The sequence below is a fragment of the Nannobrachium achirus genome (assembly GCF_963921795.1).
Source record: "Nannobrachium achirus genome assembly, chromosome: 7".
Taxonomy (NCBI): Eukaryota; Metazoa; Chordata; class Actinopteri; order Myctophiformes; family Myctophidae; genus Nannobrachium; species Nannobrachium achirus.
This window is the reverse complement of record NC_137816.1, coordinates 9,084,125-9,156,213: the sequence shown is the minus strand read 5'-3', so window position 1 is coordinate 9,156,213 and position 72,089 is coordinate 9,084,125. Positions and strand designations below refer to the sequence as shown.

The window sequence follows — 72,089 nt, the reverse complement described above, 5'->3', positions numbered from 1 at the left end:
TTTAGAGACTACTATGTCAGTGGTTCTCAAACCTTTTCATGTTATTTGGCCACGGACCCCCATCTCAAAATATCTAGCTCCAGGGACCACCCAGAAGCAAAATTTGAATTACAAACGTTCGCTTTGAAAATACAAATTTTTACGACTTAAAAATAGCAGATCTACAAGCTCGCGCTCGGTGCCGCGCTGTGAGCTTGTATGTCTGCTATTTTTCACTGGTTAAAGCATTCAATAATTCTAGGCCTAAATGGGTAAATAAAATATACAATAATTATTGAGTGGTGGGGGTGGGGCATGCTCAGTGATACCTCGATAGTCGATACATCACCAGGAATCAAACCTGGGACCTTCTGCCTCCCCACCAGGCCACACTAATCACCACAAGCACTCCTCCATTACCACAGCTATCACCCAATGAAATGCAGCAAGGTGGAGGTCAAACAGGTGACAGCTGACAATCTTGGGTTTTTATAAAGCCTAGCTATAATTAGTTTATTGCACAGCAGAATAGCTGATTACTTTGCTTCATGTGTTATGTATGGTTTTATGTCTTTTTAACTGTTTTATGTGTTTATTACCTCCAACAAAGAGGAAATGTTTTCTTCACTTTCTTTACTGTGTGTGTGTGTGTGTGTGTGTGTGTGTGTGTGTGTGTGTGTGTGTGTGTGTGTGTGTGTGTGTGTGTGTGTGTGTGTGTGTGTGTGTGTGTGTACACGTTCCACAGTCTGAAGCTATGCTGCAAATTAGTTGAAAGGGATTTTTTTAATTTAAGTTTTTATTTCTGTTCGTCCCTCTTGAACAAAATGTGTGGAAAAACCTAAAACTACATATTATTAAGTTACAGTATAGGCCTACTATTACTGATGACTCACAATGGCAAACATAATATACAACTACCGGTAGTCTTTAATCTATCTACATACAGTACACTTTCTGTAGTAAACTGTAAATGCATGCTATTCTCCTCTCTCTCTCCAACACATACGCAGTCGCACGCGCCACACACACACACGCACGCGCACACTCATATCTCCTTTGTTGGATGTCTCCATTGTTGCTGTTAGAGAGACAGAGACCAAAACCACATCACTTACAGTCTGAGTCAGCAAAGACAATGCATGGGTTCTTCCCTCCCAGCTCCAGAGTCACTCTTTTCAGATTACTTTTGGCTGCCGTCTCTTTGATCAGCTGGCCGACCTGAGCACAAGCAGACAGAAGGACACAACATATACAGTACAAGCCGGAAGTCATGAATCAACGTGTCATATGTGATACTCATTTGCATGTCCCTAATAAAAAAAGACGGAGAAGATCAGTATCAGTTGCAGGGATGAGAGACTTATTGAAAACATGTGTCTGCTCATATGATATTACTGTATCACTGCAGTGCAGTGATCATAATACCACAGGTATAATGTTATGTTTATGAGAACATAATAATAATAATAATAATAGGTTTAATAAAATAATGTTGTCAATGACTGTAAATTAATGAAATGTTCTTAAAGCTGATTTAGTAGTATATAGGCCCCTATTACCGGTATAATAGAATTAATAAACTAATTTATTTATGTGCTTTTCTATATAAAGTTGTATTTCACACTTTTAAATCACATTTAATTAATGTGAAATAGCTTATCTTGCCAAAGTGTTGCCACATTGGCAACACTTTGGCAAAACCCTATTCAGATATGAATATCCACTTTACATTCAATTGTAGACATAGGCCTATTGTCACTGTTGGGCAAGTTTCAAATTTGTACCAAGTAAAGCCCTGCATCACCATACAAAACTGTCGCACAAAACTAGTGAAAATAGCCGATCCACAAGCACACAACGGTGTGTGCTTGTAGATCGGCTATTTTCACTAGTTTATTTAAAATGATAAATACTAAGCGAACGGTTTTGGTTTTACAACGATTTGACACTGTGGTGCCAGTATAGTACATTGCTATCCATACCTCTGTGGAGCCGGTGAAAGCCACTTTGTCGATGCCCATATGGCTGGCAATGGCTGCTCCGGCTGAGGGGCCGAACCCGGGCACAATATTCACCACTCCGGGGGGGAATCCAGCCTGACATGGCGACCCAGAAGGCATGTTAGTGATTAGGACCAGAGTGGCTCCTTGCTCTGAATAATCATTATGAAAACATGATAAAAGGGAAGCAGTCTAATCACATAAGACCTGGGCATAAGCCCAGATTCTTTTGAACTAATGGGCTGTCAGTGAAACCCATAATAGTTTATAACCTAACGTCCCTCAGCCTCCGGCTTGGATCATTCATACTCTCTCTGCGCATAGCATCTGCACACAGGGCTTAACGTCTGACCTCTTTGATGAGAGCACCAACGTGTAAGGCCGTGAGAGGCGTCTGCTCTGCTGGCTTGATGACCACAGTGTTTCCACAGCTCAGGGCGGGCGCTATCTTCCACGTGAACATCAGTAGGGGAAAGTTCCACTGGTTTAGAGAGCAAATACAGTGCATCGATACACACAAAGTTAGTAAAACCTTCAACTGTACACCTTCAACTCTACGCATCAGCTTAATCAATACTGTGCAATTATCACAGTAAACTCCTCTGCTCTAACTGAAAATGTACCGGCAAGGACCGTGTCCATCGTTACATTATCAGGGTTAAATTCACACCGCCATTTAGCAAATAGAGAGCATTCTAACTCCTCTTCTGGTATTTTGACGACGATCCAGGCAGATTGTTTCACAGCGGTTTCTAATGTATTGTACAGTAAGATGCTGAACAGACTCAATCATCGCAACAAGCGATGATTCAAGGTGAACACCCGTTACAAAAAGAGCTAATTTATTTTCCAAGTTGGAAACAAATGAACACAATATCCGACACTCAAACACAGATTAGACAGCAATATACGTGAACGGTGAATGTTTACTGTTTAGGCATTGTTAACTTTTATAGCACTTTGGATACAGTCATCACCATTAAGGGAGTTTGGGATGTCGAGCACGACGAGCAGAGAGAAAGGTTTCCTGTTTTCCTTTGACAATGACTCATTGCTGTGTGTCTGCCAGTAGTACTTTTAGTAATTACACAACGTCCTTCAGTATAAATTTCACTTTTATGATATAATCTCCCATGTCAAACAACAGCCGTTTTGTTCCTTTGCATTAGAAGATATAGGCTCATGCACAATAGATAAAGCTGAATGGCCGTATTCTGTCAAGATGTAGGAATTATACTCTCTCGTGTCTGGGTCGTCTGTGACAAAGTGCAATGTGATACAACACCAGACTGAACACTGCCCCACCCTAAATCTGATGAAGTTATTATCAAAAGAAAAAAGAAAGGAAAAACATATATTCCAATGTGTGAAAGTATATCCAACTAACAAAGCATTCTAGCGATGTGTTCGTGTAAGAGTACACTTTTGAGGGATTAGGAGAGAGTAGGTCTTGTTAGGGAGGGCAAAGATTTAGCTTAGGTTTCTGGTACATTCACGAGGGTTTTCATTTCGCTTCCACATTGAGCCTGGGCTTTTGAATTAAGTTCAGCTGCCTTGCTAATTTATGTTAAAGGCTTCTCTTGAAACTAAGTGTACAATGGTTCCAATTAAGCCTGGATATGCTTCCCAGAAAGCCTATGATGTTACTTGAGAAAATGATTGAGCCATTTATTTTAAGAATAAAAATTACAATGAATAGCCAGATATGGTGACAAAAAAAATAACAGCTATTAATTGTGTTAAACATTGCATGCATGCCAAAGCAGTCTTATACCATAGTGAAGCGTTATGTTATTTGCACACACAGGCCTCTCATTTTGGCAGGACAAGTCACAGATTATATCACATACTGTACCATTGAATTGGATTCTATTTTCAATGGTTATAAATGATGTACAGTACTGAACATTATGCAATGGTCTGTTTCTTTATGCCATTAAAAATGTTCTTCTATTCTTGGACAGCATGACAAGAGTACATGTTCCCTCTTCTGTAAGAACAGACAAAACACACACACACACACACACACACACACACACACACACACACACACACACACACACACACACACACTTGCTTACTGCTTATGGTTGTCCATCGTGTCCGATGAATGATGACCATCTTCTATCCGATCCTGGATCCACAGCTGCGGTTGCAGACCGGGCATACAAAAACGGTACTGACGGGAGCAGGGGTGGCTTTGCGGGCATGCCTCTTTGCACGCTTTGCTGCACGGTGTTGTGTGCGCTGGCTTTCTATGTGCTCCACTCCCTGTGCAGTGTGCAGAGTGAGAGCGCCAGAGGTTGCTCCAGTGAAGAGGGGTTGATCCGGCCTCTCTTCAGCGTGGTCTTCAGTTGGTCACACACACACACACACACACACACACACACACACACACACACACACACACACACACACACACACACACACACACACACACACACACACACACACACACACACACACAAACATAGGTTTTGCTGCCGCCTTGTGGTGACAAGGGACAGTCACAGACTATTATTGGAATGTGACACAGACACACACACACACACACACACACACACACACACACACACACACACACACACACACACACACACACACATATATGGGTCGCTTGCTGTAACTAAGGGGGACACCTCCAATTCCTCAAAAACAGGGATACTGGTGAGGGCGGACAATATGGACTGGATTCCCATCAGAGAATCAGGCCGGGTCTGGAGAAGGGACTTCTTTCTGAATGTTTATTATAATAATTCACATGGGTATTTCAAAGGGTGTGTGATAAAGGGTGTGGTCTGAAAATAAAGTAACAATAAATAATAATGTTAACATTAGCTAACATACATATACAGTAGCTCGCATAAATAAATAACATCAGCATTAGCATGATATACACTAGCATGATGTAATCAGTTAAACAATAGTCTTCACAGTATCTCCAAACATCCACCAAACTCTTAAATGTAGCAAAGATAAACTCCAAAACTGTCCAAATATGGTAAACAACATAAGCAAAGAAATAAACCTCTTCACAATAGAAGGATAGACAGTGTAAAAGCACACATATAGGGAAATGATGGAGTAAACAGAGACACACAGATCCTCTCCTCTCAGTGGCAAACGTTCTACTGAATGGAGAAAGCCTCTGCAGCTAATTAGCAACACCTGTCTGTAGCTGATTACAACTTAAACACCTGTCTACAGTCAATGACCATGTCCAGCCACTAGGTGTCAGGCTTGCCGTCCTTGGGGGCAAACCAGGGTGTCCCCTCCCCAGTAAGGCTGGTTATGGCAACATTTTATGACATATTGCTTGCTTTTGGCTATTAAAAAAAACAGATCTCTCTCCCCCCCCCCCTTGCACGCAAATACTGCACACAAAAGCCCCAAATAAATTAAAAAACATAGTTCATGACTTTCATGTCAAGGACCCCCAATGTCAAGGACCCCCAATATTGAATGTACGAACCCCGGATTTTAATTCAATGCAATTGAAATAAAAGTACTATAAACAAACACTGTATAGCAATGATTACTGTCACAATATGCTATTAACACTGTTACTGAACACACACTATAGCAATGATTACTGTCACAATATGCTATTAACACTGTTACTGAACACACACTGTATAGCAATGATTACTGTCACAATATGCTATTAACACTGTTACTGAACACACACTGTATAGCAATGATTACTGTCACAATATAGAGCTATTAACACTGTTACTGAACACACACTGTATAGCAATGATTACTGTCACAATATAGAGCTATTAACACTGTTACTGAACACACACTGTATAGCAATGATTACTGTCACAATGTAGAGCTGTTTAACAAACGATAGACAGACTTTTGTACCTTGACAGACAGCAGCACACGTCACAGAGACACGCAAGTCCAACAACGCACGAGCACTTCCTGACTCTCCTTGGATTGGACAGAGAGGGAGGCGAGTTTCTAAATTCTAGGAGAGCTAAGGCAAGGAGCGCTCGTTTTCAGCAGCGTTGGCAGGTTAGCTACTCACCAGTTAGTTTTACTTAGTTTTACTGAGGTTAAGGTTAGGGTTAAGGTTAGGGTTGGGGTTGGGGTTAGGGTTAGGGTTAAGGATAGGTTTAGGTAAAATGAGTCCGGGGCGTGGTTTTGCCTAGCTCTCGCTTCCTGGTCAGGTGGGGCTCACTCGGGGGGGAATCTCCTTGGCCACAGCGCCGCTTATTGACGTAGGGCTACTGACTGGTTCTAGAGGGTTGCAGTCTACCGCACTTCCAGGGTTTTGGGGGGGCTGGGCGGCTCTGCCGCCCAGCCTGGGCACGCTGACTCCGGGGGTAGACTTTGGTTAGACCGCCGTGTCTGCCTGGAGGTGGAAAGAGGGGGAAAAAAAGAAAAACAACAGCTGCGCTGCTGGGCTGATGCATGCGTTCAATGCAATGTGAATGCATGTGTAGAGAGAAATACAGATAGATAAATCCAATGAATTAAAATAGTACAGTTCACTGGTACAAGCTCAACTAAAAGGAGATCCCAGTAATGTTTTTGGCTTATTTCCACAGGGAAGTCATTCATGAATGAACAAATTATTGATATAGGACTGTCATAGGTACAGTGTGTCATTGACAGTACAGTTCACTGGTACAAGGTCAACTAAAAGGTGATCCTAGAAAAGACTAAGTCAGGGGGAAACAATTTAAAAAATAAAACAATAAAAACAGCCGATCTACAAGGCTGCATGTGGGCTTGTGGATCAGCTGTTTTGGGTAAATGTGGGTTATTTATCTAATGCAGTATTGATCCCTTTATCGAGTGATTGATTGAAGACAGTACAGTACAGTTCACTGGTACAAGGTCAACTAAAAGGAGATCCTAGAAAGCCGATCAGGCTTAGACGGATAGAACATAGTACTTTATCTATAGGATAATATCAGTTTCAAAAGCATAACATCAAAAACAAAAAAGAGAAAAGGGGGGGGGGGGGGGGGGAGCATGGGGGCTTAGTCTATTTACAAGTCACGGGTAGCAGCTGTCTGAAGGTGACTTTTCATACCAATTTTGAAGGAGGCTAGGGATTTGCTCTCCTTTAGGGCTTGTGGAAGGGCGTTCCACATGTTGATGGTAGCAGGAGAACGAGTTAGAGCCTTGTTTAGTGTTAAATCTACGTTGATGATGATTAGTGGAGCTGCCTCTGGTGTTGTGATTGTGAACATCCTTGACCTTTAAGAAGTAGTTTGTCAGGTACATGGGAATCTTGGAGGTGTAGTGCATTCACATCAGTGCAATGTGAATGCATGTGACTTAGGAAGATAGATAGATACGTAATACACATGATATTTCCACAGGGAAGTCATTCACGAATGAACTAATTATTGATATAGGACTGTCATAGGTATGTACAGTGTCATTGACAGTACAGTTCACTGGTACAAGCTCAACTAAAAGGTGATCCTAGAAAAGACTAAGTCAGGGGGAAACAATTTAAAAAATAAAACAATAAAAACAGCCGATCTACAAGGCTGCATGTGGGCTTGTGGATCAGATGATGAATACATTTTAATACTACTATACTAGGCTACTAATATAGACTGCAGTAAAGCGGGTTATGTTTGAATGTTTGGAATTGCAACATTTAACATTATTTATTTAATTAATTCATTTAATTAATTAATTCCCTGTCTGCACCAGGCCGAAAGGACACATTGGCCCCGGCATTGGCTGGGCTCACTGGTACAACTAACTTTCCCCCGACTGCGTACGGATTCTTTAATTAATTAATTAATTAATTAATTATGGCCCCGCCCCCTGCATTGGCTGGGCTCACTGGTACAACTAACTTTCCCCCAACTGCGTAGGCTACTGATTTTTTAATTAATTAATTATGGCCCCGCCCCCTGCATTGGCTGGGCTCACTGGTACAAGGTCAACTAAAAGGAGCTTTACTTATTTCATTAATTATTATTATATAAGGCCCCTGTTGAGACTGACCATTCATTCATTCATTCATTCATTCATTCATTAATTCATTTAATTAATTATTTCCCTGTCTGCACCAGGCCGAAAGGACACATTGGCCACTGATTCTTTAATTAATTAATTCATTGCCTCCTCGTTAAGAACCCCGTAAATTTAGGCAAATTCTTTCTTTCTTTCTTTCTTTCTTTCTTTCTTTCTTTCTTTCTTTCTTTCTTTCTTTCTTTCTTTCTTTCTTTCTTTCTTTCTTCCTTCCTTCCTTCCTTCCTTCCTTCCTTCCTTCCTTCCTTCATTCATTCATTCATCTATCTATCTATCTATCTATCTATCTATCTATCTATCTATCTATCTATCTATCTATCTATCTATCTATCTATCTATCTATCTATCTATCTATCTATCCATTCATTCATTCATTCATTCATTCATTCATTCATTCATTCATTCATTCATTCATTTCCTTCCTTTAGCGTTTTCGAGCTTGGGTATCCGCTATAGATGCGGTGGACATTCAATTAATGAATTGTCTGCATTAATTATGCAAATGAGGTTGGGGGCGTGGTCTGCATTCATTATGCAAATGAGGTTGGGGCGTGGTCTGCATTAATTATGCAAATGAGGTTGGGGGCGTGGTCTGCATTCATTATGTTAATTAGACGTACGTGTCTTGTTGCTAATTAAACGTGAATGCAGGGGGCGGAGCTAATTAGCCTAATTATTCAAATTGGGGGGCGTGGTCTGCATTAATTATGCAAATGAGGTTGGGGCGTGGTCTGCATTAATTATGTAAATTAGACTGCACAACATGCATTCGACGCACGCGTCTTGTTGCAGGGGGTGGAGCTAATTAGCCTAATTATTAAAATTGGGGGGCGTGGTCTGCATTAATTATGCAAATGAGGCTGGGGCGTGGTCTTTATTAATTATGTAAATTAGACGCACGCGTCTTGTTGCAAATTACACGCGAATGCAGGGGGCGGAGCTAATTAGCCTAATTATTCAAATTGGGGGGCGTGGTCTGCATTAATTATGCAAATGAGGTTGGGGCGTGGTCTGCATTAATTATGTAAATTAGACGCACGCGTCTTGTCGCTAATTAAACGCGAATGCAGGGGGCGGAGCTAATTAGCCTAATTATTCAAATTGGGGGGCGTGGTCTGCATTAATTATGCAAATGAGGTTGGGCGTGGTCTGCATACATTATGTAAATGGGACAGCACAACATGCATTGGACGCGCGCGTCTTGTTGCAGGGGGTGGAGCTAATTAGCCCAATTATGCAAATTGGGGGCGGGGCGTGGTTTGGAAATGCGTGTGGGCGTGGTGCGCATACATCATGCTCGCATACATTATGCTAATGAGGGTGTTAAGGTAGGTTTCCCAGCGCGTAAAAAAAGCAGACGACCGTATGTAAATGAAGGGGAGGAGCTTAGTCGACTTAAAAAAATTGGGGGCGTGGCGTGGTTTGGAAATGCGTGTGGGTGTGGTCCGCATAAATTATGCTAATGAGGCTGTTAAGTGGCCTTTCCCAGCGCGTAAAAAATGCAGACCACCGTATGTAAATGAAGGGGAGGAGCTTAGTCGACGTATGCAAATTTGGGGCGGGGCATGGTTTGGAAATGCGTGTGGGCGTGGTGCGCATACATTATGCTCGCATACATTATGCTAATGAGGGCGTTAAGGTAGGTTTCCCAGCGCGTAAAAAATGCAGACGACCGTATGTAAATGAAGGGGAGGAGCTTAGTCGACGTATGCAAATTGGGGGCGGGGCATGGTTTGGAAATGCGTGTGGGCGTGGTGCGCATACATTATGCTCGCATACATTATGCTAATGAGGGCGTTAAGGTAGGTTTCCCAGCGCGTAAAAAATGCAGACGACCGTATGTAAATGAAGGGGAGGAGCTTAGACGACATATGCAAATTGGGGGCGGGGCAATGCGTGTGGGCGTGGTGTGCATACATTATGCTCGCATAAAGCGATATCACCACTCATTCCCTTCCCAATGTTTTATGTGTTGAACTTGACAGTGACACTGCGTTGTCCTCTTCCCCCTAGGCAAGATATGGAGCGTGCTAACTAATGTTTCCCCATGGGCTAAATGAGGAGGATGGAAGAGAAGCCAGAGGAGGAGAAGAAGAAAGAAGAAGAAAAGACTATTATTATTTGATCCTTTGAAGAAAGTTGAATAACATTATCAAAGAAATGTGCTTACCTGCTGCTCCATTGAAACTCCTGCCCATGTAAACTCACTTTTGTTAATAAATGCACCTGTTGGCTTGCACTTGAAACTGTGTTGTGTATTGGTTTTGGGTCTTGACGCCACAATATATATATATATATATATATATATATATATATATATATATATATATATATAAAGGATATGTTTTTGAAGCAGCCCACAGAGAAAGACTCTCTAGCGCCCCTGTAAAAGGCAATGGCAGCCTCCCTAGAGAGGGCCAGGAATAAGGTGAATAAATAATGGTACCCTAATGCCTCCCTGCTTGGCACTCGGCATCAAGGGTTGGATGTCCCATAGATCTAAAAAGCTAGATACCTCTTCCACCGCTGCAGTTCATTGGTAAAAGGATAGGCGGAAGTACGACACGCACGCTGCCACTCAGTCAGCTGCCTCTCGACTACTGACTACTGGCAAATCAGTGAGTCTTCCGGGACTTAAATTCAATCCAAAGGAGCTTTATTGGCATGATAAGACAAATGTTTACATTGCCAAAGCGAGTGCCTCTCGGAAAGAGAGGCCAATTTTTTACCAACGCCTCAGAGCCAGTGGAGGCGTCTACCTTTCTATGTCTATGACTATGGGATGTCCAGGGGGGTGTACTTGTACATCATGCTGCCTCATACTAAGAAAACAGGAGATGGGCTCCTGACCTATAGGCCACTTGGCTCAGGAAGCCTTGCTTCCCAATGCCATTGGTTCTCAAAGTGGGGTCCGGGGGGTCCCAGCAAAAGTAGTTAATGTAGCGTCACAATCATTTTAATAGTTTTATCCATTCTGTGTGTGTGTGTGTGTGTGTGTGTGTGTGTGTGTGTGTGTGTGTGTGTGTGTGTGTGCGCGTGCGCGCGTGCATGTGAGATGCTTGTATAGTTGTCTCCATTATGCCTACGTGAGGTTTTATAGGTTGAAGTGTCCAATTATTAGCAACAAAAACAACAGATAAAATGACTGAAACACAAAATTGTTTTTTTCCCTTTTATTTAGAATTTCTATTTTAAATATAAAATGTTGATGACTAGACATATGAAGATAGCCGGTTTTCATGTGGGTAATAATAGAAGCCTATAGGATATAAAAAACACCCAGTCTAATAGTAAGAATGAAAGAAAATAGACATCCTTACAGTCAACTTAATAGAATTTTCAAACCATTGGCCTGTGCCTTGTGAGCGTCTTGTGGTACTCTCGTCTCATGGGCTGGTAAAATGACACATTCGTGGTCAAATAGACACTATAAAAGATGGTGAAATGAGCTGTCATGTTAGGTAAATATTACCTCATTTTGGAATGGGAAACAGAGTTCCTTCCGACATTTGAAAGGAGAGGATAAATGCTCCTCAAAAGAGAGAACATTCATATTAGATCAATTCATCAATATCATGTTAGAATCAAACAATACTCATAAGAATTCAACAACAACAAAAACTGATCAAAAGTACTATTCTGCATTTGTCAATGACTGAACATTTACAAAAGATGAACCGAAATGTATTGTCTTGCTTCACTGTGTAGCCGGTCTGGGCCCACTCCTCAGCAGATACCTGCTACATCTGCACATCAGATTTTATCCCTTGTATGTCATTTGAAAAATACTATAATCATATTGTCATATCATCATACAACTGGCTACTGACCATTGTGCTGTAATGCAACTGAAATGTTTGACTTCACAAACAGATACAATCAATCTCTTACCTAAACAAATGCAAAGAAAAAATAAAACGTTTTTTTTAGACATATTTGTAGCCTCATTTTCTAACACATTTATCTCTTACAACCTGTAAGAAAGTTGGACTTTCTTCTTTTTCCCCCCAGCAACTGGTGAGAAGAGAATCACAACCCATCATAACGGTTGAACACAGCAGTGGTTCTCAACCTGACCATTACATTACTGCATGAAAAAGCAATCAACAAACATATAGACTACAAGAATTGTCTATTTTCTATTTTCACAATATTAATCTGTGGAACCGAGTCAAACAAAATGTAATGCCTCAACTCGACTCCTACGATTCCAAGTGCTTGTCAGGGTGGGGTGGTGGTCCTCAGTTCAAATATGATTACTTTTGGGGGTCACAGCCTAAAATCACACCCGTGTGAAGTGGAGCTGTGTGTGTGTGTGTGTGTGTGTGTGTGTGTGTGTGTGTGTGTGTGTGTGTGTGTGTGTGTGTGTGTGTGTGTGTGTGTGTGTGTGTGTGTGTGTGTGTGGATCATGTGTACCGATTTGTGTGACATTTGAAGAAAATATGTAGGAAAAGGAGCAAAAAGTGTGTTTTGGAGAAAATTCAAGATGGCGGAAAATCTATCATGGCGCAAATGGGCGTGGCCTATATGGGGAGATGCATCATGACCCAAGGAATCCAGGGAAAAAATATTTTTAATTTTCCGACCTACGGTTCAAGAGTTACAGGCCAAAACGTAAAGTGGGGTGTTATGGCGCCACCATGCGGCCAAATGACACAATTATTTTTTATTTAATCCTTGAAATCATTATGAACCTCCTCTCCAAGTCTTGAAACTCTAGCCCCTATGGTTTGCGAGAGACAAATAATTGAATGTGAGTTTTTGCAATTCCCATTATAAGTCAATGGGGAAAATTAATTCACTAATAAATTAATATCAATTAAACTATAGAACCTTTCTCTTAGAAAAGTAATAGCCCACGATTCCCGAGTAAGCCGGTCGATTTGACATATGGCGCGAGTGTGTGGTGGCAAAACTGTGGGACTAGTGGCGTGCCGAAGTTTAGGAAGTTCAGGCTACATACACACACACACACAGACAGACCCACACGGCCACGTATAGGGAGCCTGTGCTTCACACAGCTCCAAAAAAGGTTGAGAACCACTGGAATAAAGTTTCCCACAGACTGGCAGCAGTCAGACGGGGTGAAGGAGGGGGGTACTGCGATGTGGTCCATGATGTGAGGGGGGGTGGGTGGTCTCACAGGGTCTCACTCAGTTTAATGGTCACTGCTTTCACCTCAGTGTATTCTGCCAGGGCGTATTCACCACTGAGGAAAAACAAAGGCGTAAACATTTTGAGGAGTGAAAATGAGAGAGGAGCAGATTGCCTTAGAATTCAAATAATGATGAACAGTGTGTGGATAAGGAGAGGTGGTGAATTATCTTACAGTTCTCGTCCATTACCGGACATTTTGTAACCTCCGAACGGGGCCTGTGCGTGGAGGGCATTGTAACAGTTTACCCTGGAAAGACAGAGAGGAAGAGAAAATAAAAAAGACACAGACAGACAGACAGACAGACAGACAGAGAGAGAGAGAGAGAGAGAGAGAGAGAGAGAGAGAGAGAGAGAATGAGTTCACTTTTGCAGAGACCAATGATCCGCAGGCACAAACTGTACTGTGGTCACAATCTAAGAGTTGGTGATTAAACATTGGTGATTATAGAAAACCATGTTGGTTAAAATATAGTAGGGTTTGCTAAGCAGTAAGCACACCACATGCATGTGTTGGTCACTCTGACACAGATTCTTCATCTCAACCACTTTTCCAGCTCCAACAGAGAAGCTTTGTCTGGTAAGCTCCACTAGTGCCACCTTGTGGTCTGTTTTCATAACTACAAGTCTAAGCACTATGCTGTGGATCATGGGGCTGTTTGGGGCGTAGCAGTGGAGTCTGGAAAGAGTTTCAGTGAATGAACCAAGATAATAACCTTGTAATGACTGGTTTATAGCTCATTTATAAGCTCACATTGCACTGAGATGCGTTGTCAATCGACCGGCACACAACTATAGTAATGGAGAGGATGGACGGTGAGTAGGAGTGTCTTACCAGACAGTGCCTGTGTCCAGGGCAGCAGACACAGAGAGAGCCCGGTCCATACTTCTAGTGAACACTGCTGCCACAAGTCCATACTCAGTGCTGTTGGCCCTGTCTATCACCTCCTGCTGGCTTTTAAAGCTAAATATACACTGCACCGGCCCAAAGATCTACAAATGTATAAGAAAGTCATACAGAAGGGACAAATTAGATTTTTGAGCGGTGCTATAGCCGCTCCAATACCGTGACTTGGTGTGTATGTTCATGCGTTGTTCCAAGTGTTTTTCCATTATATCAAAATACTAACTAACGTCATATGTCCCTATTCTGTGACGTCATCATCATCATAATTTGTATTTGAAATTGAATTAACAGTGTGTGTGTGTGTGTGTGTGTGTGTGTGTGTGTGTGTGTGTGTGTGTGTGTGTGTGTGTCTGTGTGTGTGTGTGTGTGTGTGTGTGTGTGTGTGTGTGTGTGTGTGAGATTTATGTATTTATCAATATTGTATTTGGAAAATAAAACATATTTGGGCAAACCATAGGGGCAAACACATACAACGTGTAATTCAACCAGACATCCACAAGGTGTCAGTCTTGTGCACCATAACCACTATACTACTCCTGAGTGACAAGTTGAATTTTATGAATGAAGCTGGGTGTTGTATATATATCTGCACCTCCTCCCTGGCAATGCGCATGTGGTCTTTGACCCCAGTGAAGACAGTAGGCTGGAGGAACAGGCCAGTTTCATCCAGGGCTACCCCTCCACACTCCAGCCTGGCTCCCTCCTTCTTCCCACTCTCAATCAGCTCCATGATTTTATCAAACTGCTGCCGGTCAATCTGGAAGCATCACACAAAGACACACTGAACACTTTCAATGGGCAAGGGTGGGAAGAAGGACTTCAAAGGTTATCAGGGGTGTAAGTGATTTGTGTTAATATTCCCAGAGTAATCATTGCTATAGAGCAGGGTTCCCCAATTAGTTTTCCCCAAGGGCCGAATTAACAGAAGATTAAAAACAAAACACTGGAGCAATGGATATATAATTTGGTATACAACACTGCTCCAAACCATAGATGATGCCATTTATAATTTATTAAATTAATATAATTTATTATTAGAATCAAAGCTGAATGTCTCTCTCCCAGTGCTATCTTAGTTTAGAGACGTACCTGAGGTCCGTGTGTGGTCCTTGGGTCCAGTGGATCTCCTATGACGATACTCTTGGCGCTCTCTACGCTGCGACGTACAAACTCCTCATAGATGCTCTCTTCCACAAACACGCGGGAGGCAGCGGTGCAGCATTGACCCTGGTTGTAGAAGGACCCTTTCTGGGTCTCCTCAACAGCCAACTGCACTGCAGCCACACAACAGAAATAAACGTATGTATCATGAGGAGATTGGTCATAAATGGAAGTTAGGCAAAAGTGCGGCACTGCGAGCTTGTAGATCTGCTATTTTTGAAAAATCATGAAAATTAGAATTTTGACCCGATTCTATAAGTGTCTTTTGAATCCTTCTAAGATTTTTTGAAAAACCTATGTTTCTATGTCAGCAATCTGGCCAGCCATCATCAAAGAAAAGGTAATTTTCACATAAACGGAGCTCAGTTAGTCTGTTCTTTAGAGACTACTATGTCAGTGGTTCTCAAACCTTTTCATGTTATTTGGCCACGGACCCCCATCTCAAAATATCTAGCTCCAGGGACCACCCAGAAGCAAAATTTGAATTACAAACGTTCGCTTTGAAAATACAAATTTTTACGACTTAAAAATAGCAGATCTACAAGCTCGCGCTCGGTGCCGCGCTGTGAGCTTGTATGTCTGCTATTTTTCACTGGTTAAAGCATTCAATAATTCTAGGCCTAAATGGGTAAATAAAATATACAATAATTATTGAGTGGTGGGGGTGGGGCATGCTCAGTGATACCTCGATAGTCGATACATCACCAGGAATCAAACCTGGGACCTTCTGCCTCCCCACCAGGCCACACTAATCACCACAAGCACTCCTCCATTACCACAGCTATCACCCAATGAAATGCAGCAAGGTGGAGGTCAAACAGGTGACAGCTGACAATCTTGGGTTTTTATAAAGCCTAGCTATAATTAGTTTATTGCACAGCAGAATAGCTGATTACTTTGCTTCATGTGTTATGTATGGTTTTATGTCTTTTTAACTGTTTTATGTGTTTATTACCTCCAACAAAGAGGAAATGTTTTCTTCACTTTCTTTACTGTGTGTGTGTGTGTGTGTGTGTGTGTGTGTGTGTGTGTGTGTGTGTGTGTGTGTGTGTGTGTGTGTGTGTGTGTGTGTGTGTGTGTGTGTGTGTGTGTACACGTTCCACAGTCTGAAGCTATGCTGCAAATTAGTTGAAAGGGATTTTTTTAATTTAAGTTTTTATTTCTGTTCGTCCCTCTTGAACAAAATGTGTGGAAAAACCTAAAACTACATATTATTAAGTTACAGTATAGGCCTACTATTACTGATGACTCACAATGGCAAACATAATATACAACTACCGGTAGTCTTTAATCTATCTACATACAGTACACTTTCTGTAGTAAACTGTAAATGCATGCTATTCTCCTCTCTCTCTCCAACACATACGCAGTCGCACGCGCCACACACACACACGCACGCGCACACTCATATCTCCTTTGTTGGATGTCTCCATTGTTGCTGTTAGAGAGACAGAGACCAAAACCACATCACTTACAGTCTGAGTCAGCAAAGACAATGCATGGGTTCTTCCCTCCCAGCTCCAGAGTCACTCTTTTCAGATTACTTTTGGCTGCCGTCTCTTTGATCAGCTGGCCGACCTGAGCACAAGCAGACAGAAGGACACAACATATACAGTACAAGCCGGAAGTCATGAATCAACGTGTCATATGTGATACTCATTTGCATGTCCCTAATAAAAAAAGACGGAGAAGATCAGTATCAGTTGCAGGGATGAGAGACTTATTGAAAACATGTGTCTGCTCATATGATATTACTGTATCACTGCAGTGCAGTGATCATAATACCACAGGTATAATGTTATGTTTATGAGAACATAATAATAATAATAATAATAGGTTTAATAAAATAATGTTGTCAATGACTGTAAATTAATGAAATGTTCTTAAAGCTGATTTAGTAGTATATAGGCCCCTATTACCGGTATAATAGAATTAATAAACTAATTTATTTATGTGCTTTTCTATATAAAGTTGTATTTCACACTTTTAAATCACATTTAATTAATGTGAAATAGCTTATCTTGCCAAAGTGTTGCCACATTGGCAACACTTTGGCAAAACCCTATTCAGATATGAATATCCACTTTACATTCAATTGTAGACATAGGCCTATTGTCACTGTTGGGCAAGTTTCAAATTTGTACCAAGTAAAGCCCTGCATCACCATACAAAACTGTCGCACAAAACTAGTGAAAATAGCCGATCCACAAGCACACAACGGTGTGTGCTTGTAGATCGGCTATTTTCACTAGTTTATTTAAAATGATAAATACTAAGCGAACGGTTTTGGTTTTACAACGATTTGACACTGTGGTGCCAGTATAGTACATTGCTATCCATACCTCTGTGGAGCCGGTGAAAGCCACTTTGTCGATGCCCATATGGCTGGCAATGGCTGCTCCGGCTGAGGGGCCGAACCCGGGCACAATATTCACCACTCCGGGGGGGAATCCAGCCTGACATGGCGACCCAGAAGGCATGTTAGTGATTAGGACCAGAGTGGCTCCTTGCTCTGAATAATCATTATGAAAACATGATAAAAGGGAAGCAGTCTAATCACATAAGACCTGGGCATAAGCCCAGATTCTTTTGAACTAATGGGCTGTCAGTGAAACCCATAATAGTTTATAACCTAACGTCCCTCAGCCTCCGGCTTGGATCATTCATACTCTCTCTGCGCATAGCATCTGCACACAGGGCTTAACGTCTGACCTCTTTGATGAGAGCACCAACGTGTAAGGCCGTGAGAGGCGTCTGCTCTGCTGGCTTGATGACCACAGTGTTTCCACAGCTCAGGGCGGGCGCTATCTTCCACGTGAACATCAGTAGGGGAAAGTTCCACTGGTTTAGAGAGCAAATACAGTGCATCGATACACACAAAGTTAGTAAAACCTTCAACTGTACACCTTCAACTCTACGCATCAGCTTAATCAATACTGTGCAATTATCACAGTAAACTCCTCTGCTCTAACTGAAAATGTACCGGCAAGGACCGTGTCCATCGTTACATTATCAGGGTTAAATTCACACCGCCATTTAGCAAATAGAGAGCATTCTAACTCCTCTTCTGGTATTTTGACGACGATCCAGGCAGATTGTTTCACAGCGGTTTCTAATGTATTGTACAGTAAGATGCTGAACAGACTCAATCATCGCAACAAGCGATGATTCAAGGTGAACACCCGTTACAAAAAGAGCTAATTTATTTTCCAAGTTGGAAACAAATGAACACAATATCCGACACTCAAACACAGATTAGACAGCAATATACGTGAACGGTGAATGTTTACTGTTTAGGCATTGTTAACTTTTATAGCACTTTGGATACAGTCATCACCATTAAGGGAGTTTGGGATGTCGAGCACGACGAGCAGAGAGAAAGGTTTCCTGTTTTCCTTTGACAATGACTCATTGCTGTGTGTCTGCCAGTAGTACTTTTAGTAATTACACAACGTCCTTCAGTATAAATTTCACTTTTATGATATAATCTCCCATGTCAAACAACAGCCGTTTTGTTCCTTTGCATTAGAAGATATAGGCTCATGCACAATAGATAAAGCTGAATGGCCGTATTCTGTCAAGATGTAGGAATTATACTCTCTCGTGTCTGGGTCGTCTGTGACAAAGTGCAATGTGATACAACACCAGACTGAACACTGCCCCACCCTAAATCTGATGAAGTTATTATCAAAAGAAAAAAGAAAGGAAAAACATATATTCCAATGTGTGAAAGTATATCCAACTAACAAAGCATTCTAGCGATGTGTTCGTGTAAGAGTACACTTTTGAGGGATTAGGAGAGAGTAGGTCTTGTTAGGGAGGGCAAAGATTTAGCTTAGGTTTCTGGTACATTCACGAGGGTTTTCATTTCGCTTCCACATTGAGCCTGGGCTTTTGAATTAAGTTCAGCTGCCTTGCTAATTTATGTTAAAGGCTTCTCTTGAAACTAAGTGTACAATGGTTCCAATTAAGCCTGGATATGCTTCCCAGAAAGCCTATGATGTTACTTGAGAAAATGATTGAGCCATTTATTTTAAGAATAAAAATTACAATGAATAGCCAGATATGGTGACAAAAAAAATAACAGCTATTAATTGTGTTAAACATTGCATGCATGCCAAAGCAGTCTTATACCATAGTGAAGCGTTATGTTATTTGCACACACAGGCCTCTCATTTTGGCAGGACAAGTCACAGATTATATCACATACTGTACCATTGAATTGGATTCTATTTTCAATGGTTATAAATGATGTACAGTACTGAACATTATGCAATGGTCTGTTTCTTTATGCCATTAAAAATGTTCTTCTATTCTTGGACAGCATGACAAGAGTACATGTTCCCTCTTCTGTAAGAACAGACAAAACACACACACACACACACACACACACACACACACACACACACACACACACACACACACACACACACACACTTGCTTACTGCTTATGGTTGTCCATCGTGTCCGATGAATGATGACCATCTTCTATCCGATCCTGGATCCACAGCTGCGGTTGCAGACCGGGCATACAAAAACGGTACTGACGGGAGCAGGGGTGGCTTTGCGGGCATGCCTCTTTGCACGCTTTGCTGCACGGTGTTGTGTGCGCTGGCTTTCTATGTGCTCCACTCCCTGTGCAGTGTGCAGAGTGAGAGCGCCAGAGGTTGCTCCAGTGAAGAGGGGTTGATCCGGCCTCTCTTCAGCGTGGTCTTCAGTTGGTCACACACACACACACACACACACACACACACACACACACACACACACACACACACACACACACACACACACACACACACACACACACACACACACACACACACACACACACACACACACAAACATAGGTTTTGCTGCCGCCTTGTGGTGACAAGGGACAGTCACAGACTATTATTGGAATGTGACACAGACACACACACACACACACACACACACACACACACACACACACACACACACACACACACACACACACATATATGGGTCGCTTGCTGTAACTAAGGGGGACACCTCCAATTCCTCAAAAACAGGGATACTGGTGAGGGCGGACAATATGGACTGGATTCCCATCAGAGAATCAGGCCGGGTCTGGAGAAGGGACTTCTTTCTGAATGTTTATTATAATAATTCACATGGGTATTTCAAAGGGTGTGTGATAAAGGGTGTGGTCTGAAAATAAAGTAACAATAAATAATAATGTTAACATTAGCTAACATACATATACAGTAGCTCGCATAAATAAATAACATCAGCATTAGCATGATATACACTAGCATGATGTAATCAGTTAAACAATAGTCTTCACAGTATCTCCAAACATCCACCAAACTCTTAAATGTAGCAAAGATAAACTCCAAAACTGTCCAAATATGGTAAACAACATAAGCAAAGAAATAAACCTCTTCACAATAGAAGGATAGACAGTGTAAAAGCACACATATAGGGAAATGATGGAGTAAACAGAGACACACAGATCCTCTCCTCTCAGTGGCAAACGTTCTACTGAATGGAGAAAGCCTCTGCAGCTAATTAGCAACACCTGTCTGTAGCTGATTACAACTTAAACACCTGTCTACAGTCAATGACCATGTCCAGCCACTAGGTGTCAGGCTTGCCGTCCTTGGGGGCAAACCAGGGTGTCCCCTCCCCAGTAAGGCTGGTTATGGCAACATTTTATGACATATTGCTTGCTTTTGGCTATTAAAAAAAACAGATCTCTCTCCCCCCCCCCCCTTGCACGCAAATACTGCACACAAAAGCCCCAAATAAATTAAAAAACATAGTTCATGACTTTCATGTCAAGGACCCCCAATGTCAAGGACCCCCAATATTGAATGTACGAACCCCGGATTTTAATTCAATGCAATTGAAATAAAAGTACTATAAACAAACACTGTATAGCAATGATTACTGTCACAATATGCTATTAACACTGTTACTGAACACACACTATAGCAATGATTACTGTCACAATATGCTATTAACACTGTTACTGAACACACACTGTATAGCAATGATTACTGTCACAATATGCTATTAACACTGTTACTGAACACACACTGTATAGCAATGATTACTGTCACAATATAGAGCTATTAACACTGTTACTGAACACACACTGTATAGCAATGATTACTGTCACAATATAGAGCTATTAACACTGTTACTGAACACACACTGTATAGCAATGATTACTGTCACAATGTAGAGCTGTTTAACAAACGATAGACAGACTTTTGTACCTTGACAGACAGCAGCACACGTCACAGAGACACGCAAGTCCAACAACGCACGAGCACTTCCTGACTCTCCTTGGATTGGACAGAGAGGGAGGCGAGTTTCTAAATTCTAGGAGAGCTAAGGCAAGGAGCGCTCGTTTTCAGCAGCGTTGGCAGGTTAGCTACTCACCAGTTAGTTTTACTTAGTTTTACTGAGGTTAAGGTTAGGGTTAAGGTTAGGGTTGGGGTTGGGGTTAGGGTTAGGGTTAAGGATAGGTTTAGGTAAAATGAGTCCGGGGCGTGGTTTTGCCTAGCTCTCGCTTCCTGGTCAGGTGGGGCTCACTCGGGGGGGAATCTCCTTGGCCACAGCGCCGCTTATTGACGTAGGGCTACTGACTGGTTCTAGAGGGTTGCAGTCTACCGCACTTCCAGGGTTTTGGGGGGGCTGGGCGGCTCCGCCGCCCAGCCTGGGCACGCTGACTCCGGGGGTAGACTTTGGTTAGACCGCCGTGTCTGCCTGGAGGTGGAAAGAGGGGGAAAAAAAGAAAAACAACAGCTGCGCTGCTGGGCTGATGCATGCGTTCAATGCAATGTGAATGCATGTGTAGAGAGAAATACAGATAGATAAATCCAATGAATTAAAATAGTACAGTTCACTGGTACAAGCTCAACTAAAAGGAGATCCCAGTAATGTTTTTGGCTTATTTCCACAGGGAAGTCATTCATGAATGAACAAATTATTGATATAGGACTGTCATAGGTACAGTGTGTCATTGACAGTACAGTTCACTGGTACAAGGTCAACTAAAAGGTGATCCTAGAAAAGACTAAGTCAGGGGGAAACAATTTAAAAAATAAAACAATAAAAACAGCCGATCTACAAGGCTGCATGTGGGCTTGTGGATCAGCTGTTTTGGGTAAATGTGGGTTATTTATCTAATGCAGTATTGATCCCTTTATCGAGTGATTGATTGAAGACAGTACAGTACAGTTCACTGGTACAAGGTCAACTAAAAGGAGATCCTAGAAAGCCGATCAGGCTTAGACGGATAGAACATAGTACTTTATCTAGGATAATATCAGTTTCAAAAGCATAACATCAAAAACCAAAAAGAGAAAAGGGGGGGGGGGGGGGGGGGGAGCATGGGGGCTTAGTCTATTTACAAGTCACGGGTAGCAGCTGTCTGAAGGTGACTTTTCATACCAATTTTGAAGGAGGCTAGGGATTTGCTCTCCTTTAGGGCTTGTGGAAGGGCGTTCCACATGTTGATGGTAGCAGGAGAACGAGTTAGAGCCTTGTTTAGTGTTAAATCTACGTTGATGATGATTAGTGGAGCTGCCTCTGGTGTTGTGATTGTGAACATCCTTGACCTTTAAGAAGTAGTTTGTCAGGTACATGGGAATCTTGGAGGTGTAGTGCATTCACATCAGTGCAATGTGAATGCATGTGACTTAGGAAGATAGATAGATACGTAATACACATGATATTTCCACAGGGAAGTCATTCACGAATGAACTAATTATTGATATAGGACTGTCATAGGTATGTACAGTGTCATTGACAGTACAGTTCACTGGTACAAGCTCAACTAAAAGGTGATCCTAGAAAAGACTAAGTCAGGGGGAAACAATTTAAAAAATAAAACAATAAAAACAGCCGATCTACAAGGCTGCATGTGGGCTTGTGGATCAGATGATGAATACATTTTAATACTACTATACTAGGCTACTAATATAGACTGCAGTAAAGCGGGTTATGTTTGAATGTTTGGAATTGCAACATTTAACATTATTTATTTAATTAATTCATTTAATTAATTAATTCCCTGTCTGCACCAGGCCGAAAGGACACATTGGCCCCGGCATTGGCTGGGCTCACTGGTACAACCAACTTTCCCCCGACTGCGTACGGATTCTTTAATTAATTAATTAATTAATTAATTATGGCCCCGCCCCCTGCATTGGCTGGGCTCACTGGTACAACTAACTTTCCCCCAACTGCGTAGGCTACTGATTTTTTAATTAATTAATTATGGCCCCGCCCCCTGCATTGGCTGGGCTCACTGGTACAAGGTCAACTAAAAGGAGCTTTACTTATTTCATTAATTATTATTATATAAGGCCCCTGTTGAGACTGACCATTCATTCATTCATTCATTCATTCATTCATTAATTCATTTAATTAATTATTTCCCTGTCTGCACCAGGCCGAAAGGACACATTGGCCACTGATTCTTTAATTAATTAATTCATTGCCTCCTCGTTAAGAACCCCGTAAATTTAGGCAAATTCATTCTTTCTTTCTTTCTTTCTTTCTTTCTTTCTTTCTTTCTTTCTTTCTTTCTTTCTTTCTTTCTTTCTTTCTTTCTTTCTTCCTTCCTTCCTTCCTTCCTTCCTTCCTTCCTTCCTTCCTTCCTTCCTTCCTTCCTTCCTTCCTTCCTTCCTTCCTTCATCCATCCATCCATCCATCCATCCATCCATCCATCCATCCATCCATCCATCCATCCATCCATCCATCCATCCATCCATCCATCCATCCATCTATTTATTTATTTATTTATTTATTTATTTATTTATTCATTCATTCATTTCCTTCCTTTAGCGTTTTCGAGCTTGGGTATCCGCTATAGATGCGGTGGACATTCAATTAATGAATTGTCTGCATTAATTATGCAAATGAGGTTGGGGGCGTGGTCTGCATTCATTATGCAAATGAGGTTGGGGCGTGGTCTGCATTAATTATGCAAATGAGGTTGGGGGCGTGGTCTGCATTCATTATGTTAATTAGACGTACGTGTCTTGTTGCTAATTAAACGTGAATGCAGGGGGCGGAGCTAATTAGCCTAATTATTCAAATTGGGGGGCGTGGTCTGCATTAATTATGCAAATGAGGTTGGGGCGTGGTCTGCATTAATTATGTAAATTAGACTGCACAACATGCATTCGACGCACGCGTCTTGTTGCAGGGGGTGGAGCTAATTAGCCTAATTATTAAAATTGGGGGGCGTGGTCTGCATTAATTATGCAAATGAGGCTGGGGCGTGGTCTTTATTAATTATGTAAATTAGACGCACGTGTCTTGTTGCAAATTACACGCGAATGCAGGGGGCGGAGCTAATTAGCCTAATTATTCAAATTGGGGGGCGTGGTCTGCATTAATTATGCAAATGAGGTTGGGGCGTGGTCTGCATTAATTATGTAAATTAGACGCACGCGTCTTGTCGCTAATTAAACGCGAATGCAGGGGGCGGAGCCAATTAGCCTAATTATTCAAATTGGGGGGCGTGGTCTGCATTAATTATGCAAATGAGGTTGGGCGTGGTCTGCATACATTATGTAAATGGGACAGCACAACATGCATTGGACGCGCGCGTCTTGTTGCAGGGGGTGGAGCTAATTAGCCCAATTATGCAAATTGGGGGCGGGGCGTGGTTTGGAAATGCGTGTGGGCGTGGTGCGCATACATCATGCTCGCATACATTATGCTAATGAGGGTGTTAAGGTAGGTTTCCCAGCGCGTAAAAAAAGCAGACGACCGTATGTAAATGAAGGGGAGGAGCTTAGTCGACTTAAAAAAATTGGGGGCGTGGCGTGGTTTGGAAATGCGTGTGGGTGTGGTCCGCATAAATTATGCTAATGAGGCTGTTAAGTGGCGTTTCCCAGCGCGTAAAAAATGCAGTCGGCCGTATGTAAATGAAGGGGAGGAGCTTAGTCGACATATGCAAATTGGGGGCGGGGCGTGGTTTGGAAATGCGTGTGGGCGTGGTGCGCATACATTATGCTTGCATACATTATGCTAATGAGGGCGTTAAGGTAGGTTTCCCAGCGCGTAAAAAAAGCAGACGACCGTATGTAAATGAAGGGGAGGGGCTTAGTCAACATATGCAAATTGGGGGCGGGGCATGGTTTGGAAATGCGTGTGGGCGTGGTGCGCATACATTATGCTAATGAGGCTGTTAAGTGGCCTTTCCCAGCGCGTAAAAAATGCAGACGACCGTATGTAAATGAAGGGGAGGAGCTTAGGCGACATATGCAAATTGGGGGCGGGGCATGTCTCGGAAATGCGTGTGGGCGTGGTGCGCATACATTATGCTTGCATACATTATGCTAATGAGGGCGTTAAGGTAGGTTTCCCAGCGCGTAAAAAATGCAGACGACCGTATGTAAATGAAGGGGAGGGGCTTAGTCGACATATGCAAATTGGGGGCGGGGCATGGTTTGGAAATGCGTGTGGGCGTGGTGCGCATACATTATGCTAATGAGGCTGTTAAGTGGCCTTTCCCAGCGCGTAAAAAATGCAGACGACCGTATGTAAATGAAGGGGAGGAGCTTAGACGACATATGCAAATTGTGGGCGGGGCATGTCTCGGAAATGCGTGTGGGCGTGGTGCGCATACATTATGCTTGCATACATTATGCTAATGAGGGCGTTAAGGTAGGTTTCCCAGCGCGTAAAAAAAGCAGACGACCGTATGTAAATGAAGGGGAGGGGCTTAGTCAACATATGCAAATTGGGGGCGGGGCATGGTTTGGAAATGCGTGTGGGCGTGGTGCGCATACATTATGCTAATGAGGCTGTTAAGTGGCCTTTCCCAGCGCGTAAAAAATGCAGACGACCGTATGTAAATGAAGGGGAGGAGCTTAGACGACATATGCAAATTGGGGGCGGGGCATGTCTCGGAAATGCGTGTGGGCGTGGTGCGCATACATTATGCTTGCATACATTATGCTAATGAGGGCGTTAAGGTAGGTTTCCCAGCGCGTAAAAAATGCAGACGACCGTATGTAAATGAAGGGGAGGGGCTTAGTCGACATATGCAAATTGGGGGCGGGGCATGGTTTGGAAATGCGTGTGGGCGTGGTGCGCATACATTATGCTAATGAGGCTGTTAAGTGGCCTTTCCCAGCGCGTAAAAAATGCAGACGACCGTATGTAAATGAAGGGGAGGAGCTTAGACGACATATGCAAATTGTGGGCGGGGCATGTCTCGGAAATGCGTGTGGGCGTGGTGCGCATACATTATGCTTGCATACATTATGCTAATGAGGGCGTTAAGGTAGGTTTCCCAGCGCGTAAAAAATGCAGACGACCGTATGTAAATGAAGGGGAGGAGCTTAGTCGACGTATGCAAATTTGGGGCGGGGCATGGTTTGGAAATGCGTGTGGGCGTGGTGCGCATACATTATGCTCGCATACATTATGCTAATGCGGGCGTTAAGGTAGGTTTCCCAGCGCGTAAAAAATGCAGACGACCGTATGTAAATGAAGGGGAGGGGCTTAGTCAACATATGCAAATTGGGGGCGGGGCATGGTTTGGAAATGCGTGTGGGCGTGGTGCGCATACATTATGCTAATGAGGCTGTTAAGTGGCCTTTCCCAGCGCGTAAAAAATGCAGACCACCGTATGTAAATGAAGGGGAGGAGCTTAGTCGACGTATGCAAATTTGGGGCGGGGCATGGTTTGGAAATGCGTGTGGGCGTGGTGCGCATACATTATGCTCGCATACATTATGCTAATGAGGGCGTTAAGGTAGGTTTCCCAGCGCGTAAAAAATGCAGACGACCGTATGTAAATGAAGGGGAGGAGCTTAGTCGACGTATGCAAATTGGGGGCGGGGCATGGTTTGGAAATGCGTGTGGGCGTGGTGCGCATACATTATGCTCGCATACATTATGCTAATGAGGGCGTTAAGGTAGGTTTCCCAGCGCGTAAAAAATGCAGACGACCGTATGTAAATGAAGGGGAGGAGCTTAGACGACATATGCAAATTGGGGGCGGGGCATGTTTTGGAAATGCGTGTGGGGTGGGCGTGGTGTGCATACATTATGCTCGCATAAAGCGATATCACCACTCATTCCCTTCCCAATGTTTTATGTGTTGAACTTGACAGTGACACTGCGTTGTCCTCTTCCCCCTAGGCAAGATATGGAGCGTGCTAACTAATGTTTCCCCATGGGCTAAATGAGGAGGATGGAAGAGAAGCCAGAGGAGGAGAAGAAGAAAGAAGAAGAAAAGACTATTATTATTTGATCCTTTGAAGAAAGTTGAATAACATTATCAAAGAAATGTGCTTACCTGCTGCTCCATTGAAACTCCTGCCCATGTAAACTCACTTTTGTTAATAAATGCACCTGTTGGCTTGCACTTGAAACTGTGTTGTGTATTGGTTTTGGGTCTTGACGCCACAATATATATATATATATATATATATATATATATATATATATATATATATATATATATATATATATATAAAGGATATGTTTTTGAAGCAGCCCACAGAGAAAGACTCTCTAGCGCCCTCTGTAAAAGGCAATGGCAGCCTCCCTAGAGAGGGCCAGGAATAAGGTGAATAAATAATGGTACCCTAATGCCTCCCTGCTTGGCACTCGGCATCAAGGGTTGGATGTCCCATAGATCTAAAAAGCTAGATACCTCTTCCACCGCTGCAGTTCATTGGTAAAAGGATAGGCGGAAGTACGACACGCACGCTGCCACTCAGTCAGCTGCCTCTCGACTACTGACTACTGGCAAATCAGTGAGTCTTCCGGGACTTAAATTCAATCCAAAGGAGCTTTATTGGCATGATAAGACAAATGTTTACATTGCCAAAGCGAGTGCCTCTCGGAAAGAGAGGCCAATTTTTTACCAACGCCTCAGAGCCAGTGGAGGCGTCTACCTTTCTATGTCTATGACTATGGGATGTCCAGGGGGGTGTACTTGTACATCATGCTGCCTCATACTAAGAAAACAGGAGATGGGCTCCTGACCTATAGGCCACTTGGCTCAGGAAGCCTTGCTTCCCAATGCCATTGGTTCTCAAAGTGGGGTCCGGGGGGTCCCAGCAAAAGTAGTTAATGTAGCGTCACAATCATTTTAATAGTTTTATCCATTCTGTGTGTGTGTGTGTGTGTGTGTGTGTGTGTGTGTGTGTGTGTGTGTGTGTGTGTGCGCGTGCGCGCGTGCATGTGAGATGCTTGTATAGTTGTCTCCATTATGCCTACGTGAGGTTTTATAGGTTGAAGTGTCCAATTATTAGCAACAAAAACAACAGATAAAATGACTGAAACACAAAATTGTTTTTTTCCCTTTTATTTAGAATTTCTATTTTAAATATAAAATGTTGATGACTAGACATATGAAGATAGCCGGTTTTCATGTGGGTAATAATAGAAGCCTATAGGATATAAAAAACACCCAGTCTAATAGTAAGAATGAAAGAAAATAGACATCCTTACAGTCAACTTAATAGAATTTTCAAACCATTGGCCTGTGCCTTGTGAGCGTCTTGTGGTACTCTCGTCTCATGGGCTGGTAAAATGACACATTCGTGGTCAAATAGACACTATAAAAGATGGTGAAATGAGCTGTCATGTTAGGTAAATATTACCTCATTTTGGAATGGGAAACAGAGTTCCTTCCGACATTTGAAAGGAGAGGATAAATGCTCCTCAAAAGAGAGAACATTCATATTAGATCAATTCATCAATATCATGTTAGAATCAAACAATACTCATAAGAATTCAACAACAACAAAAACTGATCAAAAGTAGCCTACTATTCTGCATTTGTCAATGACTGAACATTTACAAAAGATGAACAGAAATGTATTGTCTTGCTTCTCTGTGTAGCCGGTCTGGGCCCACTCCTCAGCAGATACCTGCTACATCTGCACATCAGATTTGATCCCTTTTATGTCATTTGAAAAATACTATAATCATATTGTCATATCATCATACAACTGGCTACTGACCATTGTGCTGTAATGCAACTGAAATGTTTGACTTCACAAACAGATACAATCAATCTCTTACCTAAACAAATGCAAAGAAAAAATAAAATGTTTTTTTAGACATATTTGTAGCCTCATTTTCTAACACATTTATCTCTTACAACCTGTAAGAAAGTTGGACTTTCTTCTTTTTTCCCCCAGCAACTGGTGAGCAGAGAATCACAACCCATCATAACGGTTGAACACAGCAGTGGTTCTCAACCTGACCATTACATTACTGCATGAAAAAGCAATCAACAAACATATAGACTACAAGAATTGTCTATTTTCTATTTTCACAATATTAATCTGTGGAACCGAGTCAAACAAAAATGTAATGCCTCAACTCGACTCCTACGATTCCAAGTGCTTGTCAGGGTGGGGGGGTGGTCCTCAGTTCAAATATGATTACTTTTGGGGGTCACAGCCTAAAAAAGGTTGAGAACCACTGGAATAAAGTTCCCACAGACTGGCAGCAGTCAGACGGGGTGAAGGAGGGGGGTACTGCGATGTGGTCCATGATGTGAAGGGGGGTGGGTGGTCTCACAGGGTCTCACTCAGTTTAATGGTCACTGCTTTCACCTCAGTGTATTCTGCCAGGGCGTATTCACCACTGAGGAAAAACAAAGGCGTAAACATTTTGAGGAGTGAAAATGAGAGAGGAGCAGATTGCCTTAGAATTCAAATAATGATGAACAGTGTGTGGATAAGGAGAGGTGGTGAATTATCTTACAGTTCTCGTCCATTACCGGACATTTTGTAACCTCCGAACGGGGCCTGTGCGTGGAGGGCATTGTAACAGTTTACCCTGGAAAGACAGAGAGGAAGAGAAAATAAAAAAGACACAGACAGACAGACAGACAGACAGACAGACAGAGAGAGAGAGAGAGAGAGAGAGAGAGAGAGAGAGAGAGAGAATGAGTTCACTTTTGCAGAGACCAATGATCCGCAGGCACAAACTGTACTGTGGTCACAATCTAAGAGTTGGTGATTAAACATTGGTGATTATAGAAAACCATGTTGGTTAAAATATAGTAGGGTTTGCTAAGCAGTAAGCACACCACATGCATGTGTTGGTCACTCTGACACAGATTCTTCATCTCCCACTTTTCCAGCTCCAACAGAGAAGCTTTGTCTGGTAAGCTCCACTAGTGCCACCTTGTGGTCTGTTTTCATAACTACAAGTCTAAGCACTATGCTGTGGATCATGGGGCTGTTTGGGGCGTAGCAGTGGAGTCTGGAAAGAGTTTCAGTGAATGAACCAAGATAATAACCTTGTAATGACTGGTTTATAGCTCATTTATAAGCTCACATTGCACTGAGATGCGTTGTCAATCGACCGGCACACAACTATAGTAATAAACTAGAAACAGTGCTCTTCCGAGCACAGGTCTCTTTCAGGTCAGGCGTACTGGTGGCGCTATAATAGGCCAATGTGAAAAGATTGGCATGTCTTCCTCACCAATCTTAGGCCTTTCATGGCAATCAGACATTGTGTTCCAAAAATGTGTTTAGCAAAAGTCTACCTGCTGGTGGCGCTATAATAGCCCAATGTGAAAAGGGTGACATTTGTTACTTGACCTAGTGGGAATATGTGTGGCAAATGTCACGGTAATTGCAAGCTGCGTTCATGATTTGAGGCATTTTGTTCAATCCTGCAAACTTTGGAAGCAAATATTAGCCAATTACGATGGAATATGACATATCGGTCTTGATGACATGACAATAGAGATACTGTGTACTGATTTGCGTGATTGTTAGAGAAAATCTGATGGAGTAATAGCAAATAATTTGTTTTACATAAAATGCAGGGCAAAGGTTTTTCCTTACCCTCTAGGGAGTGCGCATACAAAGTTTTCCACTGATAGGTGGAGTTAAAGGTAAAAACACAAATTGGCCTGTTATAACGCCTCAATGAGGCTGATTTAAGAGATTTGAAGTGGCATTTCTTCCTCTGCCTAGTGGGACTGTGCGTGGCAATTTCACCAAGATTGCACGCTGTGTCCATGATTTGAGGCATTTTGTTCAAAATGGAGCAATCCTGCAAACTTTGGAAGCCAATTGTAGCCAATCAGGATGGAATATGGAAAGTCGGACAGATCCATCTTGATCACATGACTATAGAGATACTGTGTACCGATTTGCATGATTTGTGGAAAAAATCTGTAGGAGTAGTGTACAGAAATGTGTTTTGCAAACATCAGCCTCATGGTGGCGCTAGAACAAGGCCATGTGAGAAATGTCCCAACAAACTAATGGGACGGACACACACACACACACACACACACACACACACACACACACACACACACACACACACACACACACACACACACACACACACACACACACACACACACACACACACACACACACATGGGCGGACGCACAGGGGCGAAAACATACTCTCCTGGCGGAGACAATCACCATAAACCTTTCAGTGGTTAGGAGAGGATGGACGGTGAGTAGGAGTGTCTTACCAGACAGTGCCTGTGTCCAGGGCAGCAGACACAGAGAGAGCCCGGTCCATACTTCTAGTGAACACTGCTGCCACAAGTCCATACTCAGTGCTGTTGGCCCTGTCTATCACCTCCTGCTGGCTTTTAAAGCTAAATATACACTGCACCGGCCCAAAGATCTACAAATGTATAAGAAAGTCACACAGAAGGGACAAATTAGATTTTTGAGCGGAGCTAGCCGCTCCAATACGTGACTTGGTGTGTATGTTCATGCGTTTTTCCAAGTGTTTTTCCATTATATCAAAATACTAACGTCCCTATTCTGTGACGTCATCAACAGAGCAGCACTGCTCACTTCGCACAAGTGTGATTTTTATTTTAAATTGAATTAACAATTGTGTGTGTGTGTGTGTGTGTGTGTGTGTGTGTGTGTGTGTGTGTGTGTGTGTGTGTGTGTGTGTGTGTGTGTGTGTGTGTGTGTGTGTGTGTGTGTGATTTATGTATTTATCAATATTGTATTTGGAAAATAAAACATATTTGGGCAAACCATAGGGGCAAACACATACAACGTGTAATTCAACCAGACATCCACAAGGTGTCAGTCTTGTGCACCATAACCACTATACTACTCCTGAGTGACAAGTTGAATTTTATGAATGAAGCTGGGTGTTGTATATATCTGCACCTCCTCCCTGGCAATGCGCATGTGGTCTTTGACCCCAGTGAAGACAGTAGGCTGGAGGAACAGGCCAGTTTCATCCAGGGCTACCCCTCCACACTCCAGCCTGGCTCCCTCCTTCTTCCCACTCTCAATCAGCTCCATGATTTTATCAAACTGCTGCCGGTCAATCTGGAAGCATCACACAAAGACAATAATTTATTAAATTAATATCATTTATTATTAGAATCAAAGCTGAATGTCTCTCTCCCAGTGCTATCTTAGTTTAGAGACGTACCTGAGGTCCGTGTGTGGTCCTTGGGTCCAGTGGATCTCCTATGACGATACTCTTGGCGCTCTCTACGCTGCGACGTACAAACTCCTCATAGATGCTCTCTTCCACAAACACGCGGGAGGCAGCGGTGCAGCATTGACCCTGGTTGTAGAAGGACCCTTTCTGGGTCTCCTCAACAGCCAACTGCACTGCAGCCACACAACAGAAATAAACGTATGTATCATGAGGAGATTGGTCATAAATGGAAGTTAGGCAAAAGTGCGGCACTGCGAGCTTGTAGATCTGCTATTTTTGAAAAATCATGAAAATTAGAATTTTGACCCGATTCTATAAGTGTCTTTTGAATCCTTCTAAGATTTTTTGAAAAACCTATGTTTCTATGTCAGCAATCTGGCCAGCCATCATCAAAGAAAAGGTAATTTTCACATAAACGGAGCTCAGTTAGTCTGTTCTTTAGAGACTACTATGTCAGTGGTTCTCAAACCTTTTCATGTTATTTGGCCACGGACCCCCATCTCAAAATATCTAGTTCCAGGGACCACCCAGAAGCAAAATTTGAATTACAAACGTTCGCTTTGAAAATACACATTTTTACGACTTAAAAATAGCAGATCTACAAGCTCGCACTCGGTGCCGCGCTGTGAGCTTGTATGTCTGCTATTTTTCACTGGTTAAAGCATTCAATAATTCTAGGCCTAAATGGGTAAATAAAATATACAATAATTATTGAGTGGTGGGGGTGGGGCATGCTCAGTGATACCTTGATAGTCGATACATCACCAGGAATCAAACCTGGGACCTTCTGCCTCCCCACCAGGCCACACTAATCACCACAAGCACTCCTCAATTACCACAGCTATCACCCAATGAAATGCAGCAAGGTGGAGGTCAAACAGTTGACAGCTGACAATCTTGGGTTTTTATAAAGCCTAGCTATAATTAGTTTATTGCACAGCAGAATAGCTGATTACTTTGCTTCATGTGTTATGTATGGTTTTATGTCTTTTTAACTGTTTTATGTGTTTATTACCTCCAACAAAGAGGAAATGTTTTCTTTACTTTCTTTACTGTGTGTGTGTGTGTGTGTGTGTGTGTGTGTGTGTGTGTGTGTGTGTGTGTGTGTGTGTGTGTGTGTGTGTGTGTGTGTGTGTGTACACGTTCCACAGTCTGAAGCTATGCTGCAAATTAGTTGAAAGGGATTTTTTTAATTTAAGTTTTTATTTCTGTTCGTCCCTCTTGAACAAAATGTGTGGAAAAACCTAAAACTACATATTATTAAGTTACAGTATAGGCCTACTATTACTGATGACTCACAATGGCAAACATAATATACAACTACCGGTAGTCTTTAATCTATCTACATACAGTACACTTTCTGTAGTAAACTGTAAATGCATGCTATTCTCCTCTCTCTCTCCAACACATACGCAGTCGCACGCGCCACACGCACGCGCACACTCATATCTCCTTTGTTGGATGTCTCCATTGTTGCTGTTAGAGAGACAGAGACCAAAACCACATCACTTACAGTCTGAGTCAGCAAAGACAATGCATGGGTTCTTCCCTCCCAGCTCCAGAGTCACTCTTTTCAGATTACTTTTGGCTGCCGTCTCTTTGATCAGCTGGCCGACCTGAGCACAAGCAGACAGAAGGACACACATATACAGTACAAGCCGGAAGTCATGAATCAACGTGTCATATGTGATACTCATTTGCATGTCCCTAATAAAAAAAGACGGAGAAGATCAGTATCAGTTGCAGGGATGAGAGACTTATTGAAAACATGTGTCTGCTCATATGATATTACTGTATCACTGCAGTGCAGTGATCATAATACCACAGGTATAATGTTATGTTTATGAGAACATAATAATAATAATAATAATAGGTTTAATAAAATAATGTTGTCAATGACTGTAAATTAATGAAATGTTCTTAAAGCTGATTTAGTAGTATATAGGCCCCTATTACCGGTATAATAGAATTAATAAACTAATTTATTTATGTGCTTTTCTATATAAAGTTGTATTTCACACTTTTAAATCACATTTAATTAATGTGAAATAGCTTATCTTGCCAAAGTGTTGCCACATTGGCAACACTTTGGCAAAACCCTATTCAGATATGAATATCCACTTTACATTCAATTGTAGACATAGGCCTATTGTCACTGTTGGGCAAGTTTCAAATTTGTACCAAGTAAAGCCCTGCATCACCATACAAAACTGTCGCACAAAACTAGTGAAAATAGCCGATCCACAAGCACACAACGGTGTGTGCTTGTAGATCGGCTATTTTCACCAGTTCATTTAAAATGATAAATACTAAAGGAACGGTTTTGGTTTTACAACGATTTGACACTGTGGTGCCAGTATAGTACATTGCTATCCATACCTCTGTGGAGCCGGTGAAAGCCACTTTGTCGATGCCCATATGGCTGGCAATGGCTGCTCCGGCTGAGGGGCCGAACCCGGGCACAATATTCACCACTCCAGGGGGGAATCCCGCCTGACATGACGACCCAGAAGGCATGTTAGTGATTAGGACCAGAGTGGCTCCTTGCTCTGAATAATCATTATGAAAACATGATAAAAGGGAAGCAGTCTAATCACATAAGACCTGGGCATAAGCCCAGATTCTTTTGAACTAATGGGCTGTCAGTGAAACCCATAATAGTTTATAACCTAACGTCCCTCAGCCTCCGGCTTGGATCATTCATACTCTCTCTGCACATAGCATCTGCACACAGGGCTTAACGTCTGACCTCTTTGATGAGAGCACCAACGTGTAAGGCCGTGAGAGGCGTCTGCTCTGCTGGCTTGATGACCACAGTGTTTCCACAGCTCAGGGCGGGCGCTATCTTCCACGTGAACATCAGTAGGGGAAAGTTCCACTGGTTTAGAGAGCAAATACAGTGCATCGATACACACAAAGTTAGTAAACCTTCAACTGTACACCTTCAACTCTACGCATCAGCTTAATCCATACTGTGCAATTATCACAGTAAACTCCTCTGTTACTCTAACTGAAAATGTACCGGCAAGGACCGTGTCCATCGTTACATTATCAGGGTTAGATTCACACCGCCATTTAGCAAATAGAGAGCATTCTAACTCCTCTTCTGGTATTTTGACGACGATCCAGGCAGATTGTTTCACAGCGGTTTCTAATGTATTGTACAGTAAGATGCTGAACAGACTCAATAATCGCAACAAGCGATGATTCAAGGTGAACACCCGTTACAAAAAGAGCTAATTTATTTTCCAAGTTGGAAACAAATGAACACAATATCCGACACTCAAACACAGATTAGACAGCAATATATGTGAACGGTGAATGTTTACTGTTTAGGCATTGTTAACTTTTATAGCACTTTGGATACAGTCATCACCATTAAGGGAGTTTGGGATGTCGAGCACGACGAGCAGAGAGAAAGGTTTCCTGTTTTCCTTTGACAATGACTCATGCTGTGTGTCTGCCAGTAGTACTTTTAGTAATTACACAACGTCCTTCAGTATAAATTTCACTTTTATGATATAATCTCCCATGTCAAACAACAGCCGTTTTGTTCCTTTGTTGCCAAAGCAACATTAGAAGATATAGGCTCATGCACAATAGATAAAGCTGAATGGCCGTATTCTGTCAAGATGTAGGAATTATACTCTCTCGTGTCTGGGTCGTCTGTGACAAAGTGCAATGTGATACAACACCAGACTGAACACTGCCCCACCCTAAATCTGATGAAGTTATTATCAAAAGAAAAAAGAAAGGAAAAACATATATTCCAATGTGTGAAAGTATATCCAACTAACAAAGCATTCTAGCGATGTGTTCGTGTAAGAGTACACTTTTGAGGGATTAGGAGAGAGTAGGTCTTGTTAGGGAGGGCAAAGATTTAGCTTAGGTTTCTGGTACATTCACGAGGGTTTTCATTTCGCTTCCACATTGAGCCTGGGCTTTTGAATTAAGTTCAGCTGCCTTGCTAATTTATGTTAAAGGCTTCTCTTGAAACTAAGTGTACAATGGTTCCAATTAAGCCTGGATATGCTTCCCAGAAAACCTATGATGTTACTTGAGAAAATGATTGAGCCACTTATTTTAAGAATAAAAATCACAATGAATAGCCAGATATGGTGACAAAAAAAATAACAGCTATTAATTGTATTAAACATTGCATCCATGCCAAAGCAGTCTTATACCATAGTGAAGCGTTATGTTATTTGCACACACAGGCCTCTCATTTTGGCAGGACAAGTCACAGATTATATCACATACTGTACCATTGAATTGGATTCTATTTTCAATGGTTATAAATGATATACAGTACTGAACATTATGCAACGGTCTGTTTCTTTATGCCATTAAAAATGTTCTTCTATTCTTGGACAGCATGACAAGAGTACATGTTCCCTCTTCTGTAAGAACAGACAAAACACACACACACACACACACACACACACACACACACACACACACACACACACACACACACACACACACTTGCTTACTGCTTATGGTTGTCCATCGTGTCCGATGATGACCATCTTCTCCTATTTGTGAGTCTTCTGGTGGCTGTATAATCCGATCCTGGATCCACAGCTGCGGTTGCAGACCGGGCATACAAAAGCGGTACTGACGGGAGCAGGGGTGGCTTTGCGGGCATGCCTCTTTGCACGCTTTGCTGCACGGTGTTGTGTGCGCTGGCTTTCTATGTGCTCCACTCCCTGTACAGACTGAGAGCGCCAGGGGTTGCTCCAGTGAAGAGGGGTTGATCCGGCCTCTCTTCAGCGTGGTCTTCAGTTGGTCACACACACACAAAACATAGGTTTTGCTGCCGCCTTGTGGTGACAAGGGACAGTCACAGACTATTATTGGAATGTGACACACACACATACATATACCCCCAATATTGAATGTACGAACCCCGGATTTTAATTCAATGCAATTGAAATAAAAGTAGTATAAACAAACACTGTATAGCAATGATTACTGTCACAATATAGAGCTATTAACACTGTTACTGAACACACACTGTATAGCAATGATTACTGTGACAACGTGGAGCAGTTTTCCTGTTAGTGAACACACATACTGTATATATGAGCGATTCCTACCTTGAGGCAGCAGCAGCAGCAGCAGCAGTGCAACATGCATGTTGCTTCTCCAACACAGACTGGTGCACTGCACTTCCTGGTGTGTCACTGGTGAGTGACTGGGGGAGAATTCCTTGGGTAGAGCGACATCTGTTGATGGGGACCTACTGATTGTTTTTATTTCACCAGACTCTACCTGGCTCCAGTGGGTTGGGGGGGCCGCGGCCGCTTCGCGGCCGCTGCCAGAGCACGCAGTCCGGCTTGGGTGCCCTCCGAGACCTCGGTGTCTGAGTCTGGAGCTCTGTGAAAAAAAGAAAAAAGAAAAAGCCAGCTGTGACCAATTGATAGGAAGATAGATAGATACGTAATAAACATGATTTGGTACAAGCCCAACTAAAAGGAGATCCCAGTAATGTTTTTGGCTTATTTCCACAGGGAAGTCATTCATGAATGAACGAATTATTGATATAGGACTGTCATAGGTACAGTGTCGTTGACAGTACAGTTCACTGGTACAAGGTCAACTAAAAGGTGATCCTAGAAAAGACTAAGTCAGGGGGAAACAATTTAAAAAATAAAACAATAAAAACAGCCAATCTACAAGGCTGCATGTGGGCTTGTGGATCAGCTGTTTTGGGTAAATGTGGGTTATTTATCTAATGCAGTATTGATCCCTTTATCGAGTGATTGATTGAAGACAGTACAGTACAGTTCACTGGTACAAGGTCAACTAAAAGGAGATCCTAGAAAGCCGATCAGGCTTAGACGGATAGAACATAGTACTTTATCTAGGATAATATCAGTTTCAAAAGCATAACATCAAAAACAAAAAAGAGAAAGGGGGGGGGGGGGGGGGGGGGAGCATGGGGGCTTAGTCTATTTACAAGTCACGGGTAGCAGCTGTCTGAAGGTGACTTTTCATACCAATTTTGAAGGAGGCTAGGGATTTGCTCTCCTTTAGGGCTTGTGGAAGGGCGTTCCACATGTTGATGGTGTAGCAGGAGAACGAGTTAGAGCCTTGTTTAGTGTTAAATCTACGTTGATGATGATTAGTGGAGCTGCCTCTGGTGTTGTGATTGTGAACATCCTTGACCTTTAAGAAGTAGTTTGTCAGGTACATGGGAATCTTGGAGGTGTAGTGCATTCACATCAGTGCAATGTGAATGCATGTGACTTAGGAAGATAGATAGATACGTAATACACATGATATTTCCACAGGGAAGTCATTCACGAATGAACTAATTATTGATATAGGACTGTCATAGGTATGTACAGTGTCATTGACAGTACAGTTCACTGGTACAAGCTCAACTAAAAGGTGATCCTAGAAAAGACTAAGTCAGGGGGAAACAATTTAAAAAATAAAACAATAAAAACAGCCGATCTACAAGGCTGCATGTGGGCTTGTGGATCAGATGATGAATACATTTTAATACTACTATACTAGGCTACTAATATAGACTGCAGTAAAGCGGGTTATGTTTGAATGTTTGGAATTGCAACATTTGACATTATTTATTTAATTAATTCATTTAATTCATTATTTCCCTGTCTGCACCAGGCCGAAAGGACACATTGGCCACTGATTCTTTAATTAATTAATTCATTGCCTCCTCGTTAAGAACCCCGTAAATTTAGGCAAATTCTTTCTTTCTTTCTTTCTTTCTTTCTTTCTTTCTTTCTTTCTTTCTTTCTTTCTTTCTTTCTTTCTTTCTTTCTTTCTTTCTTTCTTTCTTTCTTTCTTTCTTTCTTTCTTTCTTTCTTTCTTTCTTTCTTTCTTCCTTCCTTCCTTCCTTCCTTCCTTCATTCATTCATTCATGTATTTATTTATTTATTTATTTATTTATTTATTTATTCATTCATTCATTCATTCATTCATTCATTCATTCATTCATTTCCTTCCTTTAGCGTTTTCGAGCTTGGGTATCCGCTATAGATGCGGTGGACATTCAATTAATGAATTGTCTGCATTAATTATGCAAATGAGGTTGGGGGCGTGGTCTGCATTCATTATGTTAATTAGACGTACGTGTCTTGTTGCTAATTAAACGCGAATGCAGGGGGCGGAGCTAATTAGCCCAATTATGCAAATTGGGGGCGGGGCGTGGTTTGGAAATGCGTGTGGGCGTGGTGCGCATACATCATGCTCGCATACATTATGCTAATGAGGGTGTTAAGGTAGGTTTCCCAGCGCGTAAAAAAAGCAGACGACCGTATGTAAATGAAGGGGAGGAGCTTAGTCGACTTAAAAAAATTGGGGGCGTGGCGTGGTTTGGAAATGCGTGTGGGTGTGGTCCGCATAAATTATGCTAATGAGGCTGTTAAGTGGCGTTTCCCAGCGCGTAAAAAATGCAGTCGGCCGTATGTAAATGAAGGGGAGGAGCTTAGTTGACATATGCAAATTGGGGGCGGGGCGTGGTTTGGAAATGCGTGTGGGCGTGGTGCGCATACATTATGCTCGCATACATTATGCTAATGAGGGCGTTAAGGTAGGTTTCCCAGCGTGTAAAAAAAGCAGACGACCGTATGTAAATGAAGGGGAGGGGCTTAGTCGACATATGCAAATTGGGGGCGGGGCATGGTTTGGAAATGCGTGTGGGCGTGGTGCGCATACATTATGCTAATGAGGCTGTTAAGTGGCCTTTCCCAGCGCGTAAAAAATGCAGACGACCGTATGTAAATGAAGGGGAGGAGCTTAGACGACATATGCAAATTGGGGGCGGGGCATGTCTCGGAAATGCGTGTGGGCGTGGTGCGCATACATTATGCTTGCATACATTATGCTAATGAGGGCGTTAAGGTAGGTTTCCCAGCGCGTAAAAAATGCAGACGACCGTATGTAAATGAAGGGGAGGAGCTTAGTCGACGTATGCAAATTTGGGGCGGGGCATGGTTTGGAAATGCGTGTGGGCGTGGTGCGCATACATTATGCTCGCATACATTATGCTAATGAGGGCGTTAAGGTAGGTTTCCCAGCGCGTAAAAAATGCAGACGACCGTATGTAAATGAAGGGGAGGGGCTTAGTCGACATATGCAAATTGGGGGCGGGGCATGGTTTGGAAATGCGTGTGGGCGTGGTGCGCATACATTATGCTAATGAGGCTGTTAAGTGGCCTTTCCCAGCGCGTAAAAAATGCAGACGACCGTATGTAAATGAAGGGGAGGAGCTTAGACGACATATGCAAATTGGGGGCGGGGCATGTCTCGGAAATGCGTGTGGGCGTGGTGCGCATACATTATGCTTGCATACATTATGCTAATGAGGGCGTTAAGGTAGGTTTCCCAGCGCGTAAAAAATGCAGACGACCGTATGTAAATGAAGGGGAGGAGCTTAGTCGACGTATGCAAATTTGGGGCGGGGCATGGTTTGGAAATGCGTGTGGGCGTGGTGCGCATACATTATGCTCGCATACATTATGCTAATGAGGGCGTTAAGGTAGGTTTCCCAGCGCGTAAAAAATGCAGACGACCGTATGTAAATGAAGGGGAGGGGCTTAGTCGACATATGCAAATTGGGGGCGGGGCATGGTTTGGAAATGCGTGTGGGCGTGGTGCGCATACATTATGCTAATGAGGCTGTTAAGTGGCCTTTCCCAGCGTGTAAAAAATGCAGACGACCGTATGTAAATGAAGGGGAGGAGCTTAGACAACATATGCAAATTGGGGGCGGGGCATGTCTCGGAAATGTGTGTGGGCGTGGTGCGCATACATTATGCTTGCATACATTATGCTAATGAGGGCGTTAAGGTAGGTTTCCCAGCGCGTAAAAAATGCAGACGACCGTATGTAAATGAAGGGGAGGAGCTTAGTCGACGTATGCAAATTTGGGGCGGGGCATGGTTTGGAAATGCGTGTGGGCGTGGTGCGCATACATTATGCTCGCATACATTATGCTAATGAGGGCGTTAAGGTAGGTTTCCCAGCGCGTAAAAAATGCAGACGACCGTATGTAAATGAAGGGGAGGGGCTTAGTCGACATATGCAAATTGGGGGCGGGGCATGGTTTGGAAATGCGTGTGGGCGTGGTGCGCATACATTATGCTAATGAGGCTGTTAAGTGGCCTTTCCCAGCGCGTAAAAAATGCAGACGACCGTATGTAAATGAAGGGGAGGAGCTTAGACGACATATGCAAATTGGGGGCGGGGCATGTCTCGGAAATGCGTGTGGGCGTGGTGCGCATACATTATGCTTGCATACATTATGCTAATGAGGGCGTTAAGGTAGGTTTCCCAGCGCGTAAAAAATGCAGACGACCGTATGTAAATGAAGGGGAGGAGCTTAGTCGACGTATGCAAATTTGGGGCGGGGCATGGTTTGGAAATGCGTGTGGGCGTGGTGCGCATACATTATGCTCGCATACATTATGCTAATGAGGGCGTTAAGGTAGGTTTCCCAGCGCGTAAAAAATGCAGACGACCGTATGTAAATGAAGGGGAGGGGCTTAGTCGACATATGCAAATTGGGGGCGGGGCATGGTTTGGAAATGCGTGTGGGCGTGGTGGGCATACATTATGCTAATGAGGCTGTTAAGTGGCCTTTCCCAGCGCGTAAAAAATGCAGACGACCGTATGTAAATGAAGGGGAGGAGCTTAGACGACATATGCAAATTGGGGGCGGGGCATGTCTCGGAAATGCGTGTGGGCGTGGTGCGCATACATTATGCTTGCATACATTATGCTAATGAGGGCGTTAAGGTAGGTTTCCCAGCGCGTAAAAAATGCAGACGACCGTATGTAAATGAAGGGGAGGGGCTTAGTCAACATATGCAAATTGGGGGCGGGGCATGGTTTGGAAATGCGTGTGGGCGTGGTGCGCATACATTATGCTAATGAGGCTGTTAACTGGCCTTTCCCAGCGCGTAAAAAATGCAGACGACTGTATGTAAATGAAGGGGAGGAGCTTAGTCGACATATGCAAATTTGGGGCGGGGCATGGTTTGGAAATGCGTGTGGGCGTGGTGCGCATACATTATGCTCGCATACATTATGCTAATGAGGGCGTTAAGGTAGGTTTCCCAGCGCGTAAAAAATGCAGACGGCCGTATGTAAATGAAGGGGAGGGGCTTAGTCGACATATGCAAATTGGGGGCGGGGCATGGTTTGGAAATGCGTGTGGGCGTGGTGCGCATACATTATGCTAATGAGGCTGTTAAGTGGCCTTTCCCAGCGCGTAAAAAATGCAGACGACCGTATGTAAATGAAGGGGAGGAGCTTAGACGACATATGCAAATTGGGGGCGGGGCATGTCTCGGAAATGCGTGTGGGCGTGGTGCGCATACATTATGCTTGCATACATTATGCTAATGAGGGCGTTAAGGTAGGTTTCCCAGCGCGTAAAAAATGCAGACGACCGTATGTAAATGAAGGGGAGGGGCTTAGTCAACATATGCAAATTGGGGGCGGGGCATGGTTTGGAAATGCGTGTGGGCGTGGTGCGCATACATTATGCTAATGAGGCTGTTAACTGGCCTTTCCCAGCGCGTAAAAAATGCAGACGACTGTATGTAAATGAAGGGGAGGAGCTTAGTCGACGTATGCAAATTGGGGGCGGGGCATGGTTTGGAAATGCGTGTGGGCGTGGTGCGCATACATTATGCTCGCATACATTATGCTAATGAGGGTGTTAAGGTAGGTTTCCCAGCGCGTAAAAAATGCAGACGACCGTATGTAAATGAAGGGGAGGAGCTTAGACGACATATGCAAATTGGGGGCGGGGCATGTTTTGGAAATGCGTGTGGGCGTGGTGTGCATACATTATGCTCGCATAAAGCGATATCACCACTCATTCCCTTCCCAATGTTTTATGTGTTGAACTTGACAGTGACACTGCGTTGTCCTCTTCCCCCTAGGCAAGATATGGAGCGTGCTAACTAATGTTTCCCCATGGGCTAAATGAGGAGGATGGAAGAGAAGCCAGAGGAGGAGAAGAAGAAAGAAGAAGAAAAGACTATTATTATTTGATCCTTTGAAGAAAGTTGAATAACATTATCAAAGAAATGTGCTTACCTGCTGCTCCATTGAAACTCCTGCCCATGTAAACTCACTTTTGTTAATAAATGCACCTGTTGGCTTGCACTTGAAACTGTGTTGTGTATTGGTTTTGGGTCTTAACGCCACAATATATATATATATATATATATATATATATATATATATATATATATAAAGGATATGTTTTTGAAGCAGCCCACAGAGAAAGACTCTCTAGCGCCCTCTGTAAAAGGCAATGGCAGCCTCCCTAGAGAGGGCCAGGAATAAGGTAAATAAATAATGGTACCCTAATGCCTCCCTGCTTGGCACTCGGAAATCAAGGGTTGGAGGCGTCTACCTTTCTATGTCTATGACTATGGGATGTCCAGGGGGGTGTACTTGTACATCATGCTGCCTCATACTAAGAAAACAGGAGATGGGCTCCTGACCTATAGGCCACTTGGCTCAGGAAGCCTTGGTTCCCAATGCCATTGGTTCTCAAAGTGGGGTCCGGGGGGTCCCAGCAAAAGTAGTTAATGTAGCGTCACAATCATTTTAATAGTTTTATCCATTCTGTGTGTGTGTGTGTGTGTGTGTGTGTGTGTGTGTGTGTGTGTGTGTGTGTGTGTGTGTGTGTGTGTGCGTGCGTGCGCGCGTGCATGTGAGATGCTTGTAGTTGTCTCCATTATGCCTATACGTGAGGTTTTATAGGTTGAAGTGTCCAATTATTAGCAACAAAAACAACAGATAAAATGACTGAAACACAAAATTGTTTTTTTCCCTTTTATTTAGAATTTCTATTTTAAATATAAAATGTTGATGACTAGACAAAATATGAAGATAGCCGGTTTTCATGTGGGTAATAATAGAAGCCTATAGGATATAAAAAACACCCAGTCTAATAGTAAGAATGAAAGAAAATAGACATCCTTACAGTCAACCTTAATAGAATTTTCAAACCATTGGCCTGTGCCTTGTGAGCGTCTTGTGGTACTCTCGTCTCATGGGCTGGTAAAATGACACATTCGTGGTCAAATAGACACAATAAAAGATGGTGAAATGAGCTGTCATGTTAGCCTCAAGTAACCAGACAAGTTGAGACAACTATTCCACAATCTCCGAATGCCATAATGTTGTTGGAAGCATTTGAAAATTGTGGGAGGCAACAGTCTGGCCATGCAAGACTAAACTGTCATGTTGACACTGCCCATGTTATGATGGCTTCCTCTCCGTTACAGTATTTGAAAGTTACCACCAAGGTAAATATTACCTCATTTTGGAATGGGAAACAGAGTTCCTTCCGACATTTGAAAGGAGAGGATAATGCTCCTCAAAAGAGAGAACATTCATATTAGATCAATTCATCAATATCATGTTAGAATCAAACAGTACTATTCTGCATTTGTCAATGACTGAACATTTACAAAAGATGAACCGAAATGTATTGTCTTGCTTTACTTCTCTGTGTAGCCGGTCTGGGCCCACTCCTCAGCAGATACCTGCTACATCTGCACATCAGATTTAATCCCTTTTATGTCATTTGAAAAATACTATAATCATATTGTCATATCATCATACAACTGGCTACTGAGTGACCATTGTGCTGTAATGCAACTGAAATGTTTGACTTCACAAACAGATACAATCAATCTCTTACCTAAACAAATGCAAAGAAAAAATAAAACGTTTTTTTAGACATATTTGTAGCCTCATTTTCTAACACATTTATCTCTTACAACCTGTAAGAAAGTTGGACTTTCTTCTTTTTTCCCCCAGCAACTGGTGAGAAGAGAATCGCAAACCCATCATAACGGTTGAATACAGCAGTGGTTCTCAACCTGACCATTACTGCATGAAAAAGCAACCAACAAACATATAGACTACAAGAATTGTCGTTTTTCTATTTTCACAATATTAATCTGTGGAACCGAGTCAAACAAAATGTAACGCCTCAACTCGACTCCTACGATTCCAAGTGCTTGTCAGGGTGGGGTGGTGGTCCTCAGTTCAAATATGATTACTTTTGGGGGTCACAGCCTAAAAAAGGTTGAGAACCACTGGAATAAAGTTCCCACAGACTGGCAGCAGTCAGACGGGGTGAAGGAGGGGGGTACTGCGATGTGGTCCATGATGTGAGGGGGGTGGGTGGTCTCACAGGGTCTCACTCAGTTTAATGGTCACTGCTTTCACCTCAGTGTATTCTGCCAGGGCGTATTCACCACTGAGGAAAAACAAAGGCGTAAACATTTTGAGGAGTGAAAATAAGAGAGGAGCAGATTGCCTTAGAATTCAAATAATGAACAGTGTGTGGATAAGGAGAGGTGGTGAATTATCTTACAGTTCTCGTCCATTACCGGACATTTTGTAACCTCCGAACGGGGCCTGTGCGTGGAGGGCATTGTAACAGTTTACCCTGGAAAGACAGAGAGGAAGAGAAAATAAAAAAGACACAGACAGACAGACAGAGAGAGAGAGAGAGAGAGAGAGAGAGAGAATGAGTTCACTTTTGCAGAGACCAATGATCCGCAGGCACAAACTGTACATAGGCTGTGGCCTATGTACAGGTGATTAAACATTGGTGATTATAGAAAACCATGTTGGTTAAAATATAGTAGGGTTTGCTAAGTAGTAAGCACACCACATGCATGTGTTGGTCACTCTGACACAGATTCTTCATCTCCCACTTTTCCAGCTCCAACAGAGAAGCTTTGTCTAGTAAGCCCCACTAGGCCACCTTGTGGTCTGTTTTCATAACTACAAGGCTAAGCACTATGCTGTGGATCATGGGGCTGTTGTGGGGTGTAGCAGTGGAGTCTGGAAAGAGTTTCAGTGAATGAACCAAGATAATAACCTTGTAATGACTGGTTCATAGCTAATTTATAAGCTCACATTGCACTGAGATGCGTTGTCAATCGACCGGCACACAACTATAGTAATAAACTAGAAACAGTGCTCTTCCGAGCACAGGTCTCTTTCAGGTCAGGCGTACTGGTGGCGCTATAATAGGCCAATGTGAAAAGATTGGCATGTCTTCCTCACCAATCTTAGGCCTTTCATGGCAATCAGACATTGTGTTCCAAAAATGTGTTTAGCAAAAGTCTACCTGCTGGTGGCACTATAATAGCCCAATGTGAAAAGGGTGGCATTTGTTACTTGACCTAGTGGGAATATGTGTGGCAAATGTCACGGTAATTGCAAGCTGCGTTCATGATTTGAGGCATTTTGTTCAATCCTGCAAACTTTGGAAGCAAATATTAGCCAATTACGATGGAATATGACATATCGGACAGATCGGTCTTGATGACATGACAATAGAGATACTGTGTACTGATTTGCGTGATTATTGGAGAAAATCTGATGGAGTAATAGCAAAGAATGTGTTTTACATAAAATGCAGGGCAAAGGTTTTTCCTTACCCTCTAGGGAGTGCGCATACAAAGTTTTCCACTGATAGGTGGAGTTAAAGGTAAAAACACAAATTGGCCTGTTATAACGCCTCAATGAGGCTGATTTAAGAGATTTGAAGTGGCATTTCTTCCTCTGCCTAGTGGGACTGTGCGTGGCAATATCACCAAGATTGCACGCTGTGTCCATGATTTGAGGCATTTTGTTCGAAATGGAGCAATCCTGCAAACTTTGGAAGCCAATTGTAGCCAATCAGGATGGAATATGGAAAGTCGGACAGATCCATCTTGATCACATGACTATAGAGATACTGTGTACCGATTTGCATGATTTGTGGACAAAATCTGTAGGAGTAGTGTACAGAAATGTGTTTTGCAAACATCAGCCTCATGGTGGCGCTAGAACAAGGCCATGTGAGAAATGTGGGGCAGAGGTTCTGAATTGGCATCCAGGGAGTGTGTGGGCAGAGTTTGGCCGCGCCCGCGCCAACGGCGCAGGAGATTAGCTGGTAACAAACTAATGGGACGGACACACACACACACACACACACACACACACACACACACACACACACACACACACACACACACACACACACACACACACATGGGCGGACGCACAGGGGCGAAAACATACTCTCCTGGCGGAGACAATCACCATAAACCTTTCAGTGGTTAGGAGAGGATGGACCGTGAGTAGAAGTGTCTTACCAGACAGTGCCTGTGTCCAGGGCAGCAGACACAGAGAGAGCCCGGTCCATACTTCTAGTGAACACTGCTGCCACAAGTCCATACTCAGTGCTGTTGGCCCTGTCTATCACCTCCTGCTGGCTTTTAAAGCTAAATATACACTGCACCGGCCCAAAGATCTACAAATGTATAAGAAAGTCATACAGAAGGGACAAATTAGATTTTTGAGTGGAGCTAGCCGCTACAATACGTGACTTGGTGTGTATGTTCATGCGTTTTTCCAAGTGTTTTTCCATTATATCAAAATACTAACGTCATATGTCCCTATTCTGTGACGTCATCAACAGAGCAGCACTGCTCACTTCGCACATTGTGATTTTTAAATGAAATTGAATTAACAATTGTGTGTGTGTGTGTGTGTGTGTGTGTGTGTGTGTGTGTGTGTGTGTGTGTGTGTGTGTGTGTGTGTGTGTGTGTGTGTGTGAGATTTATGTATTTATCAATATTGTATTTGGAAAATAAAACATATTTGGGCAAACCATAGGGGCAAACACATACAACGTGTAATTCAACCAGACATCCACAAGGTGTCAGTCTTGTGCACCATAACCACTATACTATTCCTGAGTGACAAGTTGAATTTTATGAATGAAGCTGGGTGTTGTATATATCTGCACCTCCTCCTTGGCAATGCGCATGTGGTCTTTGACCCCAGTGAAGACAGTAGGCTGGAGGAACAGGCCAGTTTCATCCAGGGCTACCCCTCCACACTCCAGTCTGGCTCCCTCCTTCTTCCCACTCTCAATCAGCTCCATGATTTTATCAAACTGCTGCCGGTCAATCTGGAAGCATCACACAAAGACAATCATTTATTAAATTAATATAATTTATTATTAGAATCAAAGCTGAATGTCTCTCTCCCAGTGCTATCTTAGTTTAGAGACGTACCTGAGGTCCGTGTGTGGTCCTTGGGTCCAGTGGATCTCCTATGACGATACTCTTGGCGCTCTCTACGCTGCGACGTACAAACTCCTCATAGATGCTCTCTTCCACAAACACGCGGGAGGCAGCGGTGCAGCATTGACCCTGGTTGTAGAAGGACCCTTTCTGGGTCTCCTCAACAGCCAACTGCACTGCAGCCACACAACAGAAATAAACGTATGTATCATGAGGAGATTGGTCATAAATGGAAGTTAGGCAAAAGTGCGGCACTGCGAGCTTGTAGATCTGCTATTTTTGAAAAATCATGAAAATTAGAATTTTGACCCGATTCTATAAGTGTCTTTTGAATCCTTCTAAGATTTTTTGAAAAACCTATGTTTCTATGTCAGCAATCTGGCCAGCCATCATCAAAGAAAAGGTAATTTTCACATAAACGGAGCTCAGTTAGTCTGTTCTTTAGAGACTACTATGTCAGTGGTTCTCAAACCTTTTCATGTTATTTGGCCACGGACCCCCATCTCAAAATATCTAGTTCCAGGGACCACCCAGAAGCAAAATTTGAATTACAAACGTTCGCTTTGAAAATACAAATTTTTACGACTTAAAAATAGCAGATCTACAAGCTCGCGCTCGGTGCCGCGCTGTGAGCTTGTATGTCTGCTATTTTTCACTGGTTAAAGCATTCAATAATTCTAGGCCTAAATGGGTAAATAAAATATACAATAATTATTGAGTGGTGGGGGTGGGGCATGCTCAGTGATACCTCGATAGTCGATACATCACCAGGAATCAAACCTGGGACCTTCTGCCTCCCCACCAGGCCACACTAATCACCACAAGCACTCCTCCATTACCACAGCTATCACCCAATGAAATGCAGCAAGGTGGAGGTCAAACAGGTGACAGCTGACAATCTTGGGTTTTTATAAAGCCTAGCTATAATTAGTTTATTGCACAGCAGAATAGCTGATTACTTTGCTTCATGTGTTATGTATGGTTTTATGTCTTTTTAACTGTTTTATGTGTTTATTACCTCCAACAAAGAGGAAATGTTTTCTTCACTTTCTTTACTGTGTGTGTGTGTGTGTGTGTGTGTGTGTGTGTGTGTGTGTGTGTGTGTGTGTGTGTGTGTGTGTGTGTGTACACGTTCCACAGTCTGAAGCTATGCTGCAAATTAGTTGAAAGGGATTTTTTTAATTTAAGTTTTTATTTCTGTTCGTCCCTCTTGAACAAAATGTGTGGAAAAACCTAAAACTACATATTATTAAGTTACAGTATAGGCCTACTATTACTGATGACTCACAATGGCAAACATAATATACAACTACCGGTAGTCTTTAATCTATCTACATACAGTACACTTTCTGTAGTAAACTGTAAATGCATGCTATTCTCCTCTCTCTCTCCAACACATACGCAGTCGCACGCGCCACACACACACACACGCACGCGCACACTCATATCTCCTTTGTTGGATGTCTCCATTGTTGCTGTTAGAGAGACAGAGACCAAAACCACATCACTTACAGTCTGAGTCAGCAAAGACAATGCATGGGTTCTTCCCTCCCAGCTCCAGAGTCACTCTTTTCAGATTACTTTTGGCTGCCGTCTCTTTGATCAGCTGGCCGACCTGAGCACAAGCAGACAGAAGGACACACATATACAGTACAAGCCGGAAGTCATGAATCAACGTGTCATATGTGATACTCATTTGCATGTCCCTAATAAAAGAAGACGGAGAAGATCAGTATCAGTTGCAGGGATGAGAGACTTATTGAAAACATGTGTCTGCTCATATGATATTACTGTATCACTGCAGTGCAGTGATCATAATACCACAGGTATAATGTTATGTTTATGAGAACATAATAATAATAATAATAATAGGTTTAATAAAATAATGTTGTCAATGACTGTAAATTAATGAACTGTTCTTAAAGCTGATTTAGTAGTATATAGGCCCCTATTACCGGTATAATAGAATTAATAAACTAATTTATTTATGTGCTTTTCTATATAAAGTTGTATTTCACACTTTTAAATCACATTTAATTAATGTGAAATAGCTTATCTTGCCAAAGTGTTGCCACATTGGCAACACTTTGGCAAAACCCTATTCAGATATGAATATCCACTTTACATTCAATTGTAGACATAGGCCTATTGTCACTGTTGGGCAAGTTTCAAATTTGTACCAAGTAAAGCCCTGCATCACCATACAAAACTGTCGCACAAAACTAGTGAAAATAGCCGATCCACAAGCACACAACGGTGTGTGCTTGTAGATCGGCTATTTTCACTAGTTTATTTAAAATGATAAATACTAAGCGAACGGTTTTGGTTTTACAACGATTTGACACTGTGGTGCCAGTATAGTACATTGCTATCCATACCTCTGTGGAGCCGGTGAAAGCCACTTTGTCGATGCCCATATGGCTGGCAATGGCTGCTCCGGCTGAGGGGCCGAACCCGGGCACAATATTCACCACTCCGGGGGGGAATCCAGCCTGACATGGCGACCCAGAAGGCATGTTAGTGATTAGGAGCAGAGTGGCTCCTTGCTCTGAATAATCATTATGAAAACATGATAAAAGGGAAGCGGTCTAATCACATAAGACCTGGGCATAAGCCCAGATTCTTTTGAACTAATGGGCTGTCAGTGAAACCCATAATAGTTTATAACCTAACGTCCCTCAGCCTCCGGCTTGGATCATTCATACTCTCTCTGCACATAGCATCTTGCACACAGGGCTTAACGTCTGACCTCTTTGATGAGAGCACCAACGTGTAAGGCCGTGAGAGGCGTCTGCTCTGCTGGCTTGATGACCACAGTGTTTCCACAGCTCAGGGCGGGCGCTATCTTCCACGTGAACATCAGTAGGGGAAAGTTCCACTGGTTTAGAGAGCAAATACAGTGCATCGATACACACAAAGTTAGTAAAACCTTCAACTGTACACCTTCAACTCGACGCATCAGCTTAATCAATACTGTGCAATTATCACAGTAAACTCCTCTGTTACTCTAACTGAAAATGTACCGGCAAGGACCGAGTCCATCGTTACATTATCAGGGTTAAATTCACACCGCCATTTAGCAAATAGAGAGCATTCTAACTCCTCTTCTGGTATTTTGACGACGATCCAGGCAGATTGTTTCACAGCGGTTTCTAATGTATTGTACAGTAAGATGCTGAACAGACTCAATCATCGCAACAAGCGATGATTCAAGGTGAACACCCGTTACAAAAAGAGCTAATTTATTTTCCAAGTTGGAAACAAATGAACACAATATCCGACACTCAAACACAGATTAGACAGCAATATATGTGAACGGTGAATGTTTACTGTTTAGGCATTGTTAACTTTTATAGCACTTTGGATACAGTCATCACCATTAAGGGAGTTTGGGATGTCGAGCCGAGAGAAAGGTTTCCTGTTTTCCTTTGACAATGACTCATGCTGTGTGTCTGCCAGTAGTACTTTTAGTAATTACACAACGTCCTTCAGTATAAATTTCACTTTTATGATATAATCTCCCATGTCAAACAACAGCCGTTTTGTTCCTTTGTTGCCAAAGCAACATTAGAAGATATAGGCTCATGCACAATAGATAAAGCTGAATGGCCGTATTCTGTCAAGATGTAGGAATTATACTCTCTCGTGTCTGGGTCGTCTGTGACAAAGTGCAATGTGATACAACACCAGACTGAACACTGCCCCACCCTAAATCTGATGAAGTTATTATCAAAAGGAAAAAAGAAAGAAAAACATATATTCCAACTAAAAGCATTCTAGCGATGTGTTCGTGTAAGAGTACACTTTGAAGGATTAGGAGAGAGTAGGTCTTGTTAGGGAGGGCAAAGATTTAGCTTAGGTTTCTGGTACATTCACGAGGGTTTTCATTTCGCTTCCACATTGAGCCTGGGCTTTTGAATTAAGTTCAGCTGCCTTGCTAATTTATGTTAAAGGCTTCTCTTGAAACTAAGTGTACAATGGTTCCAATTAAGCCTGGATATGCTTCCCAGAAGTCCTATGATGTTACTTGAGAAAATGATTGAGCCACTTATTTTAAGAATAAAAATCACAATGAATAGCCAGATATGGTGAAAAAAAAATAACAGCTATTAATTGTGTTAAACATTGCATGCATGCCAAAGCAGTCTTATACCATAGTGAAGCGTTATGTTATTTGCACACACAGGCCTCTCATTTTGGCAGGACAAGACACAGATTATATCACATACTGTACCATTGAATTGGATTATATTTTCAATGGTTATAAATGATGTACAGTACTGAACATTATGCAATGGTCTGTTTCTTTATGCCATTATAAATGTTCTTCTATTCTTGGACAGCATGACAAGAGTACATGTTCCCTCTTCTGTAAGAACAGACAAAACACACACACACACACACACACACACACACACACACACACACACACACACACACACACACACACACACTTGCTTACTGCTTATGGTTGTCCATCGTGTCCGATGAATGATGACCATCTTCTATCCGATCCTGGATCCACAGCTGCGGTTGCAGACCGGGCATACAAAAACGGTACTGACGGGAGCAGGGGTGGCTTTGCGGGCATGCCTCTTTGCACGCTTTGCTGCACGGTGTTGTGTGCGCTGGCTTTCTATGTGCTCCACTCCCTGTGCAGTGTGCAGAGTGAGAGCGCCAGAGGTTGCTCCAGTGAAGAGGGGTTGATCCGGCCTCTCTTCAGCGTCACACACACACACACACACACACACACACACACACACACACACACACACACACACACACACACACACACACACACACACACACACACACACACACACACACACACACACACACACACACACACAAAACATAGGTTTTGCTGCCGCCTTGTGGTGACAAGGGACAGTCACAGACTATTATTGGAATGTGACACAGACACACACACACACACACACACACACACACACACACACATATATGGGTCGCTTGCTGTAACTAAGGGGGACACCTCCAATTCCTCAAAAACAGGGATACTGGTGAGGGCGGACAATATGGACTGGATTCCCATCAGAGAATCAGGCCGGGTCTGGAGAAGGGACTTCTTTCTGAGTGTTTATTATAATTCACATGGGTATTTCAAAGGGTGTGTGATAAAGGGTGTGGTCTGAAAATAAAGTAACAATAAATAATAATGTTAACATTAGCTAACATACATATACAGTAGCTCGCATAAATAAATAACATCAGCATTAGCATGATATACACTAGCATGATGTAATCAGTTAAACAATAGTCTTCACAGTATCTCCAAACATCCACCAAACTCTTAAATGTAGCAAAGATAAACTCCAAAACTGTCCAAATATGGTAAACAACATAAGTAAAGAAATAAACCTCTTCACAATAGAAGGATAGACAGTGTAAAAGCACACATATAGGGAAATGATGGAGTAAACAGAGACACACAGATCCTCTCCTCTCAGTGGCAAACGTTCTACTGAATGGAGAAAGCCTCTGCAGCTAATTAGCAACACCTGTCTGTAGCTGATTACAACTTAAACACCTGTCTACAGTCAATGACCATGTCCAGCCACTAGGTGTCAGGCTTGCCGTCCTTGGGGGCAAACCAGGGTGTCCCCTCCCCAGTAAGGCTGGTTATGGCAACATTTTATGACATATTGCTTGCTTTTGGCTATTAAAAAAACAGATCTCCCCCCCCCCCCCCCCCTTGCACGCAAATACTGCACACAAAAGCCCCAAATAAATTAAAAAACATAGTTCATGACTTTCATGTCAAGGACCCCCAATGTCAAGGACCCCCAATATTGAATGTACGAACCCCGGATTTTAATTCAATGCAATTGAAATAAAAGTAGTATAAACAAACACTGTATAGCAATGATTACTGTCACAATATAGAGCTATTAACACTGTTACTGAACACACACTGTATAGCAATGATTACTGTCACAATATGCTATTAACACTGTTACTGAACACACACTGTATAGCAATGATTACTGTCACAATATAGAGCTATTAACACTGTTACTGAACACACACTGTATAGCAATGATTACTGTCACAATATAGAGCTATTAACACTGTTACTGAACACACACTGTATAGCAATGATTACTGTCACAATGTAGAGCTGTTTAACAAACGATAGACAGACTTTTGTACCTTGACAGACAGCAGCACACGTCACAGAGACACGCAAGTCCAACAACGCACGAGCACTTCCTGACTCTCCTTGGATTGGACAGAGAGGGAGGCGAGTTTCTAAATTCTAGGAGAGCTAAGGCAAGGAGCGCTCGTTTTCAGCAGCGTTGGCAGGTTAGCTACTCACCAGTTAGTTTTACTTAGTTTTACTGAGGTTAAGGTTAGGGTTAAGGTTAGGGTTGGGGTTGGGGTTAGGGTTAGGGTTAAGGATAGGTTTAGGTTTTGGTGCACCTCTGCCACGCTTCAAAAATGAGTCCGGGGCGTGGTTTTGCCTTAGCTCTCGCTTCCTGGTCAGGTGGGGCTCACTCGGGGGGGAATCTCCTTGGCCACAGCGCCGCTTATTGACGTAGGGCTACTGACTGGTTCTAGAGGGTTGCAGTCTACCGCACTTCCAGGGTTTTGGGGGGGCTGGGCGGCTCCGCCGCCCAGCCTGGGCACGCTGACTCCGGGGGTAGACTTTGGTTAGACCGCCGTGTCTGCCTGGAGGTGGAAAGAGGGGGAAAAAAAGAAAAACAACAGCTGCGCTGCTGGGCTGATGCATGCTTTCAATGCAATGTGAATGCATGTGTAGAGAGAAATACAGATAGATAAATCCAATGAATTAAAATAGTACAGTTCACTGGTACAAGCTCAACTAAAAGGAGATCCCAGTAATGTTTTTGGCTTATTTCCACAGGGAAGTCATTCATGAATGAACAAATTATTGATATAGGACTGTCATAGGTACAGTGTGTCATTGACAGTACAGTTCACTGGTACAAGGTCAACTAAAAGGTGATCCTAGAAAAGACTAAGTCAGGGGGAAACAATTTAAAAAATAAAACAATAAAAACAGCCGATCTACAAGGCTGCATGTGGGCTTGTGGATCAGCTGTTTTGGGTAAATGTGGGTTATTTATCTAATGCAGTATTGATCCCTTTATCGAGTGATTGATTGAAGACAGTACAGTACAGTTCACTGGTACAAGGTCAACTAAAAGGAGATCCTAGAAAGCCGATCAGGCTTAGACGGATAGAACATAGTACTTTATCTAGGATAATATCAGTTTCAAAAGCATAACATCAAAAACAAAAAAGAGAAAAGGGGGGGGGGGGGGTGGGGGGGGGGGGGAGCATGGGGGCTTAGTCTATTTACAAGTCACGGGTAGCAGCTGTCTGAAGGTGACTTTTCATACCAATTTTGAAGGAGGCTAGGGATTTGCTCTCCTTTAGGGCTTGTGGAAGGGCGTTCCACATGTTGATGGTAGCAGGAGAACGAGTTAGAGCCTTGTTTAGTGTTAAATCTACGTTGATGATGATTAGTGGAGCTGCCTCTGGTGTTGTGATTGTGAACATCCTTGACCTTTAAGAAGTAGTTTGTCAGGTACATGGGAATCTTGGAGGTGTAGTGCATTCACATCAGTGCAATGTGAATGCATGTGACTTAGGAAGATAGATAGATACGTAATACACATGATATTTCCACAGGGAAGTCATTCACGAATGAACTAATTATTGATATAGGACTGTCATAGGTATGTACAGTGTCATTGACAGTACAGTTCACTGGTACAAGCTCAACTAAAAGGTGATCCTAGAAAAGACTAAGTCAGGGGGAAACAATTTAAAAATAAAACAATAAAAACAGCCGATCTACAAGGCTGCATGTGGGCTTGTGGATCAGATGATGAATACATTTTAATACTACTATACTAGGCTACTAATATAGACTGCAGTAAAGCGGGTTATGTTTGAATGTTTGGAATTGCAACATTTAACATTATTTATTTAATTAATTCATTTAATTAATTAATTCCCTGTCTGCACCAGGCCGAAAGGACACATTGGCCCCGGCATTGGCTGGGCTCACTGGTACAACTAACTTTCCCCCGACTGCGTACGGATTCTTTAATTAATTAATTAATTAATTAATTATGGCCCCGCCCCCTGCATTGGCTGGGCTCACTGGTACAACTAACTTTCCCCCAACTGCGTAGGCTACTGATTTTTTAATTAATTAATTATGGCCCCGCCCCCTGCATTGGCTGGGCTCACTGGTACAAGGTCAACTAAAAGGAGCTTTACTTATTTCATTAATTATTATTATATAAGGCCCCTGTTGAGACTGACCATTCATTCATTCATTCATTCATTCATTCATTAATTCATTTAATTAATTATTTCCCTGTCTGCACCAGGCCGAAAGGACACATTGGCCACAGATTCTTTAATTAATTAATTCATTGCCTCCTCGTTAAGAACCCCGTAAATTTAGGCAAATTCTTTCTTTCTTTCTTTCTTTCTTTCTTTCTTTCTTTCTTTCTTTCTTTCTTTCTTTCTTTCTTTCTTTCTTTCTTTCTTTCTTTCTTTCTTTCTTTCTTTCTTTCTTTCTTCCTTCCTTCCTTCCTTCCTTCCTTCCTTCCTTCCTTCCTTCATTTATTTATCTATTTATCTATTTATTTATTTATTCATTCATTCATTCATTCATTCATTTCCTTCCTTTAGCGTTTTCGAGCTTGGGTATCCGCTATAGATGCGGTGGACATTCAATTAATGAATTGTCTGCATTAATTATGCAAATGAGGTTGGGGGCGTGGTCTGCATTCATTATGCAAATGAGGTTGGGGCGTGGTCTGCATTAATTATGCAAATGAGGTTGGGGGCGTGGTCTGCATTCATTATGTTAATTAGACGTACGTGTCTTGTTGCTAATTAAACGTGAATGCAGGGGGCGGAGCTAATTAGCCTAATTATTCAAATTGGGGGGCGTGGTCTGCATTAATTATGCAAATGAGGTTGGGGCGTGGTCTGCATTAATTATGTAAATTAGACTGCACAACATGCATTCGACGCACGCGTCTTGTTGCAGGGGGTGGAGCTAATTAGCCTAATTATTAAAATTGGGGGGCGTGGTCTGCATTAATTATGCAAATGAGGCTGGGGCGTGGTCTTTATTAATTATGTAAATTAGACGCACGCGTCTTGTTGCAAATTACACGCGAATGCAGGGGGCGGAGCTAATTAGCCTAATTATTCAAATTGGGGGGCGTGGTCTGCATTAATTATGCAAATGAGGTTGGGGCGTGGTCTGCATTAATTATGTAAATTAGACGCACGCGTCTTGTCGCTAATTAAACGCGAATGCAGGGGGCGGAGCTAATTAGCCTAATTATTCAAATTGGGGGGCGTGGTCTGCATTAATTATGCAAATGAGGTTGGGCGTGGTCTGCATACATTATGTAAATGGGACAGCACAACATGCATTGGACGCGCGCGTCTTGTTGCAGGGGGTGGAGCTAATTAGCCCAATTATGCAAATTGGGGGCGGGGCGTGGTTTGGAAATGCGTGTGGGCGTGGTGCGCATACATCATGCTCGCATACATTATGCTAATGAGGGTGTTAAGGTAGGTTTCCCAGCGCGTAAAAAAAGCAGACGACCGTATGTAAATGAAGGGGAGGAGCTTAGACGACTTAAAAAAATTGGGGGCGTGGCGTGGTTTGGAAATGCGTGTGGGTGTGGTCCGCATAAATTATGCTAATGAGGCTGTTAAGTGGCGTTTCCCAGCGCGTAAAAAATGCAGTCGGCCGTATGTAAATGAAGGGGAGGAGCTTAGTCGACATATGCAAATTGGGGGCGGGGCGTGGTTTGGAAATGCGTGTGGGCGTGGTGCGCATACATTATGCTCGTTTACATTATGCTAATGAGGGCGTTAAGGTAGGTTTCCCAGCGCGTAAAAAAAGCAGACGACCGTATGTAAATGAAGGGGAGGGGCTTAGTCAACATATGCAAATTGGGGGCGGGGCATGGTTTGGAAATGCGTGTGGGCGTGGTGCGCATACATTATGCTAATGAGGCTGTTAAGTGGCCTTTCCCAGCGCGTAAAAAATGCAGACGACCGTATGTAAATGAAGGGGAGGAGCTTAGACGACATATGCAAATTGGGGGCGGGGCATGTCTCGGAAATGCGTGTGGGCGTGGTGCGCATACATTATGCTCGCATACATTATGCTAATGAGGGCGTTAAGGTAGGTTTCCCAGCGCGTAAAAAAAGCAGACGACCGTATGTAAATGAAGGGGAGGGGCTTAGTCAACATATGCAAATTGGGGGCGGGGCATGGTTTGGAAATGCGTGTGGGCGTGGTGCGCATACATTATGCTAATGAGGCTGTTAAGTGGCCTTTCCCAGCGCGTAAAAAATGCAGACGACCGTATGTAAATGAAGGGGAGGAGCTTAGACGACATATGCAAATTGGGGGCGGGGCATGTCTCGGAAATGCGTGTGGGCGTGGTGCGCATACATTATGCTTGCATACATTATGCTAATGAGGGCGTTAAGGTAGGTTTCCCAGCGCGTAAAAAATGCAGACGACCGTATGTAAATGAAGGGGAGGAGCTTAGTCGACGTATGCAAATTTGGGGCGGGGCATGGTTTGGAAATGCGTGTGGGCGTGGTGCGCATACATTATGCTCGCATACATTATGCTAATGAGGGCGTTAAGGTAGGTTTCCCAGCGCGTAAAAAATGCAGACGACCGTATGTAAATGAAGGGGAGGGGCTTAGTCGACATATGCAAATTGGGGGCGGGGCATGGTTTGGAAATGCGTGTGGGCGTGGTGCGCATACATTATGCTAATGAGGCTGTTAAGTGGCCTTTCCCAGCGCGTAAAAAATGCAGACGACCGTATGTAAATGAAGGGGAGGAGCTTAGACGACATATGCAAATTGGGGGCGGGGCATGTCTCGGAAATGCGTGTGGGCGTGGTGCGCATACATTATGCTTGCATACATTATGCTAATGAGGGCGTTAAGGTAGGTTTCCCAGCGCGTAAAAAATGCAGACGACCGTATGTAAATGAAGGGGAGGAGCTTAGTCGACGTATGCAAATTTGGGGCGGGGCATGGTTTGGAAATGCGTGTGGGCGTGGTGCGCATACATTATGCTCGCATACATTATGCTAATGCGGGCGTTAAGGTAGGTTTCCCAGCGCGTAAAAAATGCAGACGACCGTATGTAAATGAAGGGGAGGGGCTTAGTCAACATATGCAAATTGGGGGCGGGGCATGGTTTGGAAATGCGTGTGGGCGTGGTGCGCATACATTATGCTAATGAGGCTGTTAAGTGGCCTTTCCCAGCGCGTAAAAAATGCAGACCACCGTATGTAAATGAAGGGGAGGAGCTTAGTCGACGTATGCAAATTTGGGGCGGGGCATGGTTTGGAAATGCGTGTGGGCGTGGTGCGCATACATTATGCTCGCATACATTATGCTAATGAGGGCGTTAAGGTAGGTTTCCCAGCGCGTAAAAAATGCAGACGACCGTATGTAAATGAAGGGGAGGAGCTTAGTCGACGTATGCAAATTGGGGGCGGGGCATGGTTTGGAAATGCGTGTGGGCGTGGTGCGCATACATTATGCTCGCATACATTATGCTAATGAGGGCGTTAAGGTAGGTTTCCCAGCGCGTAAAAAATGCAGACGACCGTATGTAAATGAAGGGGAGGAGCTTAGACGACATATGCAAATTGGGGGCGGGGCATGTTTTGGAAATGCGTGTGGGCGTGGTGTGCATACATTATGCTCGCATAAAGCGATATCACCACTCATTCCCTTCCCAATGTTTTATGTGTTGAACTTGACAGTGACACTGCGTTGTCCTCTTCCCCCTAGGCAAGATATGGAGCGTGCTAACTAATGTTTCCCCATGGGCTAAATGAGGAGGATGGAAGAGAAGCCAGAGGAGGAGAAGAAGAAAGAAGAAGAAAAGACTATTATTATTTGATCCTTTGAAGAAAGTTGAATAACATTATCAAAGAAATGTGCTTACCTGCTGCTCCATTGAAACTCCTGCCCATGTAAACTCACTTTTGTTAATAAATGCACCTGTTGGCTTGCACTTGAAACTGTGTTGTGTATTGGTTTTGGGTCTTGACGCCACAATATATATATATATATATATATATATATATATATATATATATATATAAAGGATATGTTTTTGAAGCAGCCCACAGAGAAAGACTCTCTAGCGCCCTCTGTAAAAGGCAATGGCAGCCTCCCTAGAGAGGGCCAGGAATAAGGTGAATAAATAATGGTACCCTAATGCCTCCCTGCTTGGCACTCGGCATCAAGGGTTGGATGTCCCATAGATCTAAAAAGCTAGATACCTCTTCCACCGCTGCAGTTCATTGGTAAAAGGATAGGCGGAAGTACGACACGCACGCTGCCACTCAGTCAGCTGCCTCTCGACTACTGACTACTGGCAAATCAGTGAGTCTTCCGGGACTTAAATTCAATCCAAAGGAGCTTTATTGGCATGATAAGACAAATGTTTACATTGCCAAAGCGAGTGCCTCTCGGAAAGAGAGGCCAATTTTTTACCAACGCCTCAGAGCCAGTGGAGGCGTCTACCTTTCTATGTCTATGACTATGGGATGTCCAGGGGGGTGTACTTGTACATCATGCTGCCTCATACTAAGAAAACAGGAGATGGGCTCCTGACCTATAGGCCACTTGGCTCAGGAAGCCTTGCTTCCCAATGCCATTGGTTCTCAAAGTGGGGTCCGGGGGGTCCCAGCAAAAGTAGTTAATGTAGCGTCACAATCATTTTAATAGTTTTATCCATTCTGTGTGTGTGTGTGTGTGTGTGTGTGTGTGTGTGTGTGTGTGTGTGTGTGTGTGTGTGTGTGTGTGTGCGCGTGCGCGCGTGCATGTGAGATGCTTGTATAGTTGTCTCCATTATGCCTACGTGAGGTTTTATAGGTTGAAGTGTCCAATTATTAGCAACAAAAACAACAGATAAAATGACTGAAACACAAAATTGTTTTTTTCCCTTTTATTTAGAATTTCTATTTTAAATATAAAATGTTGATGACTAGACATATGAAGATAGCCGGTTTTCATGTGGGTAATAATAGAAGCCTATAGGATATAAAAAACACCCAGTCTAATAGTAAGAATGAAAGAAAATAGACATCCTTACAGTCAACTTAATAGAATTTTCAAACCATTGGCCTGTGCCTTGTGAGCGTCTTGTGGTACTCTCGTCTCATGGGCTGGTAAAATGACACATTCGTGGTCAAATAGACACTATAAAAGATGGTGAAATGAGCTGTCATGTTAGGTAAATATTACCTCATTTTGGAATGGGAAACAGAGTTCCTTCCGACATTTGAAAGGAGAGGATAAATGCTCCTCAAAAGAGAGAACATTCATATTAGATCAATTCATCAATATCATGTTAGAATCAAACAATACTCATAAGAATTCAACAACAACAAAAACTGATCAAAAGTACTATTCTGCATTTGTCAATGACTGAACATTTACAAAAGATGAACAGAAATGTATTGTCTTGCTTCTCTGTGTAGCCGGTCTGGGCCCACTCCTCAGCAGATACCTGCTACATCTGCACATCAGATTTTATCCCTTTTATGTCATTTGAAAAATACTATAATCATATTGTCATATTATCATACAACTGGCTACTGACCATTGTGCTGTAATGCAACTGAAATGTTTGACTTCACAAACAGATACAATCAATCTCTTACCTAAACAAATGCAAAGAAAAAATAAAATGTTTTTTTAGACATATTTGTAGCCTCATTTTCTAACACATTTATCTCTTACAACCTGTAAGAAAGTTGGACTTTCTTCTTTTTTCCCCCAGCAACTGGTGAGAAGAGAATCACAACCCATCATAACGGTTGAATACAGCAGTGGTTCTCAACCTGACCATTACTGCATGAAAAAGCAATCAACAAACATATAGACTACAAGAATTGTCTATTTTCTATTTTCACAATATTAATCTGTGGAACCGAGTCAAACAAAATGTAACGCCTCAACTCGACTCCTACGATTCCAAGTGCTTGTCAGGGTGGGGTGGTGGTCCTCAGTTCAAATATGATTACTTTTGGGGGTCACAGCCTAAAAAAGGTTGAGAACCACTGGAATAAAGTTCCCACAGACTGGCAGCAGTCAGACGGGGTGAAGGAGGGGGGTACTGCGATGTGGTCCATGATGTGAGGGGGGTGGGTGGTCTCACAGGGTCTCACTCAGTTTAATGGTCACTGCTTTCACCTCAGTGTATTCTGCCAGGGCGTATTCACCACTGAGGAGAAACAAAGGCGTAAACATTTTGAGGAGTGAAAATGAGAGAGGAGCAGATTGCCTTAGAATTCAAATAATGATGAACAGTGTGTGGATAAGGAGAGGTGGTGAATTATCTTACAGTTCTCGTCCATTACCGGACATTTTGTAACCTCCGAACGGGGCCTGTGCGTGGAGGGCATTGTAACAGTTTACCCTGGAGAGACAGAGAGGAAGAGAAAATAAAAAAGACACAGACAGACAGACAGACAGACAGACAGACAGACAGACAGACAGACAGACAGACAGACAGACAGAGAGAGAGAGAGAGAGAGAGAGAGAGAGAGAGAGAGAGAATGAGTTCACTTTTGCAGAGACCAATGATCCGCAGGCACAAACTGTACATAGGTCACAATCTAAGAGTTGGTGATTAAACATTGGTGATTATAGAAAACCATGTTGGTTAAAATATAGTAGGGTTTGCTAAGCAGTAAGCACACCACATGCATGTGTTGGTCACTCTGACACAGATTCTTCATCTCCCACTTTTCCAGCTCCAACAGAGAAGCTTTGTCTGGTAAGCCCCACTAGGCCACCTTGTGGTCTGTTTTCATAACTACAAGTCTAAGCACTATGCTGTGGTCATGGGGCTGTTGTGGGGTGTAGCAGTGGAGTCTGGAAAGAGTTTCAGTGAATGAACCAAGATAATAACCTTGTAATGACTGGTTTATAGCTAATTTATAAGCTCACATTGCACTGAGATGCGTAGTCAATCGCATCTCAGTGGAGTTAAAGGTAAAAACACAAATTGGCCTGTTATAACACCTCAATGAGGCTGATTTAAGAGATTTGAAGTGGCATTTCTTCCTCTGCCTAGTGGGACTGCGCGTGGCAATTTCACCAAGATTGCACGCTGTGTCCATGATTTGAGGCATTTTGTTCGAAATGGAGCAATCCTGCAAACTTTGGAAGCCAATTGTAGCCAATCAGGATGGAATATGGAAAGTCGGACAGATCCATCTTGATCACATGACTATAGAGATACTGTGTACCGATTTGCATGATTTGTGGACAAAATCTGTAGGAGTAGTGTACAGAAATGTGTTTTGCAAACATCAGCCTCATGGTGGCGCTAGAACAAGGCCATGTGAGAAATGTGGGGCAGAGGTTCTGAATTGGCATCCAGGGAGTGTGTGGGCAGAGTTTGGCCGCGCCAACGGCGCAGGAGATTAGCTGGTAACAAACTAATGGGACGGACACACACACACACACACACACACACACACACACACACACACACACACACACACACACACACACACACACACACACACACACACACACACACACACACACACACACACACACACACACACACACACATGGGCGGACGCACAGGGGCGAAAACATACTCTCCTGGCGGAGACAATCACCATAAACCTTTCAGTGGTTAGGAGAGGATGGACCGTGAGTAGAAGTGTCTTACCAGACAGTGCCCGTGTCCAGGGCAGCAGACACAGAGAGAGCCCGGTCCATACTTCTAGTGAACACTGCTGCCACAAGTCCATACTCAGTGCTGTTGGCCCTGTCTATCACCTCCTGCTGGCTTTTAAAGCTAAATATACACTGCACCGGCCCAAAGATCTACAAATGTATAAGAAAGTCATACAGAAGGGACAAATTAGATTTTTGAGCGGAGCTAGCCGCTACAATACGTGACTTGGTGTGTATGTTCATGCGTTTTTCCAAGTGTTTTTCCATTATATCAAAATACTAACGTCATATGTCCCTATTCTGTGACGTCATCAACAGAGCAGCACTGCTCACTTCGCACAAGTGTGATTTTTATTTTAAATTGAATTAACAATTGTGTGTGTGTGTGTGTGTGTGTGTGTGTGTGTGTGTGTGTGTGTGTGTGTGTGTGTGTGTGTGTGTGCGTGCGTGCGTGCGTGCGTGTGTGATTTATGTATTTATCAATATTGTATTTGGAAAATAAAACATATTTGGGCAAACCATAGGGGCAAACACATACAATGTGTAATTCAACCAGACATCCACAAGGTGTCATGCTTGTGCACCATAACCACTATACTACTCCTGAGTGACAAGTTGAATTTTATGAATGAAGCTGGGTGTTGTATATATATCTGCACCTCCTCCCTGGCAATGCGCATGTGGTCTTTGACCCCAGTGAAGACAGTAGGCTGGAGGAACAGGCCAGTTTCATCCAGGGCTACCCCTCCACACTCCAGCCTGGCTCCTTCCTTCTTCCCACTCTCAATCAGCTCCATGATTTTATCAAACTGCTGCCGGTCAATCTGGAAGCATCACACAAAGACAATAATTTATTAAATTAATATAATTTATTATTAGAATCAAAGCTGAATGTCTCTCTCCCAGTGCTATCTTAGTTTAGAGACGTACCTGAGGTCCGTGTGTGGTCCTTGGGTCCAGTGGATCTCCTATGACGATACTCTTGGCGCTCTCTACGCTGCGACGTACAAACTCCTCATAGATGCTCTCTTCCACAAACACGCGGGAGGCAGCGGTGCAGCATTGACCCTGGTTGTAGAAGGACCCTTTCTGGGTCTCCTCAACAGCCAACTGCACTGCAGCCACACAACAGAAATAAACGTATGTATCATGAGGAGATTGGTCATAAATGGAAGTTAGGCAAAAGTGCGGCACTGCGAGCTTGTAGATCTGCTATTTTTGAAAAATCATGTAAATTAGAATTTTGACCCGATTCTATAAGTGTCTTTTGAATCCTTCTAAGATTTTTTGAAAAACCTATGTTTCTATGTCAGCAATCTGGCCAGCCATCATCAAAGAAAAGGTAATTTTCACATAAACGGAGCTCAGTTAGTCTGTTCTTTAGAGACTACTATGTCAGTGGTTCTCAAACCTTTTCATGTTATTTGGCCACGGACCCCCATCTCAAAATATCTAGTTCCAGGGACCACCCAGAAGCAAAATTTGAATTACAAACGTTCGCTTTGAAAATACAAATGTTTACGACTTAAAAATAGCAGATCTACAAGCTCGCACTCGGTGCCGCGCTGTGAGATTGTATGTCTGCTATTTTTCACTGGTTAAAGCATTCAATAATTCTAGGCCTAAATGGGTAAATAAAATATACAATAATTATTGAGTGGTGGGGGTGGGGCATGCTCAGTGATACCTCGATAGTCGATACATCACCAGGAATCAAACCTGGGACCTTCTGCCTCCCCACCAGGCCACACTAATCACCACAAGCACTCCTCCATTACCACAGCTATCACCCAATGAAATGCAGCAAGGTGGAGGTCAAACAGGTGACAGCTGACAATCTTGGGTTTTTATAAAGCCTAGCTATAATTAGTTTATTGCACAGCAGAATAGCTGATTACTTTGCTTCATGTGTTATGTATGGTTTTATGTCTTTTTAACTGTTTTATGTGTTTATTACCTCCAACAAAGAGGAAATGTTTTCTTCACTTTCTTTACTGTGTGTGTGTGTGTGTGTGTGTGTGTGTGTGTGTGTGTGTGTGTGTGTGTGTGTGTGTGTGTGTGTGTGTGTGTGTGTGTGTGTGTGTACACATTCCACAGTCTGAAGCTATGCTGCAAATTAGTTGAAAGGGATTTTTTTAATTTAAGTTTTTATTTCTGTTCGTCCCTCTTGAACAAAATGTGTGGAAAAACCTAAAACTACATATTATTAAGTTACAGTATAGGCCTACTATTACTGATGACTCACAATGGCAAACATAATATACAACTACCGGTAGTCTTTAATCTATCTACATACAGTACACTTTCTGTAGTAAACTGTAAATGCATGCTATTCTCCTCTCTCTCTCCAACACATACGCAGTCGCACGCGCCACACACACACACACACACGCACGCGCACACTCATATCTCCTTTGTTGGATGTCTCCATTGTTGCTGTTAGAGAGACAGCAAAACCACATCACTTACAGTCTGAGTCAGCAAAGACAATGCATGGGTTCTTCCCTCCCAGCTCCAGAGTCACTCTTTTCAGATTACTTTTGGCTGCCGTCTCTTTGATCAGCTGGCCGACCTGAGCACAAGCAGACAGAAGGACACACACACATATACAGTACAAGCCGGAAGTCATGAATCAACGTGTCATATGTGATACTCATTTGCATGTCCCTAATAAAAAAAGACGGAGAAGATCAGTATCAGTTGCAGGGATGAGAGACTTATTGAAAACATGTGTCTGCTCATATGATATTACTGTATCACTGCAGTGCAGTGATCATAATACCACAGGTATAATGTTATGTTTATGAGAACATAATAATAATAATAATAATAGGTTTAATAAAATAATGTTGTCAATGACTGTAAATTAATGAAATGTTCTTAAAGCTGATTTAGTAGTATATAGGCCCCTATTACCGGTATAATAGAATTAATAAACTAATTTATTTATGTGCTTTTCTATATAAAGTTGTATTTCACACTTTTAAATCACATTTAATTAATGTGAAATAGCTTATCTTGCCAAAGTGTTGCCACATTGGCAACACTTTGGCAAAACCCTATTCAGATATGAATATCCACTTTACATTCAATTGTAGACATAGGCCTATTGTCACTGTTGGGCAAGTTTCAAATTTGTACCAAGTAAAGCCCTGCATCACCATACAAAACTGTCGCACAAAACTAGTGAAAATAGCCGATCCACAAGCACACAACGGTGTGTGCTTGTAGATCGGCTATTTTCACTAGTTTATTTAAAATGATAAATACTAAGCGAACGGTTTTGGTTTTACAACGATTTGACACTGTGGTGCCAGTATAGTACATTGCTATCCATACCTCTGTGGAGCCGGTGAAAGCCACTTTGTCGATGCCCATATGGCTGGCAATGGCTGCTCCGGCTGAGGGGCCGAACCCGGGCACAATATTCACCACTCCGGGGGGGAATCCAGCCTGACATGGCGACCCAGAAGGCATGTTAGTGATTAGGAGCAGAGTGGCTCCTTGCTCTGAATAATCATTATGAAAACATGATAAAAGGGAAGCGGTCTAATCACATAAGACCTGGGCATAAGCCCAGATTCTTTTGAACTAATGGGCTGTCAGTGAAACCCATAATAGTTTATAACCTAACGTCCCTCAGCCTCCGGCTTGGATCATTCATACTCTCTCTGCACATAGCATCTTGCACACAGGGCTTAACGTCTGACCTCTTTGATGAGAGCACCAACGTGTAAGGCCGTGAGAGGCGTCTGCTCTGCTGGCTTGATGACCACAGTGTTTCCACAGCTCAGGGCGGGCGCTATCTTCCACGTGAACATCAGTAGGGGAAAGTTCCACTGGTTTAGAGAGCAAATACAGTGCATCGATACACACAAAGTTAGTAAAACCTTCAACTGTACACCTTCAACTCGACGCATCAGCTTAATCAATACTGTGCAATTATCACAGTAAACTCCTCTGTTACTCTAACTGAAAATGTACCGGCAAGGACCGAGTCCATCGTTACATTATCAGGGTTAAATTCACACCGCCATTTAGCAAATAGAGAGCATTCTAACTCCTCTTCTGGTATTTTGACGACGATCCAGGCAGATTGTTTCACAGCGGTTTCTAATGTATTGTACAGTAAGATGCTGAACAGACTCAATCATCGCAACAAGCGATGATTCAAGGTGAACACCCGTTACAAAAAGAGCTAATTTATTTTCCAAGTTGGAAACAAATGAACACAATATCCGACACTCAAACACAGATTAGACAGCAATATATGTGAACGGTGAATGTTTACTGTTTAGGCATTGTTAACTTTTATAGCACTTTGGATACAGTCATCACCATTAAGGGAGTTTGGGATGTCGAGCCGAGAGAAAGGTTTCCTGTTTTCCTTTGACAATGACTCATGCTGTGTGTCTGCCAGTAGTACTTTTAGTAATTACACAACGTCCTTCAGTATAAATTTCACTTTTATGATATAATCTCCCATGTCAAACAACAGCCGTTTTGTTCCTTTGTTGCCAAAGCAACATTAGAAGATATAGGCTCATGCACAATAGATAAAGCTGAATGGCCGTATTCTGTCAAGATGTAGGAATTATACTCTCTCGTGTCTGGGTCGTCTGTGACAAAGTGCAATGTGATACAACACCAGACTGAACACTGCCCCACCCTAAATCTGATGAAGTTATTATCAAAAGGAAAAAAGAAAGAAAAACATATATTCCAACTAAAAGCATTCTAGCGATGTGTTCGTGTAAGAGTACACTTTGAAGGATTAGGAGAGAGTAGGTCTTGTTAGGGAGGGCAAAGATTTAGCTTAGGTTTCTGGTACATTCACGAGGGTTTTCATTTCGCTTCCACATTGAGCCTGGGCTTTTGAATTAAGTTCAGCTGCCTTGCTAATTTATGTTAAAGGCTTCTCTTGAAACTAAGTGTACAATGGTTCCAATTAAGCCTGGATATGCTTCCCAGAAGTCCTATGATGTTACTTGAGAAAATGATTGAGCCACTTATTTTAAGAATAAAAATCACAATGAATAGCCAGATATGGTGAAAAAAAAATAACAGCTATTAATTGTGTTAAACATTGCATGCATGCCAAAGCAGTCTTATACCATAGTGAAGCGTTATGTTATTTGCACACACAGGCCTCTCATTTTGGCAGGACAAGACACAGATTATATCACATACTGTACCATTGAATTGGATTATATTTTCAATGGTTATAAATGATGTACAGTACTGAACATTATGCAATGGTCTGTTTCTTTATGCCATTATAAATGTTCTTCTATTCTTGGACAGCATGACAAGAGTACATGTTCCCTCTTCTGTAAGAACAGACAAAACACACACACACACACACACACACACACACACACACACACACACACACACACACACACACACACACACTTGCTTACTGCTTATGGTTGTCCATCGTGTCCGATGAATGATGACCATCTTCTATCCGATCCTGGATCCACAGCTGCGGTTGCAGACCGGGCATACAAAAACGGTACTGACGGGAGCAGGGGTGGCTTTGCGGGCATGCCTCTTTGCACGCTTTGCTGCACGGTGTTGTGTGCGCTGGCTTTCTATGTGCTCCACTCCCTGTGCAGTGTGCAGAGTGAGAGCGCCAGAGGTTGCTCCAGTGAAGAGGGGTTGATCCGGCCTCTCTTCAGCGTCACACACACACACACACACACACACACACACACACACACACACACACACACACACACACACACACACACACACACACACACACACACACACACACACACACACACACACACACACACACACACACAAAACATAGGTTTTGCTGCCGCCTTGTGGTGACAAGGGACAGTCACAGACTATTATTGGAATGTGACACAGACACACACACACACACACACACACACACACACACACACATATATGGGTCGCTTGCTGTAACTAAGGGGGACACCTCCAATTCCTCAAAAACAGGGATACTGGTGAGGGGACAATATGGACTGGATTCCCATCAGAGAATCAGGCCGGGTCTGGAGAAGGGACTTCTTTCTGAGTGTTTATTATAATTCACATGGGTATTTCAAAGGGTGTGTGATAAAGGGTGTGGTCTGAAAATAAAGTAACAATAAATAATAATGTTAACATTAGCTAACATACATATACAGTAGCTCGCATAAATAAATAACATCAGCATTAGCATGATATACACTAGCATGATGTAATCAGTTAAACAATAGTCTTCACAGTATCTCCAAACATCCACCAAACTCTTAAATGTAGCAAAGATAAACTCCAAAACTGTCCAAATATGGTAAACAACATAAGTAAAGAAATAAACCTCTTCACAATAGAAGGATAGACAGTGTAAAAGCACACATATAGGGAAATGATGGAGTAAACAGAGACACACAGATCCTCTCCTCTCAGTGGCAAACGTTCTACTGAATGGAGAAAGCCTCTGCAGCTAATTAGCAACACCTGTCTGTAGCTGATTACAACTTAAACACCTGTCTACAGTCAATGACCATGTCCAGCCACTAGGTGTCAGGCTTGCCGTCCTTGGGGGCAAACCAGGGTGTCCCCTCCCCAGTAAGGCTGGTTATGGCAACATTTTATGACATATTGCTTGCTTTTGGCTATTAAAAAAACAGATCTCCCCCCCCCCCCCCCCCTTGCACGCAAATACTGCACACAAAAGCCCCAAATAAATTAAAAAACATAGTTCATGACTTTCATGTCAAGGACCCCCAATGTCAAGGACCCCCAATATTGAATGTACGAACCCCGGATTTTAATTCAATGCAATTGAAATAAAAGTAGTATAAACAAACACTGTATAGCAATGATTACTGTCACAATATAGAGCTATTAACACTGTTACTGAACACACACTGTATAGCAATGATTACTGTCACAATATGCTATTAACACTGTTACTGAACACACACTGTATAGCAATGATTACTGTCACAATATAGAGCTATTAACACTGTTACTGAACACACACTGTATAGCAATGATTACTGTCACAATATAGAGCTATTAACACTGTTACTGAACACACACTGTATAGCAATGATTACTGTCACAATGTAGAGCTGTTTAACAAACGATAGACAGACTTTTGTACCTTGACAGACAGCAGCACACGTCACAGAGACACGCAAGTCCAACAACGCACGAGCACTTCCTGACTCTCCTTGGATTGGACAGAGAGGGAGGCGAGTTTCTAAATTCTAGGAGAGCTAAGGCAAGGAGCGCTCGTTTTCAGCAGCGTTGGCAGGTTAGCTACTCACCAGTTAGTTTTACTTAGTTTTACTGAGGTTAAGGTTAGGGTTAAGGTTAGGGTTGGGGTTGGGGTTAGGGTTAGGGTTAAGGATAGGTTTAGGTTTTGGTGCACCTCTGCCACGCTTCAAAAATGAGTCCGGGGCGTGGTTTTGCCTTAGCTCTCGCTTCCTGGTCAGGTGGGGCTCACTCGGGGGGGAATCTCCTTGGCCACAGCGCCGCTTATTGACGTAGGGCTACTGACTGGTTCTAGAGGGTTGCAGTCTACCGCACTTCCAGGGTTTTGGGGGG

At 42.8% G+C, this 72,089-nt stretch overlaps 5 protein-coding genes across 5 annotated transcripts in view; all 5 read right to left on the bottom strand.

Moving 5' to 3' along the window:
• Positions 1–2,442, bottom strand: part of LOC308288376 (retinaldehyde dehydrogenase 3-like) — a gene marked incomplete at both ends in the record, with an annotated part of 4,904 nt that extends 2,462 nt beyond the window's left edge. The window contains 3 exons of the mRNA XM_080729798.1: positions 1,095–1,197; positions 1,962–2,075; positions 2,332–2,442. Of these exons, the coding sequence (XP_080585924.1) occupies positions 1,095–1,197; positions 1,962–2,075; positions 2,332–2,442 (328 nt within the window). The remainder of the gene's footprint in view (positions 1–1,094; positions 1,198–1,961; positions 2,076–2,331) is intronic.
• Positions 2,443–13,130: 10,688 nt separating this feature from the next.
• Positions 13,131–18,036, bottom strand: LOC308288288 (retinaldehyde dehydrogenase 3-like; the record flags this gene model as incomplete). The annotated part of the gene is made up of 8 exons (XM_080729688.1): positions 13,131–13,200; positions 13,321–13,395; positions 13,981–14,138; positions 14,645–14,809; positions 15,142–15,326; positions 16,689–16,791; positions 17,556–17,669; positions 17,926–18,036. 8 exons carry the CDS (start codon positions 18,034–18,036, stop codon positions 13,131–13,133), a joined length of 981 nt encoding a protein of 326 aa, XP_080585814.1.
• Positions 18,037–29,750: 11,714 nt separating this feature from the next.
• Positions 29,751–35,494, bottom strand: LOC308288299 (retinaldehyde dehydrogenase 3-like; the record flags this gene model as incomplete). The annotated part of the gene is made up of 8 exons (XM_080729698.1): positions 29,751–29,820; positions 29,941–30,015; positions 31,688–31,845; positions 32,352–32,516; positions 32,623–32,807; positions 34,148–34,250; positions 35,014–35,127; positions 35,384–35,494. The coding sequence occupies 8 exons, from the start codon at positions 35,492–35,494 to the stop codon at positions 29,751–29,753; spliced, it is 981 nt and encodes a 326-aa protein (XP_080585824.1).
• A 10,340-nt stretch (positions 35,495–45,834) lies between these two features.
• LOC308288356 (retinaldehyde dehydrogenase 3-like) lies at positions 45,835–51,594 on the bottom strand (the record flags this gene model as incomplete). The annotated part of the gene is made up of 8 exons (XM_080729775.1): positions 45,835–45,904; positions 46,022–46,096; positions 47,799–47,956; positions 48,455–48,619; positions 48,726–48,910; positions 50,247–50,349; positions 51,113–51,226; positions 51,484–51,594. The coding sequence occupies 8 exons, from the start codon at positions 51,592–51,594 to the stop codon at positions 45,835–45,837; spliced, it is 981 nt and encodes a 326-aa protein (XP_080585901.1).
• An 11,375-nt stretch (positions 51,595–62,969) lies between these two features.
• On the bottom strand, positions 62,970–68,332 carry LOC308288359 (retinaldehyde dehydrogenase 3-like; the record flags this gene model as incomplete). Its single annotated transcript, XM_080729778.1, has 8 exons — positions 62,970–63,039; positions 63,160–63,234; positions 64,504–64,661; positions 65,171–65,335; positions 65,442–65,626; positions 66,981–67,083; positions 67,851–67,964; positions 68,222–68,332. The coding sequence occupies 8 exons, from the start codon at positions 68,330–68,332 to the stop codon at positions 62,970–62,972; spliced, it is 981 nt and encodes a 326-aa protein (XP_080585904.1).
• Between the last annotated feature and the right edge of the window lie 3,757 nt (positions 68,333–72,089).